General features: G+C 35.3%; 1 protein-coding gene across 2 annotated transcripts; it reads left to right on the forward strand.

Annotated features, from left to right (window-relative positions):
- The first annotated feature begins 13,175 nt into the window (after nucleotides 1–13,175).
- On the forward strand, nucleotides 13,176–42,686 carry LOC149791867 (dual oxidase maturation factor 1-like). Of its 2 annotated transcripts, XM_089969281.1 has the most exons (9): nucleotides 13,176–13,222; nucleotides 19,391–19,553; nucleotides 19,887–19,944; nucleotides 20,261–20,395; nucleotides 23,026–23,079; nucleotides 23,606–23,759; nucleotides 25,261–25,472; nucleotides 26,097–26,290; nucleotides 40,147–42,686. In XM_089969281.1, the coding sequence occupies exons 1-9, from the start codon at nucleotides 13,197–13,199 to the stop codon at nucleotides 40,315–40,317; spliced, it is 1,167 nt and encodes a 388-aa protein (XP_089825407.1). In that variant the 5' UTR covers nucleotides 13,176–13,196; the 3' UTR covers nucleotides 40,318–42,686. The 2 variants fall into 2 exon arrangements, with proteins under 2 accessions (XP_089825407.1, XP_089825408.1); XM_089969282.1 differs by lacking the exon at nucleotides 20,261–20,395.
- Nucleotides 42,687–72,089: the final 29,403 nt, after the last annotated feature.

The following is a 72,089-nucleotide window of genomic DNA, read 5'->3' on the forward strand; positions in this document are numbered from 1 at the left end:
CAACGTGTAACTAGGAATGTGATGCACTTTACAAGTAGAACAAATGAATTGGAAAGCCATCACGAAATCAAAGGGCGAAAACAAATCGCACACCATTAACATATCTTTTCAGATCACTTACTCCGCCCCCACTCAAAAAACTTTTTCCCAATAAACTTGGTTTTATCTGCACTATAAAATAAATTTTTAAAAAATGCAAAATATATACGTCATTTGTAAAAAGGAATTGTGCACAATGAGTATAAAAACAAATATATTATTCATCATTGAAACCACAAGCTGTATCGACAATTGGACTTGGTATTACCCATTACGACACTTGGGCTTGATATTACCAATTACGACACTTGAGCTTCATTGAGCTTGATATTACCAATTACGACAGTTCGGCTTGATATTACCAATTACGACACTTGGGCTTGATATTACCAAAAGCACAGAACTGCGTATTTACAATCAGCAACGTTACCTGAGATCATACATCTATATGGGGACAAAAAAAACTTACGATTTGAACTTTGGACAAAATGCAGCTAACGTTCTGAAAAGGACTTCAAGTTTATCAACAACGGTGTGTTTTGCAAACAAATTTAATATTTTAGCAAAAAGACCAAAATGAAAATATGTATAGAGCAAATGAAATATCAAATATCACCAAATTCAATAACCTTGCTTTTGTGAGTACGACAAACAAAACGACCAAACTCATTAAGCTGTCATATCCAACATTTACTATGATAGAATTAATGAAATGACTAATGTATAACATTTATTATAGGAGACAACTAACACAGATACATCAGCAGATTAAGGCAGAATTGAGGTAATACCAATTAACTGCCTATCAGTTTTGACATGTGCAGATATTATAAAGACATGATGAAGAACATTAAATTTTATGACACTGGTGAAAGGTCAACATCTTTAGCATCCAAAACTAAACAAGTACAGTATTGGAGTACTCAATAGTGAAATTTCAGACGTTCTGAATAGATTACTTTTTAGGTTTGGTATTTAAGTTTGATCCCTTCAACAATTAGGCTATGATGAGAAAAGAAACTTCGCAGACGCATAATAGATTGTGCCATCAACCAACCTTGAAACGTAAGACATATATATATATATATATATATATATATATATATATATATATATATATATATATATATATATATATATATATATATATATAATGACAATGTTTAGATTATACCGTTACGTCAGGTAACAGTTCAAATTTACCAAAATTTTTAGTGCTAAAGGTATTCTTTGACTTTTTTGGAATAATCAGAATAAATATGTATAATAACACCAATGTAAATCATTGTCAGCAATATAAATACCTGATACATAAACATGATTATTTATATTGGCGATTCAGACATAATGTGTAATACATGTCATACAGTTTATCTGTCATTTAACAAGGGTTTAAGATGCCATGACGTATTCAACAATCTTAAGTATGGCTTTGTTTGATTTTTTTAATTATCTACCATTTTAATTAATCTGCTATTCATTTATACATTCCGTACCTTGACGCAAGTCAATTAGCACGCCAATTCCTAGATGCCAGCATACACAATTAGCATTCAATAAGATAATTAATATATTTATAATCTGTAAATTTAGCCGAGTTAGCTAATGAACTTATAATTGCTGGTGATATGTTACGTGATAATATTTTGATCTTGTATAAATACGTACCTATTCATTATATGAAAGAATGTCTAATTCATTTGTATTTTCTGTAATCAAACCAATTCACAAAAATCATCAATCTTTTGACACAACAACTACTGTTATCATTAAAATAATAGTGAAAATGGGTGCGTGGCCGGAAAGGTAGTTGCAAGTTATTTATATGGTGTTTAATTCAGTTATTACAATCGTTTCCAATTATTCCCCTTCACGATAAATCATTAAAGCATGCTTATAAATTACTCAGCCCGTTTTTGTCTTATTATCTTCTGTTTTATAGACATTTGATATTTTAGCACACTTCGCAATGATGGGAACATAGTTTTAGATCAATCGACTCAGCTTAGCATGGTTGGTTAGTTAAATGAGCGCATGCGCATTGAAGTTATACATCATTGTACGTCTTTTTTAAGACTGCTCCAGCATAAATTTGCCACCTAATGAGGTGTACGGATCCAAAAACGGGAAAATGCATGCGAGATTATTTCGGTGCAGCTAGAGGAACTGAATGTGGGCATAACAAGGTAATCATCTCTCCCTCTCTCTCTCCTCTCTCTCTCTCTCTCTCTCTCTCTCTCTCTCTCTCAAGAAATTAAGATTGTTTTATATCGTTATAAATAGTTCGTTAATTCAATGATCAGGTGATATTTTATATATCATTTGGTGATATAGGGATAGGATAATTCTTTTCAGAGCTGTTAATGTGGTGTTTACAACTCTCACGGAATCGCTGCGCAAATTAGGCTATATATATATATATATATATATATATATATATATATATATATATATAGTTACGGGTCTATGCTCTTAAATAAGTAACAAAATAGTGTGAGAGGCAAAAAGCTTTGTAAAATTCAATAAATAATTTATTTCTCTAGAATTCAAAGTGAAAATTCCAAAATATGAAGACGATGATGTGTTAGTGATATCTTGTAGAGTGTTGATATGTCAAAGGTCTTTTGTTGAATCCCAGAAATACAGTTGCAGGTTTGAAGACACACTCAACTCCAGTCAATGACTCTGTCCATATCAGAGTAATTTTGTATTTTCATATAAAATAATCACTTTGAAATCATAATGTGAAGAAATAAAATTTAAAGACCAAAAGGAAAATAATGGACACAGCATATAATAACATTTCAGAATGATAGATCTTAGAGCATGACTGAAAATAACATCTCAATTACAAGACAATATAGTTCTCTGCTTCACCTAAGGTCACAATTGGCATTTTCTAATACGAAAATTCTTTAGCTAATGGCAAATAACCGTCTAGAAAACAAACACCAGAACTTGGATATGTAAAGTACACTAAAAAAATCCATTACCTAGATCTAGACCCAAATAAACAGATTTACTTATATTAATAATATTGATTTTAAACCCATACACATAGAGTATAATTTACCTACGTATTTTATATGGATACATAATAAAATATAAAAGTCAATTCATTTCAAGCAAATGAGCTAATTTTTAGACAAGGTCAGATACAACATACAATGCTGCATTATAATAATGTGCAGTGAAATAAATAAAGATAAAAAACTAACATAAGAAACAAAGCGAGTTGTGTATATATATATATATATATATATATATATATATATATATATATATATATATATATATAATAAAAGTGATTCATACTGAATAACAATGATATATAGCCCTGTATCCCAATAGATTACATTTCTCTCTCTCTCTCTCTCTCAATTAGACTGGCTTATAACCTTATACCTTATGAACAGATCGTTACCTAAATGATCGTATGATATTTTATAATGAAAGGATAACAGCATTTGGTTTCAGAGTTGGCTATGCAGTGTTTACGACTCAGGGAAGCACTACGCTAATTAGCCACATTATATATATATATATATATATATATATATATATATATATATATATATATATATATATATATATATATATATATATGAAAAAGTGATTAACAGAAAATAACACCAATTATATGTAGTCCTGTATCGTAATAGATTATGGTGCTCTCTCTCTCTCTCTCTCTCTCTATATGTATATATATATATATATATATATATATATATATATATATATATATATATATATATATATATATATATATATACATGTTTTCCAGTGGTGCATTGAAGGAAGGTGTAATTCAAAGCTGCAAACAGTTAACAATTAGGTGAGTGTTGAGTTGTAGTCACGGTTGCACAACATTTAGCATGCCAAGCTCGCAATATTAGGGAAGTAGGTTCTAATTTAGACACGGTCAGTCCCGGTAGGCAATCCAATAGAGTTCTTTGGCAAGGCGCGTCACTCTTAATGACTTAGCATGAAAAAATCTTTCATGTCACGCTTAATGACTTCGCATGATATAACCTTTCATGTCACGCTTAATGATTTAGCATGATATAACCTTTCATGTCACGCTTAAAGACTTAGCGTTATATAACCTTTCATGTCACGCTTAATGACTTAGCATGATATAACCTATCATGTCACGCTTAATAACTTCGCATGATATAACCTTTCATGTCATGATGCTCATTTAACGACGCATAAAAGCTTTCCTTTCATTACATTTTGGAATGACTATTAAAATTAGATATTGTTTATTCAAACGTTACAAATGGCGCCTGTTAGATAATAAGAATGATTGTTTGATTGTAACGACGATGACTAGTATTATTCTACAGTAATGCTTCTTCAGAATATATAAAATGAAAATTCGCCTTGTCTATTAGATATCTCGTTATGCCAGAAAATTAAAGCGGTCTTTGTATCTTGCAGGACCCAGCTTTAGCACGCCACCCTCAGCCATTCATGAAATCGGCAAAGTTGGAGTACGTTTGATAACCAATGAAGCAATTGCCATTGTATTTTTGTCTCCAACATATCAATATATCTATGCCTGTATACTAGATAACAATATTTACACAAATTTAAGTAACAATGATTTTATTTTGCAATTAACGCTACATTTTTAATGATACAAGCGGGCCATAAATTTGGGTCCATTATGTTTCGTTGGGTGCCAATTTTCATACATTTCAAGGTCAATTCGAATTAAAGATATAAAGGATCAACAAAACATTGACTACGTGGGATGTATATGTCTCTCATGAGTTACTAATACATTCGATGCGGTCATCTCTATTAAATACCGTTATAATAAATATTGTCATTTACATGTGTTTATTTTATTTTAACCCTCTTAGAAAAACAAGTTGTCTGATCCACTCACTTCCTAATTCAACGTATTTGAGATCAGGAATAGAAAGAATGTGAAGTACCTAATCAATATACTGCAACTAAAATGTATATGTTAAAACTGAAATATAAATCCTACTGTGCAGCTATTGATTATAGGACAAGAGCTAATTATATACATACATACATACATGCATACATACATACATACATACATACATACATACATACATACATACATACATAGACAGATAATATTATTATAAGTTGCGGTTGTAAACAGGAAGATAAATGATAAATATACGGACGTAAGGATGTAGATGTGCAGCATGATATATATATATTGAAATATGTATTTGTTTACGCAGAGTACACACATACATACATGCATTGTAGCACAAGAGCTAATTACATACATACATACATACATACATACATACATACATACATACATACTACTCTTTCCGCTGACATAAACGTTTGATAAAATAAAGCTTAGTACACTAGAAAACACAGTACACGTATCAAGTACTTCTTGATTTAAGTACGATAAACCTCCCTGTACAATCAAACAATATCCTTTTGGGCATATCCATTAAGTTTCGTACTAGCTACCTTGTTCACCCGTTTTGAACCTGGTATGCAAAAGATAATTGTATCTTGTCCGGACAAAAATAAATCCTGTTCCTGCAGAGACAAATTATTTTAAAATCTCGTGAAATTGGAAAACTGAAATATTACATCCACTGACACAATATCAAGTATCGTATGAGGTACTCGTATATAGTAATATTTTATATTTTTGAATAAAGAAAAATATCAATCCAAAACGTTGCCTGACGGTATCGAGACAAATACCCGGAGTATTGTTTGTTTACTGAATCTGCTCACGGCAAAATCTCTTTTAGTTTCTTTGGTCAGGCTAATATGACGATTCGACTGTTTTAAAATACTCACTCGACTTCAACCCCTTTAGGTTTAAGGCTAGAATCAATAGTCCTTAGTCAAACTACATACTCTGCCATATATTGCTATAAACTCTGAAATGTGTTTGCTACACAAGATTGTAAGCTGTTTTACATTTATATCGCTCTCAGCCCACACAAATGCTAAGTAGTGATATACAAGAACCAGTAATAGGATAAAACTAAGTTTATTTATAGAACATAACTGATGTGGTTGAGATTTGATCACTCGGCTATATCGTTTGTGGTCCCGAGTCTTGCAATACTAATATTTTGATGTGGAAGAATTTAAAATTCCGACTAAAGCAAATTAATAGTAAGCTAACAGTTGATAAAATATATCAGACTAGCTTTAGTTTAAACATATTTTATTTCATTAATATGAAATTGGAAATTCCATGATCTACAATATCAACGGCAAAGGATAAGGAAAGTTAATGGCTTATAATCTTATTCCTTTACGATACAAAAAGTGTAAATATATATGAATATATAACGGATAATATTCAATTTTATTAAGTTTTATTGTCAAAAACTATAAATTGTTAATAGTCTAATTGATGTGTTATTTGAATAGACATTAGCATTTAGGAAAGGTTTATAATTCAAGAGGATGAACAACCATGGAGCACGTGACGGCCGAGGAAAAAGAAAATAAATGAACAAAAATGAGGAATTGCAAATAACAATGTGTCAAATATTGTGTAGAAATGTGCGAATATATGGAGGAACGAACGGGTTGGGAGAAAATAAATAAAATGAAAAGGGAACAGCACACTTTACCAGTGCTTCCTTCAAGAGAGAGCCGTTGCGGAGGCGACGACGAATCATTTGGGGGAAACTTCTGTTTGCAGCTTTTCATGACAAGTGGAAGTGCATGCGTGAGAGGAACATGTTCGCTTAAGTAAATAATTCTGACTTTTTAATAAATTTATAAATGGCATCGAAACTACGTATGTTTGCATTATACAAAAGCGTTGTTGTATCGCCACAAAGGAAGGTATGTAAAGTTAGATTATCATATGGTGTGAGATATTATAATTCCGTACGTTGTTTGTTATTGAAAAGAGCAAGAAATTGGGCTGTGTACTTTCTATAGATTCACGACTACAAAGGGGTCATCCGATTATATTTTTTGTAAATAAATGTTGGTTAAGTGAGCTGCAATTTGTTCTAAGTCGGCATGAAGAATGCACTGGTCTATAGCCAAAATGCTTCCGAAATAAATGTAAGCAAACTTTACTAATTCTGGTTCACTCTGAACGAAAATGATTGTTAAAATTGTTGATGGTCTCTAGGTTTAAAGATATGATACTGGGTCAGTATATATGAACCTTGACTTGGAAGTGGCGGAGGATGAGTGAGTTATAAAGGGAATGGATCCAAGTTTAAACCTGAATTGACTAAAATACATCTTTGACTGGAACTATGAATAAATCTGTGACAGGGTTGTGACAGTACTTGCTCTTTAGGCAAGACAGTGAATGATGCAATCGGAAGCTGGTATTGCTTTATTCATAATATGAATTGCATCATGTTATTCCTGGAAGTCATGGATGATGAAATCATAACTAAGATTACATCACTCTGCTGAACACATTGACCTATATTAGCTTAGAAATTATGCAGTATCGTGCTATGTTATATGTCACTGTTTGATTTTACAAAGGGAAACATTTCTGTTAGGCAAAATGATCAGAGATGCATCTTACTTGTGTGAACAATGCAGATAAATTATGCTATATTTGTGGTGAAGTGACTTGTGCATCAAACATCAATAACCACTATGGTTAAGAAAGCCTATTACCTATATTTTTGTTGCAAAATTGGAGATCAGTAAAAGAGGTGAGCCCCACACATATGCTGCTACTCTTGTACAACAAATCTTTATCAGTGGTTGAACAGGAAAAGGAAATCTATGCATTTTGCAGTTCCAGTGATTTGGAGAGAGCCAACAGATTATATCAGTAATTGTTATTTCTGCAAGGTGCGTCCAGTTGGGAAGGTTTGTAAAAGAAGAAAAATTTAGCTGTGCATTTTCTAAACATTCCAACAGTTATACGCCCAGTACTCCACGACGAAAGATGCACCAGCATCATTCTCACTTGAGTCAGACAAGGAAGAGGAAGAGAATGAAGCAAACTAGCCAAAACCATTAATGTCACTCGATGCATATTTTCTCCCATCCTCCTTCTCTGAGCCACACTTCATAACACAAGGTGAACTGAATGACCTTGTCATGGATTTGGAACTATTCAAGAGTAAACCAGATATGTTGACCTCAAAACGACAGAATTGGAATCTATTGACAGTCGATGTTAAGATTTTTATGATACGTGACCGTCAAAATGATATTGTCCCGTTCTTCTTCATCGATGGTGAGATGGCGGCCTTCAACATCGAAGATGAGTCTTAAATCTGTTTTGCGGCATAATTGCAATGTTTTGCTCTCCATTCCAGTTGGTCATGCAGTCCATATGAAGGAAACCTATGAAAACTTGAAACAACGTTTGAGGTGCATAGATCTGTCTCAGGACGAAAACCATGTCAGTTGTGCCCCTATTGACTCTGAAGCTACACTGACTCTCTGGAGTATGTTTTTCTGCAATGGTGGGCACCAGTCTGTTTAGCAACACTCTAGTAAGGATTTTGCCTGCAATGGAGAGCAGAGTTATCCCACGGTAGTTTGAGCAGTCAGGCCTTTTCCCCTTGTTTTTAAACAAGGTGATGATGACTGCATCTCGCAGGTCTTGTGAAAGTTTCCCTCACTCACAGCAGCAAATGAAGAACTCGTGGAGTTTGGTGTACAATGCTAGGCCTCATCTCTTCCATATCTCTGGTGGGATATCATCTTGTCCTGCTGACTTTCCTGTATACAGCTGTTCTATGACTTTTCCAGTCTCTTGCAGTGTGAGTGCCTCATCAAGTTCCATCTTAGTGGCTGTTGTGGGATGCGATCAAAAGCTGCCTCCTGGACTGTACGGCAATACTGAAGAGGGTGTGAAAGTGCTCTGACCAGCGGTTCAGGATAGATTCCCTGTCAGTGAGTAGCTCTTGGCCATCTGCACTCCATAGGGGGCTCTGTATGTCGAAGGAAGGACCATACACTGATTTCAGCGCTTCATAGAACCCTTTGTAGTCACCAGTGTCAGCGTACAACTGGGTTCTTTCTGCAAGCTTTGTCCACCATTCATTTTTTGTATGTCTCGGAGACTGCACTGGAGAGAGCTGCATATAAGGCGGCAGGCTGCTTTCTTCTGTGGACAGGATGGTTGTGCGAGATGGACTTGTTACGCTGATCTTCTTTTGGCAAGCAGTTCTTGGATTTCTAGGTTGTTTTCAACAAACCAATCTTTTGTTTTTCTTAGCGTTGAATCCAAGGATTTCTTCTGAGGTTTGCATAGTGGTAGCCTTGATGTGATTCCACATCTCTGCCGGAGGTAGACCTGGCGGAAAATTAAGTTCTTCAAGTCTAGACTCCAGGCTCTCTTGAAAATCTGTCTTGACATCTTCAGACATTGAGAGACCTTCTGACCTAGCCGGTGACTTCCCTGTAGAAGTTTATACGCCTGGTGATGCAGTGTTAAAATCACTCCCACAACGTCGCTCGCCAGCTGAAGCGGTGTATCGGGGTATGCATGTAATAGTTCCTTCTTGGAGGCAGACGTGAGAGATTTGGGAGATGGATGAGGACCTGTGCGTCCGTCCACTCAGAGAATGCAACTGCCAGACAACACAAGTATTACCTCTATCTATAACCCACTATACCTAAATATATACTCTTAAAAGACTTGAACTATTTGTTCGCATAGATTCATGTCTGAGCGCGATCAACATGTATGTGTGAAATAGCTTGGCAATAGCCTCATGTGGATTGGTAGACCTTCTCGGGTTCTTTCCCCCACCAAATATACGCTCTACACCCCCACACTAAAATTATTTTTCCTCCATAATTTCAATACATGAAATGCATTTATTTTGAAACTTGTTTTATTGTTGTTCATGCGTACTTCTCTTTTGAATCAACTCGTTAGATTTTCTTAGTTTATTTAATATTTCTTTTTTCAGCTGCTTCATGGAAAGAGACCAAAAGGCCCTTCATACTTCTGTGAAGACATTCAGTCTATATTTTTGTTGCTGATAACAAGTCTATAAACACGAATTTTGACATTATCAATAGTAAGGCACGCAAAACGCAAATCAATCGGACCATGAAGATGTCCGAGCGGCCCTCTTTGGGGATCTTGATATGGCATTTCTCGCAAACACCACAAACACGTTTTCGTATGTGCTCGCTTGTTCCTGTGTATGCTTTCTCAAACAATTCGAGTTTATTTTGGAACAAACGGCTGATCAATGCTCAGCAATAATTTATGGACTTTTGCAACATCTCAAAGGACTGGTCTCTTGCAAATATATGCCAGTTGTTTGAAAAAGGTCATCGCCTATAATTACCGCCCAGTCTCATCTCACTCACCAGTGTTCTTCTTAAAGTGCTTGGAATATTGTCTGTTCTAAGATCACGAAGCTTTTGGTTAACTATTCAATCCTATCTGATAAACAACATACCTTCTTGAAGTTAAACAGCTGCTAAACACGTGTGTTGTGTTATTGATAACTGGGCTAAACGTTTAAAAAAGATAACTAAGTAGATATCTTTGGATTATATTTTTTTAGAATAAAAGGTTTTATTGTCCAGCTCCGAGTGCAATATTTTATATGGCAACTAAATAGAAATAGAACAAGCTGTCAAATTATACAAATATGGTTCCAGGCCCGGCCCTAGGGCAAGGCAAATGAGGCAACCGCCTCGGGCCCCGCGCTTTCAGGCAATGCAATTTTTTTTACCGCTACGGTGGTCTAGTGGTTAGAGCGTCCGCCTCAGATGCGGGTGGTCGCGGGTTCAAACCTCAGCCGAGTCATACCAAAGACTTATAGTAAATAGTAATAACAGCTCTCTCGCTTGGTAGTCAGCATTAAGAGGCTAGTGCTAGGACTGGTCTGCCTGTTGTCAGGATAATGTGACTGGGTGGGACATCATGCTACATGTTTGCGGCATGATGCCCCAGTGCTGTACATTACTTTAAACTGCCACGCTGCAGACATCGTAGCGATGTGACTTAACAATGTTTAAAGCTACATTAAAAATCAAAATCACACACGTACACACACACACACACAATTGTTTTGTTTGGGGCCACGCGCTCATCGCTTGATGCCTTGGACCCGCATGCTGACTTGAACCCCGCACATCCTAGTGTCGGGCCTGTATGTTTCACCTTCTAATTAGGTATGAAAATTGTTCACTACTGTTTCACCTGTATGGATCGATACGCATGCGTAATCAATTCTGCCTTCCGTCCTTAATTGATAGAATTAACACAGGAAATATAATAAGAAAAGACTGCTTTAAGTACTGTCTTAATTTTTATTTCAGACTATTTCGATTATTAATTTTATTGGAAATATGTGAACAATCATGCAGTCGTTTATCGGCTAACAACCCTTGTACAATTTCGTAGGAAGAAGTCCGTGAGGAAAATAAATCGAATAATATCGATCACTATTTTTGTTAAGTAAAGATCTTATCAATCATTTGCAAATATGAATGTTACACGATATTGTATATTGTTTGCCAGAAATATGTGGCTTAGTCATGGGGCTGTAGAGCCTTTTCCAGTATGAAAAACGGATCTGTTTACTCGTGTCTCACCGCTAGTTATGTCATAATGTCAATGATTGTTAAATGTCCGAAAATTATTAATGGGAAAACCATCGCAATAATTCTTAATTTTGTAATGACAATACCTATATGTCATGGAAAAACAATAACATTACACTTGAAATCGTCGTTACAATTTCGCAATAGCTTCAACAGCTATTTATAACTCACTGGAAGATTTAAAATTTCAAAACTTCTTCTCTGATTTGACAATAACTTTAATTATTTTACTGATACTTATTTACCTAAATTTTGTTCTTTTGAAGAGAGCCGGCTTTACAGATATTATGAACTTCTGAGAGAGTGCCGGGTATAAGGCGAAGTTGCCTTCATTTGCAGCACGTACATTGGAAAGAATGTGTTATAGCTCTAATGCGGCTGAAATTTCTTTGGATAGTGTACTTGTGCAAATTTTACATGATCTAAGCACACAGCTAACTAAAATGACTGCTCCCTTGTGTTACAAAATCAGCCTGAATTAGTCTAAAGTACACTATATTTAGCAGTTATTAAAATAGGCAAACGATTTTTTTCAAAATAGACAACACCACCTTTTGCAATGGCAATGAATGTATTACCAAATATATAAAATGAAAATCAAGTTTATCGCTCTTCTGCTTTTTTTTAATACATTTTACATGTGAAGTCCAAGTACTGGAAAGCACTAAACGGAGCTAGCAGTTTTTTTAAATATTTTATCGATGCACATCTGAAGTAAGACCAAGCTATATACTCTATAATCCATATCACACACATAAAAAAGTTCTTTGAACGATGTGTACGATACAAAAGGTCTTTTTAAATAGCCTGTATAATCAGCGAGGAAAACCGGGACATTTTTGTTTTCTTTAAATATCAGACCCTGTGTAAGTTATCACACTGCAGAGCGCCACATAGAAAAGTGAAAACGAAGTGCATCAACGATAATTCATGACTTCAATACACATATATTTTCAGTTTTTCTAGATGTGTTAGAAATCCCGAACGGAAATAAATCGTTTTTAAATTATATATGTTTTGACAGATATACTTACTTCTCAGGTGATTGAGAAATGACTAAGGCAGCACATACATTTTTACAGCTATTAAAATTAATGTTGCACAAAATAATTAGCAAATGTATCCGACTATCAAACACATATTTCAAGTAAATAGTAAAACAAGGATGAACGGATTAGAATACCTTTTACACAGTTGATATGAGCATATATTTCTAATTCAAACATAATTAGTTTATTTCAAATTTCTAAATTAATCGATTCAATTTGAATTTAAAAGGTTTCATTTTTTAAATCAATTTGAATAAGTTCAGTTTAAGTATTTGAATATTTTAGTGTTATCCATCAGTAACAACGACCATTTATATTGCACCTGTCTACACACCTAACAGGAACTGCACTGGTACACCTAGTGTCACCTGTTGCTCACCGAATTTAATTCACGTGCATTCCATGCAGGGCGGTTAGTTTAGTAGGGCAGTATACTTGCTTTGCACTTAATGTCTCCTCAAATACAATCTCTTGGCGCATGCGTAATTCATAATTTTAAGCAAGAAGACCAATTACTGAAGATTACATTTGTGTGTACATGCATAACAGAAAGAACTCATGTCACCAAACTGGGACTTTTTTGGGTAAGTTTCTTCCTTTTTGAATTCGCAGTGCGCTACAAAAATTGTGCATTCAGAACTTTAAATGGATTTTAATAATGCTGGGACTTAAAGGTAAGTTATTGTTGAAGGTCTTATTTCATTTTGTAGTCTGAAAATAGTTTGATTCAGGTGAATTCCACATGTCTTAATATATTGTGATCTGAACACAATAGTTTAATTCAGGTGAATTCCACATGTCTTAATATATTGTGATATGAACACAATAGTTTAATTCAGGGGGATTCCATATGTCTTATTATTTTGTGATCGAAACATATATAATAATGGTACTCGTAGCTTTATGACTGAACAATTGTTAAAGCTACGTTAAAAAATAAAACCACACACACACACACAGGTACACAGTTCAGAAAGACAACATAAACTATCACTGACATGCATAGAAAGATCTTATCATGAAATATCAAAATAATATGCCTTATCTGAGACACTATCAAGTTTTGTATGTGTATATCAAATCTTTTATAGTTGACAACAAATCTACTTGCAACGGTAAACAATGCTGTGTCGTATTTAAAATCAACGAGTAATGTTACGTCCAATTAAATACTCAATTACAGTAAACATTGATACATTATTTCCACGTGCAGAGAATTCAGTAGGCAGATTTGTGGTCTTGTAAACTCAGTTCAGTTGACACATGTGCTTATGAATATGTTCAAAAGGCATGGTAATAATTGATCCATATGTTCACATTGACAGCACGCTTTAATTTGTTTTAAGTACGTGCACAGAAGCTGAAAGAATCATTATTTATGTTGTGTAGCTCAATGCTTCATTTCAGCGTTAATTTTATATATTCCTGATTCTCTCTGTCTCTCTGTCTGTCTCGATTGATCGAACGATCGACCGACCGCTCTGGTGGCCTACGTGGTCAGAGCGTCCGCCTCGGATGCGAGAGGTCGCGGATTCGAACCTCGGTAGTCATGCAAAAGACTTCTAAACCGGGTACTAGCAGCTGCATCGCTTGGCGCTCAGCATTAAGAGGTTTGTGTTAGGACTAGCCGGGCTGGTGTCAGGATAATGCGGCTGGATGGGGACATAATGCTACATGTCTTCGGCATGATGCGATAGTCCTAGACATCAGTAAAATCTGCCACATTGTAGACACCGTAGTGATAAAACTAAAATTCTTAAAGCTACGTTAAAATTACACACCACACTTTCTCTCATAAAAGGTAGTACTATTTTATTAGTGATATTTCTAATGCTTTTAATAATATATCACTTTTACAAGCATATCTAACATGCGCACAATTATGTAAACAACATTATCGTCGTCATTCTCGTTATTATCGTATTGTGCTTGCTCGACAACTCCGTCGACCTTGACATTATCATCATAATCCCATAAGTACTGGAAATTGCTCTTAAAAAACGCAGAGAAATCTTTCTACAGGTCATTTGAACACGCCAGGTTTAAAACGGTTAAGGGTTGTACAGTATTTGAAAAAACTGATAATCGCTTAGACACGGGGGATTTTTTTACGTGTTTGTTTCTTTTTTGTTTTTCTCAGTAATTGACCTTCGCACGACTTCGTGATTATTACAGCATAAATTGGCCAAATATTATATAAATGACACATCATACTTTGAATCTAGTATGTGTCGGTTTCCATAACACCAACGCGATAATGTACTTGGTAGAATCTTTTTCAGAGCTATGGCACGATATAGCTAAAAATGTGTTCAATGTGCCGTTAAAACCAACAATATATAAATCAAGAACTGGTACTGTGACTGTAAACAAATTGTTTCTAAAACACTTCTGACTTTTTCAACACCTTGAATCCAAGACATGTAATACCGGAAGAGAGGAGTAAGTAACTAAGTTTTACTTTAGCTGTACCTTCTCACAGCATAACCAGATAGCATTGTGTTAAGACCTTGAAAAACAACGTTATTTAAATATATTACCGCTAAGTGACTAAAGCGTCCGCCTTGAACGCAGGAGGTCGCGGGTTTGAACCTCGGCTGAGTCATACCAAAGACATGTAATAAATGGTAATAACACAGCTGCTTTTCTTCGCGATCGGCATTAAAAGTTTAGTGTTATGAATGGTCGGCCTGGTATCAGGATAATGTGACTGGGTGGGACATGATGCCACAATTTTACCGCATGAGTCCTCAGTGCTATCAGCTGCCACATTGCTGGAATCGTAGAGATAATGACTGAAAAATTGTTAAATTTACGTTAAAAATCCAAATCACTCACACACACATACAAAAATCTTGGCGCTAAATATAACAACATTACCATTACGTCATTTTTGGCACTCAACCAATCAAAAGCGGTTTAGGAATCATTTATTATTTTCAATCGACATTTAACTTGGTTTTATATTGCTTTTTCGCTTTAACATGAATGAAAAATACATCCATGTAGATTGCAAGTTTTATGTTCTTTTTTCTCCTGAATAAATTGTAAAATCTAGAATTTTAATATTTATTGCTATGGTTTTCCCATCATTAATTTTCAGACATTGAACTGTCATTGAAATTAAGTCATGATGAACGGTCAGATAAGAGTAAACTGAATGTTTTTTCATACTAGAAAAAGCTCTCTACTCCATGATCAAACCACAATTTTCTGGCTGACATTTTGCAATATCGTGTAGTATTCGTATTTTAAAAATGAAAAACTTTTTAGACAGTAAAACGTGTGGATAAAGATAGCCTCGATCAAGTCGTTTCCCCTGTAACTCTCGTGGAGGTGAGATTGCTGTCATTACAACGAACTCCATGATCAGACGTCTTTACCACACTACAACATTCAATTTCGACCACACATCATTTTAACTAGTCCAAGCCACACTCACACTGGAGCAAAGGTTAGTCCATTTTTTCTGCCTATACCGCCCTCCTCCTAGTAGAAAAAGAGGCTGATTGAGTCTCTCTTTTTGAAGCAGTTTCCGAATCTCCTGGACTACGGAAATTCGATTGGTGGCAACCTGATTATTCTTGGAGATTTCAACTTTCACTTTGACTGTCCCAGAAACCCAAACACATCAAAACTCAGATTCCATTAATGTTTTCAACCTCAGTCAGTTAACCAACCCACCCATAAACATGTCACACTTTAGACTGGATTCTTCATAGACCTGATGATAACATTATACAGTTCTCCCTGGTATCCCATGAACTTGCATCAGATCACTTCTGCATGATATGCCGTCTTGACGTATCAGTCCCAACCCTCCACCTTTATCTGCTACTTAGAGAAACCTCTGTATGATAAATAGAACCGAACTAATGCATGACATACAAGAAAACCTAACAACTTGCTTACCTCCTACAGCAGAACAGCTCGATAACTGCCTGCGTTCATTGCTCGACAAACATGCCCCAGCTACCAAGTGCAGATTATCAATTAAAAAGTGTTCTCCATGGTATAGCAGTTTTAGGGACCAGCTTCGCACTGCTAAAAGAGACCGCCGTAAAGCTGAAAGGCTTTCGCTTTCCACCAAACTCACTATTCATAAGCAAAGCTATGAAGCCGCTAAGAAGAATGTCACAAATATAGTCCATGCAGCGAAATCAGCCCACTACATTACTAAGATCATGGAAAGTTTCAGCTGCAAAGAACTCTTCGAGATTACTAACAAGCTAATGTCAAGGTACAAATCTACACCACTTCCAACTAATTTCTCTCCAGTCGACCTCCGGATATGTTTGCAAATTTCTTCCGTGACAAAGTACAAACCATTAGAGATAAGCTTTACACCACAATTTCAATTGACTCATCGTCACCATACAGTTGGGATACATCATTTTTGAGCGGCAACCATTAGCAGCATTTGAACCTGTCTCTATGGATTTCATACGTACAATCCTGATGAGAAGTGCACCAAAGTCATGTAAACTTGATCCAATTCAAACACCACTGCTGCTTGAGTGCTTAGGTCCAGTATTAACTTCACTACCTGATGTTATTAATATTTCTCTCACATCAGGGGAATCCCCATAATTTTTCAAAACTGCCATTGTAAAGCCTCTGCTGAAGAAACCAACACTAGACCATAGCGATTTAAAGAACTACCGCCCAGTTTCTAGTCTCCCATTCATATAAAAAATCTTAGAAAAGGTTGTTCTATTCCAGCTTGTATCTCATCTGAATTCAAACAGTCTTTTTAGCAATGTACAATCTGCATATCGCCCTTGCCACAGTACTGAAACTACTCTTGTAAAAGTAGTTAATGACATTCTCTCTGCTTTGGATAGCGGAAAGATTACAGTCCTCACCCTCCTTGATTTGTCTGCAGCATTTGACACAATAGACCATGATATATTACTTCACCGTCTCCAGCATGTATTTGGCATTCATGGTACGGCCTTAATGTGGTTCAAGTCCTACTTGGTCAACAGGACATAAACTGTGTCTGCAAATGGAATACACTCCAGCCCAGTTGATCTATGTTATGGTGTTTCACAGTGGTCTGTTCTTGGACCTGTACTCTTCATTCTATTCGCTCAGCGCTCTTAAGTGTCATATATCATCATCCAGTGTCTCACCAACTGTCGCCGATGACACCCAAATATACAAATCTAGCCACCAAACTGAAGTTGATGATACCATCCGTGGTGTAGAGAGGTGCATTTCTGATGTGAAATCATGGATGACATGTAACAAGCTGCAGTTGAATGATGATAAAACTGAGGCCATTCTGATTGAAACACAAAGACTTTCTCATTCACATCGTCTACTTCAAACAATAAATATCAGCAACGCCAACATTAAATTCACAGAATCAGTACGAAACCTAGGTGTTACTCTGGACAGTACTCTCACATTGCACCAACATGTCATGAACATATGCAAGGCTGCATATCTTGAGTTGAGACACATAAGCTCCATTCGCAAATATCTTTCAGTTGATGCCTCTAAAACACTTGTGTGTTCAATAGTACTTTTAAGACTGGACTATTGTAATTCAATTCTGTCTTGTTCATCTCAATATCTATTCCAAAAACTTCAAAAAGTTCAAAACACAGCTGCTCGAATCATACTTAAGAGTACCACGATCAGAGCACACCTCCCCGCTGCTCTGTACCCTACACTGGCTATCCATTCGATCCAGAATCACAACATTTGTTCTCTGTGCTACGTTTCACTGACGGACTCTAGTCCAACATACCTATCCGACCTCACCTATGTGTACACACCAGCAAGATACTTACGCTCTCTTCTGACAATCGTATACTCATTATTCCAAGTATGAAAACAAAGTCATATGGACAGCGTTCTTGTGCATACCAGGGCCCAGCAACGTTGAATGAATTGCCCACTGAACTTAGACACAAAAGACACAGTGATCCCATTCAAGAGTGCTCTCAAAAACGCACTTATTTCGACTGCAAAAACAAACTTAAAGACCTAATAATGTTTCCTACCTTAAATATTCTCAGCCTGTTTTTTCTATGTTTTCTAATGCATGGTGTTTGTGTTTGTAATCATCATTATATAGGATTTTTATCTTATAGGTGTTGTCTAATGTTGTAAAGCGCTTAAAGCTTCTAAAGATTGGGCGCTATACAAAGTCCGCAGTATTATTATTATTATTATTATTATTAGACAGACAATGAAACATGTGGACTAAAAGATAGCCTTGGTGGATTATTAACCAGAAGGGTGCGGGTTCTATTCCCACACTGGAATCAATCATGTTCAGTTAGCGTTATTTGTAGTAGGGCAAGGTAATCTGTCCTATTTACCACGGCACTACATAACCTTAAAGTGTGGCTTTGACGTAAAACACACAAAATCAAACCACGGCGGACAAAGAGACAAATCAAAACACCAAACCAAACCTATATGGACAGAGATACCTAAACAGCAAACAACACCAAGATGCACAAATAGACTACACCTAACTAACAGTTATTTAGATAGACGGACCAAAAAAGAACCAGAGCAAGAGACATATGGGCGAATAAGAAAACAAAGTCAGAGAGGTAGAAGTCTATGACAGACGGATCATAGACAAACGGACTCAAGACAAGGACTGGCTTATTTGCAATATACATAAAGAGAAACTTGCAAAAATGTAGATGCCATTTGAAAGTATTCTGACAATTCATTATAGATAAAACAAACATAAAAATGCTATGCATTTGTTTTCTTCATTGCAGCATGGCGTGGTTCAAGGCGTTCAGAAATGAATTTGGTTACGCGTACTATGGTGAACAGCGGATGCCAGTTATGTTGGATGTTCCCCTAACTGTTGTCATCTACGTTTGCTTGTGTATATCGATTGCCTTTCTGATAGCCGCTGCTGGGATACAAGGAAAAGAGGTTAGTTAGCTGTATGAACACCACAGGACCAAACAATAAACCAACTAAACAAGACATCTTGCTAGGAAACTTTGCAACCAAGCAACATACCCTGCCGATCAATCAATCTGCAATGTTACCTAATGATGCAATGCTATAAACATGGGGGTTAGCATTAAGATTAGTATTTCTTTTTAAATTTCTTATATATAGGCATATAAACTGTCATTTAAAAATAATTCATCAAAAGATGTCTTTGTAGAGTACATTTGTGATCTCCCTATATCGTAAATTCATTAACATTTGGACAAAACGTCATTACGTATTTGCTTACAAATCAAGTTAACGTTTCAGAGATGGTACACTTTGATTCGCCTGGGATACAGCTTGCTAATTGGATCAGTTATTCTTGGTAAGGTCACCCACCCACCCATGCTCTCTCTCTCTCTCTCTCTCTCAATAGGAGTACCCATATCACAACAACAAATATACATAAACTCAATTTATTTTCAGAAGAACAAGAGTTGCATGGAAACATCAATAAAGAAATAAATTCAATTAGTTTCAAAACTCAGCAAAACTCGATTTAAAGCGAATTCTTTGCAAATGACTCGTTTTGATTATGTTCTCTTTCTCTTCAAGTCATTATCATCTTCATCAGCATCGTCATTTTCTTTCCCCTCATCTTTTCCTCTATTATTATTATTATTATTATTATTATTATTCAGTGAGCATTTTCGGGCATTCCTGGCAGGTTGCATATAAAGATATCAAAGCACCGTACATCTACAGATCGGATAGCTATATTGACGGCAAGATTGGCATTAGGATTGGTCTTTATACAGTCAATATAACTCTGTCAGGTAAAATTAAGTATGTGCATCGAATATATGGGTTTGCTGCATGATATAGATTGCATATATATGGAACACCACTAAAACGCCGCTAGTTGAGACAGTAATTCCGATATAACGCGATTTGACTAAGCTTAATAGAATTATAGCATTGTTTCTAGTTAATGCGTGTTACTATGAATTTAGTTAGTGGTATTGCTAATCATCTATTGTATATTAACGCATATGTTTGGTTTAGAGGTCAATTTTCCAGCTATTGGTTGTTAGTGTGCATGTTTAAGCTAGATATATTGGTACCATCTATTGCAAGTTTACATGTATATCAGAGCTCGAGATTATCTAACTAGCTACTGTATTCTAATGTGTACTTTTAAGTTAGAAATATTGTTACCAGCTATCGTAGCCATTAGTTTCCCACGGGTTGATGTTTCTCACGTGGGTTTCCCTGGTTCTCCTTCCACCAGTTACACTGACCGCCATGTTTATAACCTATCAAATCAAGCTCGAGATTATCTAACTAGCTACTGTATGCTAATGTGTACTTTTAAGTTAGAAATATTGTTACCAGCTATCGTAGCCATTAGTTTCCCACGGGTTGATGTTTCTCACGTGGGTTTCCCTGGTTCTCCTTCCACCAGTTACACTGACCGCCATGTTTATAACCTATCAAATCAAGCTCGAGATTATCTAACTAGCTACTGTATGCTAATGTGTACTTTTAAGTTAGAAATATTGTTACCAGCTATCGTAGCCATTAGTTTCCCACGGGTTGATGTTTCTCACGTGGGTTTCCCTGGTTCTCCTTCCACCAGTTACACTGACCGCCATGTTTATAACCTATCAAATCAAGCTTTCTCACAAACTCACACTGGTGGAGCCCTAGACTATAACCCACGCGGTCAGATGTAAATGGCATCCCATTTCTACCTGCAGATTTCAGGCCTTCCATTATGTTGGCAGTTATGGATAAGTGGCTGATACTTGGTCCATAAATGACTGATGCTTGACCCATAAATGACTGATGCTTGACCCATAAATGGATGATGCTTGACCCATAAATGACTGATGATTGACCCATAAATGAATGATGCTTGACCCATAAATGAATGATGCTTGACCCATAAAAGACTGATGCTTGACCCATAAATGGATAATGCTTGACCCATTTCCTCTCAAGGGCTTCAACCATTCTGGATTCCCAGGGAACTGTCATTTCCAACAAAACCACTTGCTTGATACATCATGGCTACAGTACAATATCAGGTCTGAAGTTGACGTCACAGATACCCCTTAGGAACTCAGCTGTCCTTTTATCTCCATTTATTTCCCTATTAAGAGACGTTGACAATATGACTTGATTCAGTCGTTTGCCTTTGTTCCTTGCCGCTTCTCCCAACCTCATGTATGTGGATCCGCTTTTCATTCGATGTTTTTTCGTCCTAACTAGATCCATACTGGCAGCAATCTTAGCAAGCATTCCATGTCTTTCACGTTATCTCTGAGGTCACTCAGCCACTCTCTGTATTCGTCCACTGCATTGCGATGCTTTCTTCTTCAGCCACCGAAGCTCTGCTTTCATATTTGCAATTTGTCTAAGTCTGTGGTTTTCTTTTGGTATTCTATTGCTTTGCTTCTTCTCTTGACCTAGTGGCCTAGTGGTTTCAGCGTCTACCTCGGATGCGGAAGGTTGCGGGTTCGAACCTCGGCCGAGGCATACCAAAGACTTATAAAAATGGTACTAACAGGTGCCTCGCTAGGCTCTCAGCACTAAAAGGTTAGTGTTAGGACTGGTCGGTGTAAGGATAATGTGATTGGGTGGGACATGATGCTACATTTATTCGGCATAATGCTTCAGTGCTAGACATCACTGTGGACTACCACAATGCAGACATCGTAACGAATATATCTGAAAAATTGTTAAAGCTACGTTAAAAATCAAAACCACGCACAACACACACACATACACACACACGCACTGATTATTCTCTTCTATTTCAATCCGATCGTTTCTCATACTTTAAATGATAATCTATCTTTCTAAAAACAAGTTCTGCAAATGCTACTTATAGTTGGTCTTCATCAACTTCATACTGTCACCGTGCTGTTTCGTTTGAACTCACTATCTTGCTTAACTCGTTTTCGTCATCTATCACATGGAAGTGCTGCAGACTGCTGTGTGTATCATGGTCCATCTTTTCCTCCGTCTCTCCAGGTTGCACTGTTTGTTGTACTAGATTTAGGATCCGAGGAAAGCCCATTTTGGTACGAAGCGTTTTACGCCCCCTGTCGTTTTCACATATTTTTCACAACTTCAGGCTCTGGATGTATTATTACTCTGGCTTTCATTCAATTGATCGAGCATTTTTGTCTCCGTGAACTGGCCTTCCGTCTTTCATCTTCCCAGCTCTCGCATGACATTGAAGGTATGTCATAAACATATAGCGAAGTTGTAGGTTTCTCCTTCACAGAAGCTGTACTCTAGCTTTCTTTGCCAACATATATCGTAACAGGAACATTAATACGCAGAATCCAGCATTTTGTCAAGCAAACATCATTTTCAGTAAGCTAAATTTAACACTACATGTATGAAAAGTATTATTCCACTGACAACTATTCATCATAACTTTTTTAATTTGCAGGTGATTTTGAAGGAAATAAAGTAGATTACAACGAAGAAGTTTTGTTAGAAAACAGTAAGCATACGTAGTTTTTATCATTTTACCGTCGCAATGAATAAGACCTATATAATCAGGAATATTTCTTGCTCCAAAATTTCAGTTATACATTTATACCAATCCATCACTTTTACAACTTGATGTATATGTCATTCTATTAGACACAGACAGTTATTAAGTTCAAAATATTTAGTAGGGTTAGATTATTGTGCATTTTTATTTGTTTATTATCTTTGATCTACGATGAGATGTTTTGCATTTAAATTCAGGTCCTGATAATATAATCTTGTGACTTATTAGAAATGACGTATTTATATATGAGCAATTATCCATAATAAATATATACCGTGTATGGAAACGAATAGAGTACAACAATGCTGTTTCAGTCTATTATACCGCATTTTTAATTAACATATATATATATCATTTGTGTGCTTTTACTTTTGTTCTCATTGCTATGTAATTTTCTTCTGAGGGCGATCCATGAACACTTAATGTGGTTTTCGTTTCTTATTTAAACAATAAGCTTATCATATATTTGCAGTTAATGGACCTGGAACAGAACTGTACCATGCGCTAGACCGTGGTCTCCCTCACCCAATTTTGATGGTCTTGGAGCATTTCGATATCGACGAGGGAGGTCTTAGATTCGGCCGGAGCTGCAAAATGGCTGGATACTTTGCTGGAATTCTTTTATGGTAAATATTTAAAGTACTGTTTCTTAACTCGACCGCTTATTATTAATTATAAATTATCTCAAGAATACCGCTCCGGTAGCCTAGTGGTTAAAGCGTCCGACTGTGATGCGACAGGTTGTGGGTTCGATCCCCGGCCGAGTCATACAAAGACTAATAAAAATGGTACTCACGGCTGCTTCGCTAGGCGCTCAGCATTAAGAGGTTAGTGTTAGGACTGGTCGGCCGTGTGTCAGGATAATGTGACTGGGTCGGACATCATGCTGCATGTCTTCGGCATGATGCACCAGTTCTAGACATCACTATAAACTGACACACTACAGACATCGTAGCGATATGACTGAAAATATGTTAAAGCTACGTTAAAAATCCAAATCACATCATATCACAAATTATCTCAAGAAATGTCTGGAAGCGTCCATAATGGGATAGTCGCTCTACCTCAAAACTTTAAGCATGAGGTGCCGTATGGAAATTATTTTCCAAGCGAATGGCAATGTATTGCAAAATGATAGTATCCAATCCGATATTATTTCACTCAATTTAAGCCTCTTATAGTCTCTTTGAAATATTAACCATAACATATTAGCAGTATTTAAAAGGATTCACTTTAGTTCTGTTTTAAATTTTGAATGTTTAAACTGAAAAAGATAAGGTTTGTATTGTTAGTAAAATCATTTCCACTTTTCTAAATGCGAAGCAATACAAGTTAAATGTGACCCTTTCCATAACGGAAGTCAGTTATGTGTGCAATTTCAAAAAAGTTGAGGTTCAATTTATAGAAACAAAGGTCAGCAGAATCTTATGGAACTTTATACATAAGCATAGTAGGGGCTTAAAGGCCGTACTGTGTAGTCTGCCATAAAACGACTTCACATGCTTATCCTAAAGTCAAACGGAATTTCGATCAAGAATAAGCAGAGAATATTGGAAATGCATACGACTCTAACCAGGTTATTGCTAAGTCTATTTCGATATGTTCCAAATGGTTTAAACCTATTTTGGACCATTAACTAGCTTTAAACTTTCGAAGATCACTTTCCGGTTAAACAAAATTTTGCATAGGAAAACGAAACGTTCTTTATGCATCAAATTCATTAAAATTATTCGGAGATATGGTTTGTAAAGTTGACAATATTTGCCACGACAAGTGCTATCATTTTAATACAGGAAAATGGATAGTCAAGACCAATTAATAGGTAATTTGTACAATTAATAGGTAATTTGTAGTTTAAATAAGAAATATTTTGTGCAAGTTTGTCATTTGAGTTAGACTTTTTAACGAAAGGCCGTAAGCGATATTGATGATATAATAAGTCAAAGAGTTTAGAAATAAAAAATTGAGAATAACGATATGAAACTTGCATTTTTGGAGAGTTGCCGGTGTGCCATTTAAAAAAATATATATTTTCAGTAAAATATGGACCAATATAAATTTGAAAAAAATATTCCCATGACAGCAAACTTTAACAAACTTTAACAGAGTATATCTCTTTCACTTTAGGACCGCTTTCGCCTTTTGGATCGCATCAAACATAATTCTTTGTAGCGTAGTTTGGAATGGGGCGGTCTGCTTCACTGTATCGGGAGTGTGCATGATTCTAGCTATAGTGGTGTACCATCATCTAAACCCATCCTTGGGGTTCAGGCTGCCAGGATCCCACGGGGAGGTGGAGCTACGCTACGGATGGTGTCTCTTGTCTAATCTGATTTTAGGTAAGTAACAGACTTAGATTAGCTGTTTGATTGGTCAGTTTGTTATTTAATAGATTGATGAAATGATTAAATAAGTGAATCAGCCAGATTAATAATTATTCAATTCATCAAATGATCCAGCTTGGTTGGTCAATACAATATATTATTGTTTGCATAATTGAATGAATAAATGAATTAGTCAAGTGATGAAGAGAGGCTATTAATGATTTGTTTGTTCCTTTGTCGGAGTGATTTATTGACTGATAGATAGGTCGGTTTATTTATAGGTTAATTACGTTATGAATGGACGGCTTGACAGATAGATGGAGAAGTTAAAGAGAAAAAGCAATCGACAGATCTGCCGATCAATGTAGTTGAAAATTTCATCAATTCATCATTTATATAAATCAATCAATTATTAATAAATACTTAACTAATTAACAGAGAAATAATGAGGTATACCTGATTGAATAAAGTAAAAATAATTATATGTAATACGATAAATTTATTTGTATACTTTTTCGCTCAGTGAAAGGTGTTATATATCATATAGGACACATGTTGAGAAGGACAATCTTAAACATAATATTAAATTATTGCCATTTCATACTACATTATCACTCATATTTTGTCCACGTTTTGCAGGTATCATAACCACGTTGCTTGGAATCTTAATGATTCTGGCTGATTACAGGTATCCAAAACAAATCGCAGCTTTCTTTTTCCTGGAAACTGCTTTAGAAGATCACAGTGAGAATTATACTTACAGATACCCCGTCCCTCTAGTAGAAGATAACAAGACAGGCAAATACTTTGCAGCTCCAATACAAGATAACAAGGTAGGCAGACACTGTGTGCAATAAAACATGTTGGGCAGATACTCTGCTGCAAGATAACACGGTAGGCAGATACTGCGATGCAAAATAACAAGGTAGGCAGGTATTCTGCTGCAAGATAACACGGTAGGCAGATACTACGATGCAAGATAACAAGGTAGACAGGTATTCTGCTGCAAGATAACAAGGTAGGCAAGTATTCTGCTGCAAGATAACAAGGTAGGCGTAGAATGAATATCTAAATAAATAGCATTCTGATTAAAATCAATATCTGCAATGTCAAGTCATGTTATTTTGGCCCGTTGAATCACTAATTGTTTTATTTGGTTTTAGGGCTGGTCTTGGATGGTATCGAGCGCGCTCCCTTTTTATTACGATTCACCAATCAAAGAACAACATTGATCTCTCAATTACAACTTGTATCTTTATGAAAATGAAAAGCTTAATTCGGACCAATTACCAGCAACCAGCCCGAAACGAAATGCAACGCTTTATTTGGTAGGCATCTAAAACTTAGTGTACCGGGAAGGTCAACAGATTATCAGCTTGTATTGGTGTCTTTTAGGGCTACATATGTAGATCTCAGTTACACTCACATTAAAAGCTAAGATGCTGGGAGTAGGGGTGAGTGTACACCTATTTTTTATATACAACTGTACATGTTTAAGTAATTTCCATAAAGAAAATTATATTATATCAATCTTTTTCATTACCATCGATAAATCTAGCAATAATGAAAAGTAAGAAAATTATATAAATATATGTACATGTAAATGTAATCAAAATTAAAGTAAATTGGACTCTTTTAAGACATACAATGCAGAAATAACCTTATGGCGATGGAGATAATTTAGACTCAGCAAAATATTAAAATGGACAATTATGTTCTGTATTAGTAAGGAACTGGACATTTTAACATTTTTGGTTTATACCGTTAAGTTTATACAGGTCACAGCCTCTATCCCCATGATTTATTTTTTGCAATCTCACCGTCACACGCGAGTGTATGCACACACCCACGGATCATAAAATAGTAAGTGCTAGACAACAACAAAATAAGCCAATGATGGATTAAAGTGGTTTGCCTGAATGATATATATATATATACAAAGTGAAAATCAGCGGATAGCTACTACGCTTAAGTCAGTAATTACTTTCACGATCTTTTAAGAAGGAAAATCAGTTCATAGCTAGACCATAATATTTGGGTTTGTTTTGGTATTTATATATTTTTTCTTTGACTTATATTGTCTGTAAATCCACAAATACACGATTCCTTATTTGTTGTCGGTGAATTTATGTTTCCGTCAACACAGTCTCTAAATTAGGCGTGCTAATTATTTTATCATCTATAGCCAAAGTATAGTTTACTAACTATTGAGACAATATTGCGCCGCTGCAAGCAGTTCTGAAGAAAAAAAACACGTATTCGTGAATGTAATTGTATTGGAATTAATTCGTTTGCACCAAGAGACACCTGTTGCTATTGATATAGCCCAAACAATAATTCTTGTTCATGCAGCTGTGAGGGTTGTGATTCCTGAAACACCAAGACCAACAGTTATTGCAGCGGCAAGCCCACAAATCATAAAATATCTCTGCCTGAAGAAAATGTCAGTTTTCAACGATTCTACCGTCTTGGGGCCTAGCATTATGGTCATTAAAATATGCTGGTTGCACCCTTGTCTAATGTATTAAACAATCTTTCTTGTTTTCGAATCTTAACTGTTACCCGAAAACCTGCGTCCCTGTTGAATAAACAGTCGAGCACTTTGTTTTCTTAACGGAGTTAAGGTTGATTTTGCATATATCATTGGAAAAGGTAGCCGGAGTGAATTTAGAGTTGAATTCCACTTCATCTTTGTAGAATCAACCCATGAGTGGTTTTGTGTATCTTGGTGGATTCAGTGATCGGTTATTTTTGCGTTTACTCGACGGTGTCTTCGAGCTGGTTGTGGTGGTGCTAACTGTCTATTTCTATTCGGGCCGTAACAAAATTTTATTTCAGTGCATTCGAATTCCTGGTAACGCCATTTTGAAGCAAATATTCGTTTACAAGTAAAGCACAGTCACTATCGATTTTGGCATCAGTAGTTACCTGATCCCATACTCCGTCTACTCCGTCGGTAATTTCCACAACCTCATCGCCGCGGCAGATGTTAAACATAAACAACAAAAACAGTTATGTACCTTTATGGAATAATGTTGATTCTTTCGAACTGAATTTCATCTCCGGCAACCAACTAATGATTGCAAAGTATCTACCTAAAAAAAATTTTTTTTCTCTTTTGTGCAAATTGGCACTAATGTTACCAAACTTAAAACAATATTCAGTTCATCATTTATCATCATCGTCATTTGACCCCACTCACCTTTACTTCCGGTTAAGATTAACAAAGATGATTCGGCCTCGCGCCTTTTCAAATATGACTTTTAAGTCTATCCAAACAACTGTAAAGAGAATTTAAAATAAATAGGCCACATGCTCAGGCTAATATGTTAGTTTCATCCTCTCCTTCTTAATATTCCTTTAATTGTGCTTCGTGAAGTTTATCAGCGTGGCGGTTGGGGCACATCAGCGATTTATTCATCCACGTATTTTGTTGTAGCACCATTATTATCAACATACTCCTTGATATAAGCAATCGACTAACGACAAGTGTCTAAATCGCCCATTTTCAGTGATCTCAGCCAGAATTTTGCATTGGCGTCTCTCAACCAGACAACAATTTATTCAGTGTCGACGTTAGACGTTTGCAGTTTACCAGTTTGATCTAGGAAAACTCTCAAGCTCACTTTGGTTAACACAAAAAATAACACGACTAGTAAACTCGGTCACATACATTTTAGTGGCAAACCAGCTACTAACCACAACAGCACCGTGTCTAGTTGCGTAACGTCCGTAAATATCAATACATATTTTATACAATATTAAACGTGATTTAATGTAAATTAAATACGTGTTTGCTACGCAGGTGAACACTCAAGTGCACACAATGCTTCAACAAAAGATGACAACATATGTGGCCATCCAACCGAGTTTATATTGGCATAGTCGAATAAAATAATGATATACGATTAGGTCCTCGCCTGGTTAAATAATAAACAACTTCAAGTCCATACGAAAAGAAGTTCATTAATAAAATTGGTGTCACCACATATGCAACCCGGTGAGTGCAATGTTCTGTTAACTAAATAATGTTAACAACGCCAGTTTCGTGTTTGTGGCAACATCGATGCAAGTGCGTTGCGCATAAATGCACCACGAAATTTCTTGACTGAATTTAGTATCGAGAGTAGATAAGTTGGTTAATAGACGCATGACATTTTGCATAATTGAAGGCCTCTGCCTGATTGTATTCGTCGACTTGTTTCTGGTAATCGAAGACCTTTTCAGTTTTTATATTCGTATGTGACCGCCAATGACCTTGTTAAAGCCATTCATGATGAAGCTCCGGCAGCCAATACCATCACGTTTTTGCAAACGCTGAAGTCCCCAACGCTGGAATCACTGCAAGAAATGGGGATATTTAACCGGTCTCATGCAGTTGCAGCACCTTTGAGTTAGATAACTGTAACATAACCGATGTATTATTTTGTTTGGCCGCATTAAGCGTATTTAGTTGTTTGGGTAACCACTTTGGGACAATTCTAATTTTGTTAGAGAAAGTTTCAATATGACCCCACACATGTTTGTTTTTGCGGTTTTCTTTCCAAACTAGTTTTCACTATGGTACACCTTCATTTATGATATGAGATCACTATTTAAAGAAATAACAAGATCAATTTCATAAACTAAAATAATTTTAACAGGCGCATCAGAGCCTCTCATTCAACCACCAGCGCCGTCCAACAACGAAGTCTTGTCAGAAGGAATCATTGCATAACATCGGTGACCGCCAGCAGGAGATGCACCGACGCGTGCATAGAAATAGATATCAAGAGTAAATTGCTTGAATAATTCCATATGTTCTAATGTAAAATAATAAATTTGCTTTAATTTACGAAAATCTTGTGAGATTTGTAAACCAGTGTCTATGTTTTGATGTCGATCAATATGCGACCACAAATTTGATGTATATTTGCTATTTGGCTCTCTGTATAAATAGATTTAAAAACAATCCGGGGGTTCCTGATAGTTTAACTGCAGAAAAACTTTAATCGCTCCAAAGTGATAAAATATTATCATGCTTGTGGTTTGGTCATTATGTCGATTTACATTTTTGAAACTCTAAGAATACATGTTTTTGGCGCACTGAGATCATGTTGAATACTTATTTGCCATGTAAACTGTCTCTGGATAATCCTTGGTGAGTGCGCATCTGTGGTACATTCGAGAAACGACAGGATTAAAGCTATTTCAGGTTGCATAAACGATAACAAACGTGATTCTGTAGTCAGCAAAAGGGTTAGTACAGGCATCTACATTGTTAATATTGACATCATAATATATCAGGACTACTTGCTGTACACCAAAATGCATCGTTGGCGTTATTCTTTTGAACTAAGGTGCTCCGAGTGGCCGAGTGGTCTAAAGCCACTGCCATCTCACCTCTGTCTGCGTGGGTTAGCGTCTCGGATTCAGCCAATGTAGGTATATGAGAAAGCTTGCCAGTAGCTTCTTGTGGGTCGGTGGTTCTTTCAGTGGTTTTCCCGGGTTCTTCCTCCACCATTAATACTGGCCGCCATGTATATCCTATCGTGTGCTGAAAAATGGTGTTAAACCCTACAACAACAACTTCCGAACTAATGTAACTATGTTTAACTCCAAAGAAAAACTGGCAAAGATCTCTACAAATCCTACATTCGTGACAGGGGAATTGCATAAGAAAACCGCAATGAGTCCCTAATGAGTTGTGATCGACGCTGTGCAAATCCATGGTAGTAAATAGTATTGATGCAAGAGATCAGAGGGGCACCAGAGGCATCAGGTGTGGCATCCATACCAGCAGGTCTTAGGTCCGCAAAAGAATCCTGTATAATTTGACGAAATGTACACCGTTTATGATCTGCATTATTATATGACTCTTTGATAAACATTATTGATGGACCAGCTGCTCTCGTGTAATCATCAATGAATCTGGCAAGTCCACTAATCGTCGTAGCAGTGTCATGGTTGTTGTAATTGATGTTATTTCCTTTCCGTCGACCATATAACGTGCGCTGTTGGACAACGCCATATCATTATTGAAAAATCCAACTTGGACATCAGCACCTTAATTAGCGTTAACGTTTTATAGAAGTTTTCTCTTAATTCCAAGAATGCCTCCCACTGAGGAAAAACCTCTGGGTGTCTTGCAAATTTTCTTTTATTTTATTTGTATTAATATCTCTAGCAGTGTATGAATATTACTGAAAATCTCTTTTACTTTAGTGTTTACTTAGTTGATGAGTCACTAATTGCTGTAATCGATCTCGAGACGATTGAAAGGTCCGATTGCTGACAAATAGACGTGACCTCGTTAATGACCTCTGGTGCTTTGTTACCAGAAAGAACTGACCCAAACAATGTTTCTAATCGTTCCACAAATTCATCTTCAGATACGCATTTTAACTCTTTGTTTATTATAATATTTTTGATTGATATACGGTTACGAGCGCAACCATTAAGACCATTTCCATGTTTGTGCGATTCTTCTTGTTGTCCTCACTTAGCCCTGTAGATTTGTTTGAAGGAAATTTGTTTCTTTGCGCAAAAGCATTCCAATATTGTTGCTGCGATGTTTGCAGCTATTTCTTTTCCCGGTTTCATCAGTGAATAAGTTTTTCATAGCCGCTGTGGGTCTTTTAGTGCCATTTTTCTAAACTGTAACGTATCTTTTAAATTTTTAAAGCGCTTGCAACAAATCATTGAGAACATCATCATACAGTTGAACATCATATGATGGTGCAATCACATACACTCAATCACATATTAACCACCTCAAAATCATATTTGATAACAATACGTTTTTCCTGACTCAGCAGGACTAATGATTAAAGCGCAAACTGAGTTTAGAAATATTAAACTGGATTTATCAGAACTATGTTTGGTGGTTTATGTACTGCCTGTGCGAATAAATCAGTCACGTTGAATTTCCTTTTTCATGATGTCATTGAATAATGCAGTTGTTGCATGTAATTATAGGCTACTGAATTTGTATGGGAAAATATGAACGAGTTTTTGGGATGCAAATACTGCACGACCTTGGGAGTGAAGTATATCCATCCGACAAAACGAGTTCATATTTTCTCATAAAAATGCAGTAACCTTTTTATTATATGCTCATTGTCTTATTCTACCTGATGCTTAATTATATTAACAACATACGCTACAAGAAACAACGTAAATGAATGTATGCCGTATTCTAAACTAAATACGCAAGCGCAGATTCATCATTACACAACAACGAGATTATTACAGCGCAAATAACTCCGCCCAGATAAATTTGAACTTAGTCGACATAACTTTCGAAGTAAAACGGCGTGTCTAGTTAAAATTGAAATTTGGAGTCATATTGTGAATGAATGCGCAATGCAACAAATTTTCCATTTCATCTGGAATGTATATAATTTGTTATTTTTGTCGATTATACGAAATTTCGTGATTATAGACTGGATTTATATGTGACAATTCTACATAAAATACATCGGATTGAAGAAGCGAGAGAGAAGCGTGTTGACATCTGCAAATGTGTTTTTGTTTCTGTCACTGAATGTTCGAAATCATATTGTGGGAAAAATATGAAGTCTTTCAATTGCAATTATCAAAAAGACGCTTTGGAAATTAAAGCTTTTTTCATTTTGAGTGCAGTTAGGAGGATGTAATTGCACTTATCATCGAAATTACAGTACATTTTTGAAATGTGTAATCAAGATTGAGAAACTATGACATGGCTCATGTAATTCGGATTTGCAGAACTAAGAAAGTACATTTGAGGAAATTCACGATGTAAAACTGTAAGTATATCTTTTTGCCATTCGTATTACCAGCTAAAGAAGACAGTTTATGCCTTGTCACTTTTATGTTATTTGTAAGGACCCTTTCTGGCGTCTACTGTTTAGCTAGCCTAAATCCGAAACATTGTATCAAAAAAGTTAACGCGGAATGTGTCAAAGCAACTGGTATGTGGCAGTCCACGAAACATCTGCTTTACTTCATTCAGACACAAATTTAATCAACCAAAACGTAAAGAGCCTACTACGCGAGTGTATATGATTTGTCTACAAATCAAAAGTGCTGGCTTCTGCGTCCATTGTTTGTTTACAATAGAAAGTAGCTCCTTTATTCACGTGAATGCACTATGAAGGTGTGAAATATCATAAAATACTGAACGATTCTGACAATGTAAAGTTAACGGAGAAAAAAAATGGGCATATAATAATCTAATATTGTATGCGATGTCGCATGAGAGCTCGTGCTGAAAATCCAGCTCAGTTCAAACACACACTAGTTAAACTACAATCAATGGAGTTTGTTCAATGAGGAACAAAAATGTTAACGTTTGTGGCTTGCAAGCCTGCTCGCGGACAGTTGAACTCGTTTACTTGTGGCCCTGGTATACGAGTTGATATGCGACTTAATTCTTACAACCAACCACAACCTCGTGAAGCGCCTATTATTCATGCTGTTCCCAAATGTTACCAAAACGACTTGTTTATAAATATATTAAAAATATCCGTGTACGGCAACATGCCGTTATAGATCTTATTCGTGACCTGAGTGCGAATAATCCAACACTAGGAGAACGAATCGCAAGATTAATCATCGAAGGCGGCAAAAGGCCAAGATTACACTTGGTGGCCATTGAAGATAAAATATATTGATATAATGGTTCTGGGTGAATCTTATGAAACGTGTATTACAGTTTTTTGCTATTATTAGACAGTTGAAGACGCTTTAAAAAAATTGTCATCCGTGGCAAACCTCACCCATTGTAATGCTCGAGAATGGTTGGCCAAACAAGCATTGTAGCAAATTTACCTGTTTGCGTCAAGAACAATTTCACTGTTTGGTTCGATATTGAAATAATAAATGTTTTTGTCTTATTTCCTCCAAACGATCGTGTACATGGTCGACAAGGTCGTGGAGGACTCAACATATTATGGACCGATTTTATCGCACACCTGCCGAATGATTATTTGCACATCAAAACGCACAATAAATATTAATGCAATCATGGAAGGCAGAGCGGATAATACGAATGGGTAACGCAACTCCCATCAATTATATATGCACTAAAAAATAAAATTACCAAGAAAGCAACAACCTTTCTATTGGCGCTACTAAACAACGATTGTTCCTTCGGATTATCGCTGTTGTCAAATTATATCGCGAGTGCGTTTGTTGCGATATGAATAAACATCATCGGTAGTTATATGCATCGACAGTGATTCATTGTCGGTATAGAGCATCTTATAACAGTTTGATCTTACAAAACCACCGTACAAGAGCAACTTTGACAAGTCATGTACTGATGAACCAGCATAAGTTTAGTCGAATTGAGCGTTTCTGGTTTTACTATAAACAGCACAAATATCAGTCAACAAAGATGCTGAGTTGGCAATAAGCCTTCAAAGCTTTTCTTGTTCACAATCACAGACAAGGTCAACTGGAATTCGTTTTTGTAAATTTTCCATTGTTTTATCAAATACGAAATGATTCATCAGCTCAAGGAATGTTTTCAAAGTCGTTGGTGCCCTTTGTTATCTGTCCGTATTCATTAGACTGTGTAGAGCCATTAAAACTTGTTGGCAAAATCTAAGCACTCCATGGACATTACTCACACCCATCTTCAATCGTAATTACAACTGGAGATTTCGTACTTGCACCACATAATTATTTTTTTCATCCTTATGTTTGGAACATATTAAATATGCGTCCGGATTCTTTTAAAATTGTCCACTGATGATAAGGTGACTACCAATCACGATATGCTGACAACTCTCCTGGGCCAACGAAACATCTTTATGATCGTGGTGAATTTCTTCGGGGTATTCTAAATCAACTTCAAAGACGTATCCGTGGTCACTATTGCTGTTGTAGTCGTGTACTTGATTTTGTATGTCATTATGTAGGGATCAATCCTCAAAAGCCCACCAAAAGGTAACTATTGTATCATTGCCAAATCGTTAAGGTTTTAGGTGAAAAGATCACGATGTAGCTGTTGCGACAGAGGAATCATACCCATCTATATTTTGAGTTGTTTGCGCGTGCATAACGATGACTTGACATTGATATTCCACAAGGAGTGAACGCTCGATAAACAGATGCATATTGATATCAGTCAGCAATTCCAACTTGAGTTTGCTGTTTAACAGCCGTGCATCCCAAGCCATTCCCGCTGACAGGAAATAGTGCGCAGGATCGAGCTTCTACAGTCGCATAGGTATGTCGCGAAATGCCTTAATCACATCAGCAAGCAGAAGCACATCGGTGCGCAAATACAGATCATGACAGTCATCCATATATTTTGCAGTCAAATGCTGAACAAACTTTATTTGCGTGGCGTAGTCGTTGCCAGAAATACCTTCAGGCGACAATATCGAAAGAAAAAACCATTCGATAGGTGGCATTTGAGTTTCAGTATTGGTAGGGATACACGCCTTGTCTAGTTACCAGGTCATGCTTGTCTTCTTTGCAATATGACGGCGGCGTTTTTGTTCGCGAACATACTCAGCAACAGCATATGCAATACGAAGGCGGTTTTGTATGCTCAAATGTATCTAATATACCAGAATCAAGAAGCTGAAGGGCGACTACGGCCAGCACCACGACCTTCCAGTGAGAGATGAAGATGGAACTCATGTCACAGTGGAGGAGGAGAAGCTGAAGAGATGGAAGCAACACTTTGAGTCCATACTGAATCGCCCAGACCCACCAGTACTTGCTGACATTCCTGAAGCAGAGGAGGACCTTGCCATCAACTGCGACGACATCACTGTTGAGGAGGTCAAGCAGGCCATCCACAAGCTGAAGAATGGGAAGTCACCTGGAGATGATGGAGTATGTCCCGAGATGCTGAAGGCAGAAGACACAAAGACACCGCAGTTTCTTTGCCAGATTCTCCAAAAGATCTGGGATAGTGAAGAAGCACCGAATGACTGGAAAACAGGAATCATCGTCAAACTTCCGAAGAAAGGAGATCTGGCGTACTGCAACAACTGGCTAGCAATCACCTTACTATCCATCTCCAGTAAGATTTTCAGTCGCATCATTCTCCAACGCATCACAACAGCTGTGGACGGCATCCTACACCCGGAACAGGCAGGCTTTAGGAAGGGCAAATCCTGCATTTACCACATCTTCGTTCTGAGACCGATCCTTGAGCAGTCCCATGAGTGGAATGGGTCCCTTTATGTGGTCTTTGTGGACTTTGAGAAGGCCTTCGACAGCCTGCATCGAGCCTCTCTGTGGAAGATCCTATGACACTACGGCATCCCCCAGAAACTTGTCAACATCATCAGGTCCATGTACGAGAACGCTGAGTGCAGAGTCATCCACAACAACCTGCTCACTGAACCATTCGATATGGAAACCGGAGTGAAGTAAGGATGCATTCTCTCGCCGATCCTCTTCTCACTGGCCATTGACTGGATCATGCGCCGCACCACAGAGGGCAGAAGGCAAGGAATACAGTGGACGCTGACGTCAATGCTGGATGACCTCGATTATGCCGACGATATCGGGTTGCTGGAAAGCAGACACCAGGATATCCAACAGAAGACACAACAGTTGGAACAGACAGCAAGCAGCACTATAGGTCTTCGAGTCAACATAGGGAAGACACAAGTCTTGAGGAAGAACACTAGAGTTGGCGACCCAATCACCATCAACGAGCAGAAGTAGACGATTTCACGTACCTGGGCAGCAAGTCCCACGGATGGAGATTGCACAAGGGAAGTCACCACAAGAATCAACAAGACCAACAAGGCCTTCGCAATGCTGAAGCCCATCTGTACGGGTCAGAGTGTTGGAAGACCACTGCTAACATAGAGCGCAAGCTCGAAGTCTTCCAGACCAAGTGCCTGCGACGGATCATGAGGATCTTTCTGGCCAAGCATGGTCTCAAACGAGGAACTCCGGCACAGAGCTGGCGTAAGCATCATCGCTGAGACCATTGCAACTCGTCGATGGAGATGGCCTGGTCACTTCTGCAGAATGCCCCCTGACTCACTACCAAGGGTGGCACTGAGATGCACTCCACAGGGGAAAAGTGACCGTGGCAGACCCAAAGAGACCTGGCGCCGAACCGTGGAGCGAGAATTCAAAAACAGAGGCCTCACCCTGCAGACCGCCCCCACAACAGCAGCCGACAGGCCAAAATGGTGCTCCCTTTCTGTCGCCTCAAGCAGCAAACGGCGCAGAGAAGATTGATTGATTCATTCATTCAGTGCATTTTTTTCATATTTTCTTGCACGTTTTGGTATTCTTATATTGCCCTCACGTGCAAAAAAGTTTCAGTTGTTGTCAGGGCGAAAGTGATGCACAACTGGGGGCGGTTCGTTTGGAAAATCCAATAATTCCAGTATGTCGGGGTTTACTTGGTATGTATATTCCACGCTGTTGCGCGATTGGTTTAACTGATGCACGGTTGGCATTTATAGATACATACATACATACATACATACATATATATATATATATATATATATATATATATATATATATATATATATATATATATATATATATATATATATATATATATATATTAAATTCGCTCTGTAATTGAAATTTCCATTGATAATATGTTCTTTTGTCTACCAAGATTAGAAACTGTTCATTATTTCATCGACATTTTCGATGTTGTTAGATGGGGTTTTCGCGACGGTGTTAACATGGTCAGATATCTTTGCAATAAAAAGCGTCCATCGGTGTTTTCAGCAATTTATTGATGGAGTGCACAATAATTTTCGGGAACAGATCCACATAGTCGGCATAGTTGATTTCGTGATTTGACTCCTGCACCACATTTATTACGTAGCCAAACATCTGTGTCAACATGTAACACCAGCAAATTTGATTTACGGGATTTATAATAAGTCTTACCACATAGGTCATATTTTCCCATGCACACACCTTAGCGCATATTACGTCTTAATGTCATTGAAAGTCTTAAATCATATTTCACTAATAAAAAATCATCAGTGATTTTGCATCATACACTTTTTCGATTAATGGTACATCAGCCTCTGGCGTATGCTTTACTCACAAAATATAAAGGGTCTTAAAACTGCTTTCAGTAGGAAGTATTTTATTGTACGGTCATTTGCCGTAAACGACTTGATGCTTTTAAAAATGAATTGTTAATACGGGAATATTATCCTATCACAACTTCTTTGCCATTCACCATCGATGAAACATCCACGCGAAATATGTTTGATGTTTGTATATAATGTTCTTTACTCAGTATTTGGCTAAACAACTGCATACTGGTTACTTGAGCGTTTATCAAGAGATGGTATACTCACACGTAAATGTTTAATGGATCTTCATTTATGATACACTGACTCTATAGCTTCTGCTTCTTTGCGCGGAATTCTCTTTTCAAAGAAAATAATTCACTCAAAGGTGTCATTCGTTTATTTATTCATTACACTCTTCATACCTATTCACAGATGTCTTTGGTCATTCCAAAAGCATTTTCTCTACTTTATGTACCCTTACTGATCTTCTGTACTCAAGCTACATTCACATAACGTTTCGATGTCATCGACGTCTACGTCATTATCGACACTCGACGATAGCTCCTTAGTAGTTTCTTGCACAATATCAAACAATGTCATTTCGATTTTTGTCTCAAAATGTTTACCAGCTCAATTATTTGCTGTTCTAAGATAATCCCTACGTTAATTAATTGGTCAAAATGTTCTGGATATGTGTTCATAAACGCTGAAACATCATTTGGGACTCTATGATAAATCTGTATGATGTATTTAAACGAAACAGCCACCGCTCCGGTGGCCTAGTGGCTATAGCGTCCGCCTCAGATGCGGCAGGTCGTGAGATCGAACCCTGGCCGAGTTCATATCAAAGACTGCTAAAAGTGGTACTAATAGGTGCCTCGCCAGACGATCAGCATTAAGAGTTAGTGTTAGGACTGGTCGGCCTGGTGTTAGGATAATGTGACTGGGTGAGACATCATGCTACATGTCTGCGGCATGATGCCCCAGCGCTAGACATTACTATAAACTGCCACATTGCAGACATCATACTGATATGACTGAACAATTCTTAAAGCTATGTTTAAATTCCAAATCACATACAAATCAAACGACACGATTTAATCTTTTTGTACCTTTTTTATTATCCAATCATCCGGTTAAATAATTCCACGACTAAATATGTCCGTAAATTCTTTCAAATACTCTTCGCATCTGCCTGTGAAAATTTCGCCTTCATATACTATATTTCTTTAATATCAAAATATTCTCTGTGACAGGTGGTACACAATATTTCTCTGCTTCGTTGTAGTGGTCATCAATAATACTGTCTCGACAGCTTTGTGTGGTATCCTTAAAAATTAGTAATATAATCCTGATTTAAAACTTTACTGAGTTTTACCATACTAGAGGTTTTTGACGGTTACTGACTTAAGCGCACTAGCTATCCTCTGAGTTTTTACCTAGTAAATATCATCAATGACAGACACTAGTTTTCATCGGTATATTCATTGTCGACTAGAAGTTATTTTTATAATAAGTGTGTGCGCGCATACAGTCGCGTGTAACGGTGAAATTCGCAACAATTAAGACATGGGGATATATGATGTAGCCTGTAGCCATTCGTCTTCCAAAATTATTTTTTGAAAATACTCCTTTCCCTGTTGAAAACATTATTTGGCTTTAATTCGACTTTATATTTGTTGTTATTCCAGAATAACGAGAAACAACATACAACAACACTAAACAGGTATCTGAAATATGGGTTCGATTCCAATTCAAACCAAAAGAAAAGTCCTATTTTCGGAGGTTCGGATAGCGATCTTTCGACTACAAACGAAAGTGATGGCGCATCTACTCCCGGTAGGCGTTTCCCAGAATTGTAAAGGACACAGGTTCTGCAAATTCAGCTGATGACGTTGTACAATGAGATGCCCCATTCAATGAAAACCAGACGAGGTCCTCACCGAACAGATTAAATGAGATTCGAGTAGATATCGCATTAAACGTCAACGATATGAATATATGCTAATCTTCTGCCGCCGTTATATTTGTTGATATAACAAATGGAAATATTATACCTGTCAATGCCTAGGCTGAAAATAATATTCAAAGAAAAAATGGTACCGAGGACACATATTTTAAAACATGTATAAATAATTGTGAAGTTAGTGATTGAACTGAAACAGAAGCTGTTGAAATTAAGTTATTACGAATATGATCATACAAGATAATTGTAACAAAGATAACATGAATTGTATTGAAATTCTTCAAATATATACATTATCGTTTTGAAAATTTGTTTTAAGCGTATTTGACTCTAGGAACATATTATTGATTGAGCAGTTACATGAACTATACCATAATATATGCAATTAATCATACATTTCCGTCCAGAATGAAAATAAAATAACGCAATACATGGAATTTGGCTACAGACGTCATTTGCGTCCATGTCTTGTATTGAGAGCTATCATGATCTTTCATACTTTCCTGCGTTTAAGATGACTCTTGTTTTTCAGGCAGAATCCAGATTGTTTAGAATTTCGTCTTTGTGCAAGGCATAATCATTGAAGTATATTGTTAACACATATGATTTTGCCTTTCTTGGGTGTGAACATAGATCATTACAAAAGTCATGAAAAAGTTTAGATAATCATTTGTATCGTTATCTATTATACATATGTTCCATTGCTTCTTCGTCTTTTTTATTTTGTGCTTGTTTGTTTTGTTTACTTAAGAGTTATGGGTAAAAAGTGAAATGTATTTCATTGGTACTATTTTTGGTCGAGAAGATATGGAATGTGTTTTGTTTCTTTTCTTTTTGTGTTGAAATCATGTAAGCAAAATTAGTAATCATTTGATATTGTTATCTATTCTACACATTATGTTCATTACTACTTTGTCTTTATCTTTTGTTTTTTTAAATTTTATATATTAATTTTGTTTGTTTCTTTCATTTGCTTTGAATTGGGGATAAAAAAGAATATATTTGGTTAGTTTTACTTTGGTTGAAAAGATATTGAATATTTGTTTCTTCAATTTTTGATGTGAAATGTTTCTTGCGTTTTTGTTCTCTCAAGAAGGAATATATTCTTCACAAAAGTCTTTTGTGATATGAATGAATGAAGTCATCATTACATGTTTAAAGTCTTGTTTTGCTAAACTCAAACATGCTTTGAGAGAAATAAAGCAAATGAAAGACATTAGCTGCCCTATAATGGTTTGCATAAAAGTGATGCATTTGTGAAAAATGCTGCTTTCACAAACATTTTGGAAAGACTATACTTACACCAATCTGATGGTACATACATTTTTGCACAAATATACAAATGTACGTCAACAAAACATAGACCTCTCGGAAAGAATGATACGGAAAACTTGAATAATTCACGCGGAACCTTGAAACTGATGGCCCCTCTTATTCCACTGAGGCACGTATTCAAATGATGATATACAAGTATGCTAAGATGTATCCCTCACTCATGGAAAAGTTGCATCCAAATATCAATTATATAATCTATAATGGATTAATTTTGGCATATAACAGTCAGTTATTACGACGGTTTACATAAAACATGCCATTTACACTGTTAAATAATTTCCTAGAACACTACAATTACAGGTATTGAGAAGGTTTATATATTTCATATATTCCCACCATATTTAGATATCTTGTAAACGAAAGTTAGCAATGTGTATCCTCGAAAATAAGAAACTTTCTACTTTATATGGAAAATTGGAAAATGAATCTGTGTGTCGATAATAAAAGACTAGAAGCTATAATAAGAGTAAAATAATGCTTACCATGTCTTGGCACGTTCGATGTTTTCAAATTAATGTTTTACATATAATGTCTGCAAAATACATTTCTGATTAAAATTGTTATCTCCGAAATCATATTGCTGTAAAGGAAATCCTGAAAAAAATCACACACACACATATATATATATTTACATTTCCCAGTTTGTAGCAACATTTTGGGGTATATATTTTTTGTGTATCGAGCCCAAAGTTTACGCATATACATAACCTGAATTTGACCTGAAAAAAAATATATGAAAATTTAAGTTCTAGAACAGCCGACGTGCTTATGGACTATACAATTAATTTGTACTGCAATACCTACAACAACATCATTTACAGTCATCATTTTATGCATTGAATTCCTTATATTCACAAAACAGAAAAATGTATTGGTTTTATAAATATGTCTAAATATGGCAAGCATAAGCTTAGTAAATTGTATTATAAATACCACAAAAGATTGTTTTTGAATAAAAATTAATTTTAAGAAATAAACCTCTCTCTCTTCTTTTTCTTTACTCTTACTTGTGAATAAACTAATAATTTCTTCCCCCATTATCTTTTCTCCCCGATTATTTCGGGCGATCACACATCAAATCTTTTGTCCAAATTCTGCATCTTTCATAGAGCGTGAATGCAGGCAGTGAGTATGGCGTATCTTTTTCCCATTCTGAAAACTGTGCTAAAGCACGTAAGTAATCGCCATGATTTAAGATAAGACCATATATTCTTTTGAACTACTCAAAACTGAAAACTATCGGTGACATTCTTAAGCGTTTTGAAGTTTTCAAGATGGCCATCATGGTTGCTTAATATGATGTGAGAATATCATCATCTTTTTTCCGACTAGACATTATAAAAAGTCTTTTGGTGAAAACCCCATGTTAGCATGACAATCCCTTTTGTAGAAGTAGCCATAACACGTTTTCAAGATGGCTAATACAGTGGCCATATTGTAAGTACGATTTGCAACATGTTCATTTAAAAACAGTCAGATAACATAACAGTTCTTAAGGTGAAACCCCAGTAATATATTATCATTCAGAAAAACGTCTTCAAGATGATCACTGTGGCTGGATAGGCATAATTTTCATTTAGAACTAATTTGTCACGATAGTAAATCTTCTGGAGAAGACACGTTGATATGGTCTTATGATCAGATATTGTATTGATAACATGATCTTTAAATAGTTATTGTGTGGCTATAGTGACTGTCATGACTAACTCGCTTTCTAATGACCAAAATACAAACTTGTAGTTTCCAAACTCTTCAACTACGGTATTAATTTCTATAGTATGTTTCGACAATCAGTGTATTCCAATAATCTTTGAATGTCCTGATGTAACACGATGACACAGTCCATAATGTCTTTGAATGAGTTCACAATAGTCTAGGACGGTGTGTTAATCCAAAGTCAATTAGTAATTACGAAATCCAATGAATAGTGTACATAATACTTCTCGAAACACAACAAAACCGTAAGGATTAACACAGGAATAAATTATGTTTTTAAAATCCCTATTTATACATATTTTCACTTGTCATATGACGTAATATAATTTGAAGATTTCCAAAGTAAAAACGTTTCTAACTGTAAACAATATTGGCTTTGAATCCTTGCTACGTCAATAATTATGTAAAAAAAGAAAAGAAAGACTCGTTACCTTAAAGTTTTCTTTAACATCCTTGTTAAACAAACATATATTATATTTACATAGGAAACTGTCTTTTGAACGACACTCGGTTTAATTATACAAAAAACACAGAAGCTAAAGCAACTATAGTAGTTCAAAATTCATAAGAAGGCATCTGCAACCTTTTTATCTTTTCCACTGATGTGTCTAATGTCAATGTTGTATTCCTATAGAATCAAACTCTTCCTCAGACGTGTTTAATTTGGCATTCTCATTACGTTTATTAAAATAAAATGAATGTAGCAGTCGGAAAAGGTGAAGAACTAATATACATTTCATAAATTTGCAAATCTAATATCAAAACCAATCCTTTATTCTCAATTATGGACTAATTCATCTTTTGCTTGTTTAGTTTGTTGGATTTTTTTAGAACGTGGCACACTGGATGATTCTTGTCATTTTCCTACTCCAATAACTTGCATCTACAAACATTTTAAATAAATGCATAAAATCTCAATCTAAAAGAACTTGACGTGCACTTTTAAGTTTGGCTTTTAATTTGTCAAAAGTTTCTTGACATGTGTCCCACTAACGAAACTTGGATTTCTTACTCAGCACATTTGTCAGTGATTCAGTAAGTATGGAATATTTTGTAACCAAATTTCCGAAAAATATTCAGCCACACCGAGAAACCTCCTATGCTTGTTACTAACGGGTGCTGGGAAATCTTAGATAGCCTTGACATTAACTTCTACTGTTCGAGTTTGTCCCGCAAAAAGTCCTAACATGTCACACAAGCACGGCTTTACTCACCTTTACCTAAATTGAATCACCGAGTCGATCAAAAACTTTCTGAATGGTTGCCGGATGATATTTCTAGGTATCGTGGTAAATAATGACGTAAACGATGGTGGCGTCGCAGTTATCTAGACTAGATGTTACATGTTCTAAAAAACACTGGATGCTAACTAAGAATTATTCATTTCTAGATGTTGACTAAGAATTTTTCATACCAAATGGCATCAAATTATAATAATAAATTCCATCTGATGTTGCAATGCTGAAATTTCTTGGAATCTTTCTGAGTTTTGTGTGACTGAATCCTTTTGAAAGGTCAAATTTGATGACATACTTTCATATAAAATTTATATCTCTATCTTGTTTCTGTTACGACTTTGTTCTTAAACTAAGTAAACGAAAAGAAGCCAAACCAACATGTTTATTAAAATTAACAACTCGAGTTACAAAAATTAATTTTTAGATGAACTTAGAGCATTGTGAATTAAGTCCTAAATAATCATAAATGTTCTATCACAATTCCAAAAGTACAGTGTTCCGAATGAATTGCAGTATTGAGTTGTGCTTATGTGCAAATAGTCTTGAATAGGCTGATGCACCAACAGTCTTGATGTATGACAATGATATAATCCAGAATCCCTTTGAATGAACTCAGCATTCCTAAAATATTATTTTTGTCCAAAAGGTGAATGAGCAATTTGTAATTTCAATAAAGACATCAAAGAAATGATTCCTCTCAAATTATGTTATGACACAACTTTAAATATTCCACAGATTGATCTTAAAAGTCAATGAGTAATTTCGTTTGTCACATCCTTATAGACTAATTTCACTTGACCTCAAACACAATAAAATGCCTAGGATATGGGTCGTAGTCTGATTCCATAACACTAGTTTATAAATGATGTTAGATCTAGAACCGAGAGCAAAATAAACATCTTTTAAAATAAAAAAGGCTGGTTGGTCATAACTACTCAACCTTCAATCATGGCTAAATGTCAATCACACGATATAAATTAAAAGTATATATCAAGAATTTGCTAGAAGGAATAGAAAATTGTATTTTCTCTGAAAGATATAAAACCAGCACTCGTATATTTCTTCTACATATCCCTATCAGTATTTTCACAGTTGTTTTAACTTTCTTATCTAATGTTACTCATTTCTCATGCAATTTATAAATGTCGAAATTTATCATGGTATCATTAAACAAATTAACGTTTTCTTTAACAAATCATGTTTTGAATTAAGACATCAAAGTCTGTCATTAAAAACACGTATATTCGAAGCAGCCATGTTAGTAAATGAGAATGTAAAAATATTCAGTCCATATTTTTAGAATATAAAACATTGACTCGGACGGAGGAACATAAATCTAAATAAACATTATAGTCAGTTTTAGAACCAGTTTTATCAACCTTAAACCGTGTACGTAATCCGAGTCCTACTGAATGATACCTAGAAAAGGAGAAATATAATTATTTTGACGTCATAATTAGTCATCAAATATTGAGTAAGTCTATGGTCCTCCTGCCAACCATATCAGGAAATAGCCCATGTGACCGTGTCCAGTGGCGTCACTGTGATAATTGCTATACAGCTAGAGGGGGACACCATATTTATTTCAACAGAGCATTAACATAGTGTAGCAGTAAGAAACTGAGATGGATATTTAAGTGGTAGGTAAATACTTAACTTTGTCAGTTTCTCCCCCATCCCCCGTTTTATCGATTATCTATTCTCCCTTCCTTTTACAAGGGGTGGCGTATCAAATTAAATCGATTTTAACAGTCCATTCTGATGATTATATCTGTTTTGCTTTGGTCCTGTTGTTCCCGGTGATTCTATCAACTGAAACAGCATTGTTGAAAAAATCTTTCAAATTTAGAGATCAGAAAAGCTATTGACAGATTATAATCATATTTCTGCCTGACAGACTTAAATAATTTGATTTCTTGGTTTATTTATTCTAGCAATTGTTCAGTACAAATGCATAATTGAAACACTTGTGTATATTCAGATTTTATTTGTTACAACATTGATCAGACTATGCGCTTCTCCGTATATCGTTATAACGTGAATAAGCTATAGTAGATAGGTCTAGTCAGAACAATAGACATTGTTAGAGATGATTTAGATTTGTGTGAGCTAGAAATGTCAAATTTTCGTCAGCGTGAGGCAAGTTTACTTAATGCTTCGATTCCATATACTATGCTCAGCTCTTAAACTGAACGAAGCTACTGACATATTAATCCTTTTGCATATAATGATGTTGACGTATTCATTAGAAAAATGTCCGAAAAACATTATTGACGATATTCATAACTTTCTAAGACAATTACTATGGTCAAAATTGATACATCCATACAGCTATGGCAAAAGTGATTAACCAGATCTGATGCTGCTGTTCTTTATGTTGATCGGATGGTTGATTTGGTTCGGTTTCGTTTTTGGGGCTATTTCTTGCCATGTTTAGCACACAAAAATGGTTTTAATTGTTTCCAATGCAAATTCTCTAAAGCTGTTTACTCGTGTTATTTGCAGTTACGTCGGCCATATTTGACGGTGTATAAGCTTCAACTGTGCAAGCTTAAACGTACTCGACTCCAACAAGTTCAGTCAAATTTAAGCAAATTCCGTAGAGCGACTGCTTTATTTTATAAGAAGTCGTTTCAATAGTTTTTGTTCCAATTTGTTTTATAAATTGCGGACAAATTTGTTGGAGGCAATATTTGTACAACTTTGAAAGGTCCACTGGACAGGATGATGTTTGATCCGATTCTGATCAGTGGTTTTTGCGAGGAAGTCATGGTAAAGGCTTTCTATTTTTAGTAATGACGGCCGTAGTTGATACTGGATAGGCATCAGTTGCAGAATTTCAAATCTCGTTATGTCTAGATGAGTTCTGTCAGATTTGGTCTAATTAGTTTGTGATTTTTAATATGTTATTTAACGTTTTGTTTCTCTGCTTTTAGTAAAGGAAGCAATATTTTATTAAGGACCAGTATTATTAAAGAAAGCTTGAAAAGTCTTAATGGCGAAAGGTTTCCTGTTTAATTTTGTCTAACTCGTATTCAGCATATTTGGAGAACACCTTTTTATACGCTTTTTCTAGTTTCAGTAATAAGAGCAATATTGGATGGTTGATTGGCATAATCTGCATAGATCTTAAAGGCTTGCATATTTTATAAAAATGTTTGGTAAAATCATATTCTAAGAGTCTGGAGTGTAAGTTGTTTCAGTGCGTTTGTTTGCTGTTGTAGCGGTCGAAGTATTTGACGGTAGATCGGCATCATCTTTACAAATTTAACTGGGTGTAATGCCATCATGTTTGTTTGTTTTTTCACATATGGCGACATAATTGTGTTGCTATGAAAGAAAGTTGCTGAGAAGCTGTTTTCTTTTCTATTAATAATAACGATGGCAATAATTGACGGCTGATGATCTAGTGTACAAATATGAATATCTATGTCAATTAATAATGATGGCAATAATTGACGGCTGATGCCCTAGTGTACAAATATGAACATCTATGTCAATTAATAACGATGGCAATAATTGACGGCTGATGCTCTAGTGTACAAATATGAACATCTATGTCAGGATGCTTTTTATCAAACACAAATTCAGTTTAGCAGGTTTATAGAAGTTATTGAAATTTGGATTTTTAGGCGATTTTAGTAACAACTCATTTTATGGTGAATTGGTGTATTTTGCACAATTCTGAAAGAACTTCATCCCAGCAATCATGACCATGTATGATGGTGGTTCTACATCATTCTTACAAACTTGAAAGGTCGTCGTACCAAGAAGCCTTCTGTCGAATGTAAGCAAATTCTGTGCAGCAGATAATAAGAAGTCATTTATTTCTATAGCTTTGTTTAATAACAGTCGTCATATTTGGTGGTAGATAATCTCATTTGTAGCAAATTAAAAGTGTAACGATTTTGAAGGTCTTCCTACCAGGATGCTTTCTGTTAATTGTGATAAGATCCTGTTCCACGGTGTTTCAGAAATTGTTTGATTCGGTTTTCCGTTGTAGCGGTCGTATACTTAACAGAGGATTGATCTAGTTTGTAAACTTTGGAATGATATTCATGCCAATATGTTTTGTGCCAAATCTAGTTAATACTGGTGTGTGTGCGCTCGCGCGCGCGCGCGCGCGCGCGTGTGTGTGTGTATGTGTGTGTGTGTGTGTTTAGAAGTTTAACAGTTGTTGACAGACTCTTGACTTTAAAGAAAACGAATCAGTAAATGTAACATATGAGGTGAAAAATATTTTACTTATATTTAAATCTCTGATTTTAGATATAATTTTAAATGCAGAATTTGAAAACATATAAAGGAAGTGCAATATGATGTGATCTGTTGTTTCAGATATAAAGACATAAGTAATAAACATTGATGATGCTCATAGATACACTCCACCCCAAATCTCCATCTAATTATTAATTATGTTACCAGAATTGTATCAAAAACTGATGAGAAATAAAGTCTCTTGATAGGTTAAACCATATGCCAATCAAATACAAGGTCGTCTCATTGTGTACATCAGTTATGGTAATAGTAGCATAAACATAAAAAATAAAATAATTGTGGTCTGATGCCATATAAAAACTTCTGCAAGAATTGATCGGTCTGATTTTTAGTCACCAAACAAGAAACATAGCGGTTGGAATAAAGTAAAGCTACTAAAACCATTGCTATGACAATGCTATGGATATTTTTTATTTAAAGTCAAGAACACAGCATTAATATTATAATTATAAAATTTACCCTATTTAAGGAAAACATTCCAAAATTACAATTAATCTCCATCCTACAATACAATCAATACACTTTCATTCCAAAACTGATACTAATCATCCAATCAATCAAAACGTCATGTTGTGCTGTAACGTGTAGTCCTGGTAAACCCCGAATAACCTTCTCCAGTATCGGATACCTGTCAGTACCCATGGATGGGTAAACAATATACATTTATGGTATGATTGTCTGTATTATGGATGAGTGCAGTTTGAATGTTTTCGTCATTTCATCCTGACTTAGTTTTCTTTTGGTCAAGTGCTTATCTGGAACAAACCTTTTTATAAACATGTTGACAACAACGACTAAAGAAAACGTTACACTATCAAAATTGGGAATAATTTAACAAAATACTTTCACACAATCCTTAAACTGAAGTCACCATCACAGTCATCATCGAAACTATGGCTAAGCAGGAAAGACAATAAATTTATTATTAAAACACCTGGCTTGCGTGTTAGCTAATTAATATCCTGAAAAATTTGGAAATGCAACAGAGTTATAGGGATAAAGGTGTCGGAAAGATTGTAACAATAGAAAATGTTTGATGCAATAGGACAGAATGCATTTGGTTAAAAGTAGATGTTAAGTGAATACAATATCAGAGAACATAATTTAAAAGTCTCTTAAGACATCTACAAAGATATAAACAAACAACAAACATATGTCTATACAAATCATATTTATTCACTACACATAATATATTCCAACATAAAACCAAATCCCAGTCAAATACATAAAAAGCGCAGAAATTTATATAATTTCATATTAGATTTTGTATAAATTATCAGACACCAGTTTTACTGTCTCAATTTCCATTTTTAAACTGAGAGCTTTGATTACTTTTTATGATAACATGGCTAGCCTTGTTTGTATAAATTTCGACTTGAATTAAAATCTAGCCATACACCATTTTGATAGAAATAAAATGTACTATGTCTACCAGTTATAAGATTTATAAATATTTTGAATCCTTTCTTCTCTCCTTATGTCTGTGAAAACCCTAAATATTGTATGAAGGAAGTTAACGAAAAAAAAGTAAAATCTTGATTCGATGAGAAATGTTCGGTAATTTAGTGAAACTAGGGAGAGTCATAAATATCCTCAGATGAAGTTTTCTGAGTGAGGATAAGACATTGGATGAAGACATATACTTCCTGCCCGTGGTAGCTGCTCAATATACAATAATGTACTTTTTATCTGATGTTACAATTTATGTTAAACTTACAGAATCATTATAAAATTGACATAAAATTCCATCTAATCTCCACTGTTACTGTGCTTCATGACCTTGTTGGGGGGGGGGGGTATTTTGGTGCATAGTCATAAAACCTAATTTTGCCATGAATTCAAGATAAAACAAATTTAATTTCAGCATTATCACACTGTATATGATTTTCAGTCATTCAGCATTTACTCATTTGACCAAAATATTTAGTGCTTGTTAAGTTCACATAATTACTACTCAGATTTTTACAACTTGGCCGACAAATATACAATTCATAGATTTTCAATTCCTAATGCAGGGCTGGATTACTTATTAAGCACGTGCTGAGGGCAGAGACACTAGAAGAAGAAAAAAATTAACTGTTGATGATAAAACTGAATGAATGATATGACCATTTTTACCTGCACGTACGAGTATTTTGATTATCTTTTTTATCTTTTAATATTTGCTTTTTTAGTTTCACATTTTGTAGGAAGTGGGGGGGGGCACCATAATATGTTTTCTGCTTGTGGGTCTCTGGAAGGCCTTAATTCAGCACTGTCAAAATGAGAGACAAAGCTCACGTAATACCCCTGAATCTACTTAGTAGCATCATCAGTAAATGAGATCCAACAAGTAGACAAAAGGAATCTCATGTCCGTGCTTTAATTATTGTTGCTTTAATGACACTGGCTGAGTGACATTTCCTAAATTTTAAAAAAAGCATGACTCCAATTTCATGCTAAATAAAGTTACAAAGTGTCCAGATTTTTGGACTTTGCAGATACACTTGGGTTCAGTGTTCAAAAGACGTTGAAGCACAAAATACAGAAATACAAAGCTTGTTTATCAAATGCCCACTGGCAAGCATTTCACTCAGCAAAAATATTATAATTATTATTATTACAAGATGACTCAAGCACAGATTGTATAATTAGTATTATTACATGATGAATCAAAACACAAACTGTATAATTGTTATCATTACATGATCGATCAAACACAATTTGTACCTCATACGTTCACTGGCAAACATTTACACATAGGAAAACATGTATAATTGTTATTATTACATAATCAATCAAACACAATTTGTCCCTGACATGTTCACTGGAAAATAAGTATATTGGCAGACATTGTACAATAATTGTTACATACTGAATCATACATAGTGTGTTCCTCCCAAGTTCACTAGTACGTATGGGCATGCAGAAAACATTGTATAATTGTATGACATGATGAATCAAGCACTGTTTTCACAAAATTCAGTTGGAAACATGAACACCTGGCAAAACAATGTATGACTACTGTTATTACATAATGAATCATACATGGTTTGTCCTTCATAAATTTACTGGCTAACATGTATATTTAACAAGCATTGTAATATCATTATTAATATTACATGATGCAACATACATGATTTGTCTGTCTCATGTTCACTGGCTTATCAAGGTTTGGAATCTGTATGCTTTGTTACCATTCTCCATATCTCTGCACTGTAGCGCAATGGCTATGCAAGTCATCAAAATTTAGGGTCAAAGTACACTTAGATATCAGCACATTTATCTCCTTGCTGTAACTAATGTATACTCAAGTCATCATGATTACACTTAGATACTGTACTGTATATCCCACTGTTGCAAAGTCATCCAAATTTGGAGTCTGATTGGATTTAGATATATGTATCATCTATATATCTCACCTTTGTAGCTCTATGGCTGCTAAAGTCATCCAAATTTGGAGTATGATTACATTTAGATACATGTGTCATCCTGTATCTCTCACCTTTGTAGCTCTATGGCTGCTAAAGTCATCCAAATTTGGAGTCTGATTACATGTATATACACGTATCATCCTATATCTCTCACCTTTGTAGCTCTATGGCTGCTAAAGTCATCCAAATTTGGAGTCTGATTACATTTATATACATGTGTCATCCTGTATCTCTCACCTTTGTAGCTCTATGGCTGCTAAAGTCATCCAAATTTGGAGTATGATTACATTTATATACATGTATCATCCTATATATCTCACCTTTGTAGCTCTATGGCTGCTAAAGTCATCCAAATTTGGAGTCTGATTACATTTAGATACATGTATCATCCTATATCTCTCACCTTTGTAGCTCTATGGCTGCTAAAGTCATCCAAATTTGGAGTATGATTACATTTAGATACATGTGTCATCCTATATCTCTCACCTGTATAGCTCTATAGCTGTTAAAGTCATCAAGATTTAGAATCTGAACACACTAAGAAATCATGCTGTACATCTCACTGCTGCAGCTCTTTCAGGGTTCATTAAACGTATTGAATGATAAAATTCTGGGATTTCCCCCAACCTTTCAAAGACCACAGACATAGATTTCCAAGACTTATTTTCACTAACAATTTGTACAAAAGTTATGTTGTATGAGAAAAAATGAATGCAAAATACTACAATACTATTTAATGAAATTCAAACTATAATTAATCAAAAGAAAGAAACTAGGAAAATTCAACTACATCTGAATCTAACAACATTGGACAATTTTATTTCTGATTATGGAAAGAAATTAAAATGTTTTGGGTTTATTTCGATTTTCAAAGATGTTTAAAGACCTCAGGGTAATCTGCTCAATTTTCTTAAACTTTCAAGGCCTTGAAAGTCTGCCTCATTTTTCCCAAACTGTCAAAGACCTTCAAAGACTTTAAGAACCCTGTCTGTGTCTACTAAAGTCACCCAAATTTACAGTACAAGTACAAATAAACACTCGGAAAGTTTTACATTGGTACTATAACTTGATACACATGTGACTTCCACAGAGCAGACAAGACATAAAGGATGATCAAACATTTATCATCTACTGATACTTTGGGACAGAACAGGCTAATATAAGAAGTCCCCAAGATTATAATATTTGTTTCATTAGTAATATTAAATCAACCAATAGGATGTCAATACGCTGTACTTTGTGAATCTGATTTTGAACATTTAAAGAAAAAAATGTTTATACTCTTGAAAGTCTTGGTAAATGCCCAAATCATTAATCCATAATTTAGAAACAACATATACTAATGATTCAAATAGGTCAAACTAAATCACTAAAATTTAATGTTCAACACTTATATTAAAAATACACACAAATCAATAGTACAGTAATTTTACTATAGAAATAACATGGATTTTTATCTTCCAATTTATATTTTTCTTAGATATTTGAATGATAGAATTCAACACAAGATATGACACAAAATGGATACAAAACATGATATATACCAATAATTAGTGTTCAAAAGATTTAATAAATACAAAATAAATATATGTATATACATATTCATCCAATTAAAATACAAATAAAACAGAAATGTATAATGTAAATACAGGCGTCCCACTAACTGTGTGTCGAGTCTAGGTGCTATAGAAATGCTGGATCTGTGCAAACATTTGTGGAATTCAGGTAACCTTGTAGACTATTACATTTTAAAAGAATATCTGTATGTGAACGATTCACAAAAGAATATATTATTACTCTTTTAAAGTAGAAATGAGATTATTAAAGCAATCAGTTTCATACAAAAGACACTTATAGTTAGACTATCAATTTCTTTTCCTGATAGAGCGCAAAAAAATTGGACTATTTTTAATTTGCTATGCTCTGAAACTGGAATACACAGATATTTTCCATTTTGCAAGTACAAATGATTATGACAAAAATTAAAATAACATAAAATTACATTACAAACAAAATCTCAGAAAATGATAATCAACTCAAAATCTGAATTGAATAGATAATTATGTAACTGAACAAGTCAAAACACTGCTACTACTTACTGTGTCAAAACCACCCATTCCAGGACTTGTATGTCACAAGCTCATGTTTTAATTTTAATCAAACTCTACATAAAATTATAGCTACTTGGATGATAACATACTCAACCAATCACATGCAAGAGTACCTCATTAAAATGCTTGGATCTTGCTCATTGTTGAACCAGTTCAAGACCTCTACAATGAAAGTATAAATGCTTAGTCTGATAAAATTCAAGTCATAAATATGGCTTTTCGAGTGATAACAAGTTAAGCTAATCAAATACAAGATTAAGCATTCATACAGCTTCCAGAGTGGTAAAACGTACAGCTAATCAAATACAAGATTACATCAAAGATACTATTGCATCTTACTCACAGTATCATTTGCATTAAAGACCTTGATAATATAAGCCATTATTTCAGGTTTGATCAAAATCAGATCAGAATTATGGTATCCAGAGTAGTAACAACCTTGGCCAATCAGAAGCAAGATTACCTCATTAAATATGCATGATATTGCTCATTATTGAACTTGTGCAAGATCTTCATGATATAAGCCAGGCATGAGCACCATCCTCCAAGAGACTAACAATACAGTGATTTTTTAAAACGTGAATTTGTTAATCCCTAAAGCTAATAAAAATTACCACAATGGAAAAGCAAATAAAATACAGTGTCGTCATCATTTAGATTTATTGCTTGTAGTATTCACAGTCAAAACAATTTAAACTGAATAACAGTTTATAGGCTTTACTGAGTCCATAAAAATAAGGGTATAAAAATATATTTTTTAAAACAAATCTATCTTTGGCATGGGTATATTAAACAGTACACGCGTATTATTTTATAAAATATCATCCAACTAATAATTCAGTCATAGCCTCAACTGATGAAGTCCCTATATTAATAATGCAGAGCTGAATAAAAATGAACTGTTCATATGACCTTTTATTATAACAAATAATAAGACTTGTGTAGCTGTAAGTGTCAGGTGTGCATACTCAATGAATGATTGACCCTTGATATGTAGCAAATAGTACCAGTGTACTTGATTGCATCTAGTGAACATATCATCCATGTAATCTTTCATGAGAACGAACAACAGGACCATTGTAGCTATATGTATCTAGTGTCCATGCTGAATGATCTGTCAATTTGACTGCTCATTATAACAAATAATGTGGTATGAATAGCAGTGTCCATGCTCAATCTGTCAATTTGACTGCTCATTATAACAAATAATGTGGCATGAATAGCAGTGTCCATGTTGAATGATCTGTCAATTTGACTGCTCATTATAACAAATAATGTGGTATGAATAGCAGTGTCCATGCTCAATCTGTCCAGTTCACCTTTCATTATAACCTGTGAAAGGGCCTTTGCATCTACATGTTCAAGTGTGCATACTCAATGTATGTACACCAATATTTAATTTGAATATGGACTTGGCACTTATGATTATTCAGCTGAAATATCAAATGGAAAAGTCATTCTTGGTAACTTGCAACCAGGTAGCACATTTTATATATATATATATATATATATATATATATATATATATATATATATATATATATATATATATATATATATAGATAGATAGATAGATAGATAGATAGATAGATATACATATATATATATATATATATATATATATATATATATATATATATATATATATATAAGATAAGAATTCTTTATTTCAGACTACAAAATCCATACCTCTAAATTAAAATATAAAGTAAAAACATTGTAAACATAAAATAACATATATATCATACATACAAGTAAACAGATACATCTACAACAATTAATTGTGCCATGCATTGTTAAGAATGAAATTAAATGGCACATTTAAAGAGCAATTTGTTCCATCTACTAATAATATGAGAATTTAAATGAATGTCATAGTTCCAAAGAGATTTCAATATACAGTTCTAACTGTTAGAGATTCTTGTCATCATTGAGAAAACATACTTTCTCATTACTTCATCAAAACTGAATACATTATAATTTACAAACATGTTGGAGGCACTGTTCCACCTAGAAAGACCTAATACAAAATGAAGACTATTATTATAACCAATAACTAGTTTTCTTTTCATACATTCACTAACGTTTGTCCAAAATCAAACTACATACAATAAGGTAGAATACAATTGTAAAGAAAATAAAATGCTGCTCAGGTTGACCTAAATTTAGGTAATATAACCATATAATCAGTCTGTGGAATTTTATGGAAATTGAATGAGAAATAAAGCATGCAGATCTAGCTAGATAACAAACTGAGCCAAGCAGATGCAAGGTATCCTAATAATATAAACTGACCTTATTTATTACAGAACCAGTCTATGATAACAATACTTTTGAAATTATGTATTTAAAGTTTTAAAAAATTCAATCAGATACAAGATTATCTAGTTAATCTGTGTGGTTCTTGTATCTTAATAAATCTCATTAAATTAATATAATTAAATGTCTTGATAATATAAAACCAACTACAGGTCCATAGATCATTTATTTGTAGCCTGTGCTCATGCAAAAAGTCAGTTCCATACTTATATATATATGGCCCATTAACTTTACATTTTTAATGCATGTGGCCAATGGTGTTGGATATGTTGGACCAACCTGATATAGTAGCTAGATTGTTGACAATATCAGTCAATCATCTGCAAAGACGTATCAAACAATATGCATGAATTTCAGTGATATTCATATTCAACTGAAATCTTGATGAGATAGGCCTGCTTTACCAAGTTTGATCAAAATCCTAATAAAAATATAGTCACATGAGCAGGAAAAAATCTTCCCCATGGGTATAAAAACTCTCCCCCGTATGTAGAAAAACTCTTCACCATGAGTAGTAATAGATCTTTTTCAGATGTATAGGTCTTTGTAATAATCAAAATAAGAGACCCAAGTGGGTCTGATATCTCTCATCTGAATTACATAATGTAGCAAATGGATCAGGATTGTGTAGAACTGTAAAAACACCCAACATATTGAATTTTCCTACATTACCACACATGTATTATTGTACGATTTAATTTTGATTGTATAGCTGAAACATTAAAGTCACATGCATTATGACAATCATTCTGAATAAGTTTCATGTTTATTTTCCACAGAACATTATTCCTTCATAGCAAAGTCCACAAAAGTCACTCCTCCCTTAAAAATGCTGTTTTATAAATGCACATTTGTTCAACATAGAAAACAATGAAACTTGCCACAATTATTCCTTAAGTGTCATTAAAAAAATTACAATTTGAACTGTGTTGGAACAGATCAGGTTCATAGAGGTCAAAGGGTAAAAGGTTTGCTTATTCTTTTAACACTAGAAGATGGAAGAAAGTGAATCTGCTTTGCATCGTTTTCCTTTAATTTCATTACATATGAATGAAATGAAAGTTTCACTATATTTGTCTCTGATTTAATGCAACTGTTACAGTTTAAATTGAACTTGACAGCACTCCTGTGTTCTAAGAACTCTAATCTCCCCATAATTAAGGCATCTGTACACACTGTACTGCCAATTGGTTTACTTTTATTTTCATGCATAACATTAATATTAATCAGTGTTTCCCTTTCCCTCATTTGTGCATCAGAGATTGCCAATTTTTTTAATTTGACCCCCAGTTTTGACACCAAAGTTTGTTTTTCACTCAGACTATCCCATCTATGACACCAAATGGATATTTGTCTTTAAATCTTCCACGCCTAGGGGACACACTATTAATGTACCATTTTGATGACATGAATATAAGAATATATGTACTTAGCATAGGATTAGATTTTTAAAACAAATGAATTTCTAAAGTTTTCCTCAATGGTTATCTATGATATTTAAAAAAAAATTAAAAACATTGTATATCTTAGGTATTGTTAAAAGAACTTTTAATTACCCTTATCGCTGGTGCATGATTGACATGTGTAACTTGGGTTATAGAGGATACAGCTTGGCATTACTTCAGATGTGCACCTATAACAAACAAATGATAGCTCTGCTTGGTTATTTTCACTTCTCGAACTTCAGAGGTAAATTGCTAAAACACATGCTGATAACTTTTTAAACTTTCTACTTTCAGGAGCTAATCCAGTCTAGACTGGCACAGTTTGTTTTCCCTATTTAAATAACTGCTAAAGAAAGTAAACATTACACTAATTCAGCTGATTTTTTCAAGCACATGTGAGCAAACATTTTGGTTAGCCATGTGCTTCTATCATGTAATATACAACTACCACAAATACAATAACCAAAGAAATATCAGCAATAGTGTATGAAAGTAACAGAGAGGTATGCCAGCATTCTCTCCACTGTGCATGTTGCAAATGCAAACAACGTCTGTTTACACTAGTCACTCTCTCAGATGTACGTAATATCTGTAGAATGCCCCAAAGGCATCATCAATATGTATAGTCTCTCACAGATGTACGTAATATCTGTAGAATGCCCAAAGGCATGATCAATATGTATAGTCTCTCACAGATGTATGTAATATCTGTAGATTCCCCAAATGCATCATCAATATGTATAGTCTCTCACAGATGTACGTAATATCTGTAGAATCCCCAAAGGCATGATCAATATGTATAGTCTCTCACAGATGTACGTAATATCTGTAGAATGCCCAAAGGCATGATCAATATGTATAGTCTCTCACAGATGTACGTAATATCTGTAGATTCCCCAAATGCATCATCAATATGTATAGTCTCTCACAGATGTACGTAATATCTGTAGATTCCCCAAATGCATCATCAATATGTATAGTCTCTCACAGATGTACGTAATATCTGTAGAATCCCCAAAGGCATGATCAATATGTATAGTCTCTCACAGATGTACGTAATATCTGTAGAATGCCCAAAGGCATCATCAATATGTATAGTCTCTCACAGATGTATGTAATATCTGTAGATTCCCCAAATGCATCATCAATATGTATAGTCTCTCACAGATGTACGTAATATCTGTAGAATGCCCAAAGGCATGATCAATATGTATAGTCTCTCACAGATGTATGTAATATCTGTAGAATCCCCAAAGGCATGATCAATATACATAGTCTCTCACAGATGTATGTAATATATGTAGAATGCCCCAAATGCATCATCAATATGTATAGTCTCTCACAGATGTACGTAATATCTGTAGAATCCCCAAAGGCATGATCAATATACATAGTCTCTCACAGATGTATGTAATATCTGTAGAATGCCCAAAGGCATGATCAATATGTATAGTCTCTCTCAGATGTATGTAATATCTGTAGAATGCCCAAAGGCATGATCAATATGTATAGTCTCTCTTAGATGTATGTAATATCTGTAGAATGCCCAAAGGCATGATCAATATGTATAGTCTCTCACAGATGTACGTAATATCTGTAGAATGCCCAAAGGCATGATCAATATGTATAGTCTCTTGCTTTTAACCAAAGTCATCCATGATCTTGATCACAATAAATTTAACAGATCAAAGGTCAAAGAAATGGCATCAAAACTAGTAATAATCTCATTTATTAGATCCACATTAATATGCACTCATCCCACTTACTTTTAAAACTACCCAGGACTGTGATGAAGACAAGAATCCAATTTTGATCAAAATCAGATCACAATTATGACTTCCTGTGTGGTAACAAGTTCAGCCAATCACATTCAAAAGTACCTCAAAAGTATGCATGGGTCACACTCACTACTGAGACAAAGAGCTTTATGATAAAAATAGATTCCTTGTTTGATACAATACAACACATAGCATGTAAGCCAGCTGTGGCATTACACTGTTTACAATGACCATCAAACTACAACCTACATATATTTTGGCTAAAAGATGAGCACACAATACAGATAAACATAACAACTGAGTTCAATCATAGATTTCCCCTACAAATGAGGATCATCTGCCAGTCACCTCAGGGCTACATATTCTGAAACAATGCATTTCCTCCCACGTGGGGAAGTGTGCAACTCTCTAGAGCCACTGAGATACGGACTCCCTCCTGAACCAACAGATCTCAGACAAATTACACACACAAAGGTTTTAGGATGGCCATTGTTGCAGTCATATTAAAAGTCAGATGGCAAACTGTTCACTTACGACCAAGGAGACATAATAAAAGGTCCTTTAGTGAAACTCCCATGCAGATATGACCATTCATTCAGGATAAATACACAACTCCCTCGATACCTCGTGCCCTGATAACTTGCAGACTTGCTTATAACGCAGGGTCAGATTTGGATCCCAATTTTTAAACCAGAAAATATCCCAAAAATTGACCCCTATGTGTTGAACTTGAAGAAAATCGGATTGAAAATTAGTAACGACAACTTCTATATATCGCTCGTTTTATCGTAGAAAACGATAGAGAGGACCTGGAAATTTTAATCAACATTGTGAAACATCAAATTTAAAATAGTTCATACGATTTTTTTCACATTTTCTTTATAAACGACATTCCTAGTACACCACAATTAATGATATGTAAGGAAATTTTGATCAATGAAAATGTCACTTACGCCGAGTGGAGGCAGTACTTTAATAAATAAATACAAATTAAATAATTTTGTTATCAACTGAAATTTGGGTTCTATTTCTATCATTTAGGTCCTTTAAGTGTAATCATCATAAATGCAATGTCTCCTCTTGTAATCAAACGTAAAATGCATCAGATTCAATATCTTGTAACAGTTATGTCCACGAGCGTTTTTCTGAGAAATTAATCAAGTTCGGACCATGTTTTGATAACTGACTTGCGGAAATATTTGTTGCATTGTTACACTGAATTAAAAGCTGACCTCCTTTGTATTATCACGTTAATTATGCATTTTGATTCAAATAAAGAAGGTGGAATAAAAGAAAAGTTAAAAGGCACAAAAATCCTAAAAACATAAAATCTAGCGGACTCAGTTGGATATCAGGAGAACTCACTTCATTTGATCAATTGAACACTGTTATAAATGTTATTGTGTATGTAACATAAACTATCTTAAATTAACCGACTCTTTCATAACTGATCAAATATAGAAAGGCAGCCAAGCGAAATGAATACTTCGTAAAATAAAGAGCTTGATACTCACCATTTTCGTACGTACAATTGTGATGAAGAGTGCACCAAAGTCATGTGAACTTGATTCAATTCCAACATCACTGCTGCTTGAGTGCTTAGATCCAGTATTGCCTTCACTATCTGATGTTATTAATACATCTCTTTCATCTGCGGAATTCCCATCACAACTGCCTTTGTAAAGCCTCTGCTGAAGAAACCAACACTAGACCATAACGATTTAAAGAACTACCGCCCAGTTTCTAATCTCCCATTCATTTCAAAAATCTTAGAAAAGGTTGTTCTATCCCTGTATGTATCTCATCTAATTTCAAACAGTCTTTTTAGCAATGTACAATCTGCATATCGCCCTTGCCACAGTACTGAAACTACTCTTCTAGAAGTAGTTAATGACATTCTCTCTGCGTTGGATAGCGAAAGATTACTGTCCTCACCCTCCTTGATTTGTCTACAGCATTTGACACAATAGACCATGATATATTACTTCACCGTCTCCAGCATGTATTTGGCATTCATTATACAGCCTTACTGTGGTTCAAGTCCTACTTGGTCAACAGGATACTAATTGTATCTGCAAATGGAATACACTCCAGCCCAGTTGATCTATGTTATGGTGTTCCACAGGGGTCTGTTCTTGGACATGTTCTCTTCATTCTGTACACTCAGTCGCTCTCAAGTGTCATAGATCATCATCCAGTGTCTCACCAAGTGTACGCTGATGACACCCAAATATACAAATCGAGCCACCCAACTGAAGTTGATGCTACCATTTAAGGTGTAGAGAGGTGCATTTCTGATGTGAAATCATGGATGACATGTAACAAGCTGCAGATGAATGATGATAAAACTGAGGCCATTCTGATCACAGCACAAAGACTTTCTCATTCACATCCTTTACCTCAAACAATAAATATCAGCAACGCCAACATTAAATTCACACAATCAGTACGAAACCTAGGTGTTACTCTGGACAGTACTCTCACATTGCAACAGCATGTCATAAAAATATGCAAGGCTGCATATCTTGAGCTGAGACGCATCAGCTCCATTCGCAAATATATTTCAGTTGAAGCCACTAAAACACTTGCGTGTTCATTAGTACTTTCAAGACTGGACTATTGTAACTCAGTTATGTCTGTTTCATCTCAATATCTACTCCAGAATCTTCAAAAATTTCAAAACACAGCTACTCGGACCATACTTAGAGTACCACGATCAGAGCACACCTTCCCACTGCTCTGTACCCTGCACTGGCTATCCATTCGATCCAGAATCAAACACAAAATTTGTTCTCTGTGCTACATTTCACTGTCGGACTCTAGTCCAACATACCTATCTGACCTCACCATGTGTACACACCAGCAAGATACTTACGCTCCTCTTCTGACAATCATATACTTATTATTCCCACTATGAAAACAAACTCATATGGACAGCGTTCTTTTGCATACCAGGGCCCAGCAACGTGGAATGAATTGCCCACTGAACTTAGACACAAAGACACAGTGATCCCATTAAAGAGGGCTCTCAAAAGACACTTATTTCGACAGCAAGGACAAACTTAAAGACCTAATAAAGTTTCCTACCTGAAATATTCTCAGTATGTTTTTTTTTATAATGTTTTACTAATTTCATGTTGTTTGTTTTTGTAATAATACATTATGTTTCTTATCTTATATGTGTTGTCTAATGTTGTAAAGCGCTTGGAGCTTCTAAAGATTAGGCGCTATACAAAAGTCCTCATTATTATTGTTATTATTATTATTATTATTATTATTGTGGGCAAGCGAGTTTCAGAGAATTCTTTAACTGGCACTTAGAGATATCCTGAAGGAGGATATGAAGTTTCATTATTACTTCCATGAAATCACAACATCAATATTGTACTAACTGAACAATAAATTTTTTTAGTTTCGACTTCGCCGATTGTCTCACGAAATAAATGTCGCGTATTTAAAAACAAAATGAATCTTGTTTGGTGGTATATCAACATTTAGTCTAGTTCCCTGTTATGTAGAATCCCGATTTGGCAGGATACTATTAAACACCACGACGGGAACCAGACTTATCAAGAAAACTAAAAGCAGTGACGTAATACACAAATGTTTTGCGTACACGTGAGGGTTGTTGAAACCAGTTGGAACGATCTTTCACACGTTGGACATTTTGAAAATAAAGGTTATTTAAACAGAGCAATGAACAACTTCATTAGAAAAAGCGTGTTATTACAAATTGTTATCGGCGTGATTGTAAAATGAGGATTCAATCATGAAACAGCCCAGTTCCCTAACAACGCATCCCACCCACACACGGTTTTCTCGATGTCAAAGCGAAATTTTTGTTTCAATTTTGAAGGTCTCTCGGTAACTCGCGCCCTCGCTTATAGTGCGGTCTATGTTTGTTGACACCTTTGTGTGCGACTTATCAAGGAAGAGGTGTATTGAGAAGATTGTCTTGAATACTGAATGTCTGAATGGCACCTTATGACCAAGTAAACACCATAAGAAATTCATAAGTAAAACCTCCACATTGACAGTCATCCAGTCAGAAGGATGTGGCATATGTAACCACTCGGACATCGTAAGAACTATTTGCTGTAATGACCTGATGGCTGGATTACTTTTCAATAAGGAAAATTAGCATTAACAAGATTTTTAAGATGGCCACCAAGACAGCCATGTTGAACATCAGATTGGCGCTATTTTCGTTTAAGACCAACAAGGAATCATTAGAAATCTTTAAGTGAAAACCATCATATGACCAGCCATTCAGGAGAAGCAGTGATAATATGATTTTCATGATGGACACATAAGCTGTCAGTTCAGCATCATTTTCATTTATGACCAACCAGACACCATACGAAGTCTTCTGGTAAAAAAACAACATGTCAATCTAGCTTTTCATTCAGAAGAGGTGAAAAGATCAGATCAGCCTCATTTTTATTTAGGACCAACTAGACATCAAATTAAGTCCTTTAGAGAAAACCCTGATTGGAACATCAACACAGGATAGTAGTAAGTTACAAGATTTTCAAGACAGTCACTGCCATAGCCATTTGGATGTCTGAATGGCACTATTTTTATTCAGGACCATCTAGACCATGGGATGAATGCATGTTCAGGACCATCTAGACCATGGGATGAATGCATGTACAGGGCCATCTAGACCATGGGATGAATGCAGGTACAGCTTCAAAGCAACCCTTTAAATAGTTTAGGCTGAGTAGGGTAAACAAACTTGTGCTAATGGATGGATGGATGCCTGAAGACAGACAATGGTCATACAATGGACTGATTCATACAAGTTCTTCTGGTCTATGTCTATTTGCGCTAAAAACAACCCAAAATCCTTGGGCTACTTCTATTGCCCACCATGGCAAATCTCTACAATTTTTGCGACATATTATCTCCCACAATCCTAGTTGATAATCCCAAATTGTGACATGACAGTTGTAATCCAAAGTTTGTTTGCACTGAATGAATCTTACTTTAACAGTCACCTCTTTGAAACAGCCACTTTTATATGGAAACCACATTCTCCAATACCAAATACATTTCGTACAAAATTAAGATCCATAAACTGGTCCTCTCTATATTACAGCTAGCTCTAGCCTTCACTTATAAAGATTTCACCGTATAAAGTATCTTTCTCCAAGAAATGCATATACAATTCCAGCAAGTACCATTCAGAACATTTCATCATTTTTCACATTGTGATCATTGACTATCTCCCAGGGACCATCAGAAGTGGACCTAAATGTATATCCCTTATCACCACATAAATAAGCTCTGTACCATAATTAATTTCCACCAAGTAACTTAGGAGAGTGCTGTTGGTGGACAGATTGATGAATGGACAGACAGAGGGTATTAATATATTCTTTGAATAAAGCACGGAAATAAAGAAAACTCTTGTAAATTTGTCCAGAAGTGGATAAATACAAGACAAGCTAATATAATAAATGTATGTACAATAAAAAAGTGTATACCCAACTTAGATCCAACTGAAATAATCACTGTTAATATGAATTGTGGAGTACTGTCTGGCAATTGTTAAAAATCAAGTACCTGTCATTACTGCAAGTATCAAATGATATAAGCGAGACAGATGGATGATTTAAAAGAACCACAAGCATGAAATTTAATAATCAGAAAACAAATACACTTCGGTATGATATAATAAAACAAATACACTTTTGTATGAAATAATAAAACAAATACATTTTGGTATGAAATAATAACAAAGCTTATTTATTTTTTAAAAAGATTTTGAAAATTTGTTGAATGTACATGGAATTATAGCCATTCAGGAAATATACGAAATTTTGTCGTCATTCTTAAATCTTGTAAATAAAACCTGTCTTGAAATAACATTGTTTTGAAAGATCACCTGTTATGAAAGACATTATTTTCTAGCCAAAGATTCGTTGTATCATTTATTTTATGACCTCTAACGAAAGACCACCCATCTGGAGAGACCACATTTGATTGAGAGAAGGTTTTTTCCCTCAAGACAAGTTTCAACTTGAGGTTAAACACTGTCTGTGCATTTGTAATATCAATGCACATCTGATAAATACAAAGAAGCAGATTTGATGTTGACCATATTATTAGGACTGTTACATTAACTGAAATAATTTGTACAGACAGAAAAAACTAAATGGTTCAAGATTTAATCACATTCTCAAAAGATAAGCTAGATGATAAGAAAATGAGTTCCTTTTGTTTGTAATAATAAGTGAATTTATTGCCTTTCTAATATTTGAACAACATGCTGAAAATTGCCTAAATTTACATTCAGCCTTAATTATTCAATATAATGTACAGGTATGCAATGTTCATTCTAGACTACATCGTTATACCAATGACAGTTTGAACCTTATTCTTTATTTTGGTGAATGGATGTTCTCCCTGCATGACATGGCAGGTTGCATAAAATGTGCCTGAGAAAATTTGATAAACTGATTTTATACTGAACTAAATCCCATGCTTAATGAATAGAGAGTGTGATCATAAAGAAAGATACATATGGCTACCAAATTTATTGGCTTACAGAAATGTCTTACTGAATTTGATTAACTTAATCCCTTGCACTATGATTACCGATTGAAAATAAAACAAGTAAAAAAAAGATGAAATCCTGTAAAAACACTGCTGAATTTATTTCCATTTTATTTACAAGGATTACAAATATAGACTCAAAAGTTAAAAATATAATCAGGATTAGTGGGAATGGTTACTCGAGCATGAGAGATGTCAAGTCCCAGTTTCAAAAGCTCTTCACTTGAAAGGTTGAGAATGATCACATGCATTACAGAGATTGCTGATTCACAGCAGATTATGGTTTGCTACAATTTTCTTACAACCAAAACAGTGACCATTGAATGTATGTTGGAGAGAGAGAGGAAGTGGCACCTAGGATGTCCTTTTGTTAAATTCATGCCATCAAATAGCTTAAAAAGTATAAATTATTTTGCCCTGATTTGTATTTATAAAAAAAAACTAAGATGTGGAGGATAAAGAAGAAAAAAATATCCCTAGTGGAAATAACATCCCAGCACCCCCTTCCATCTCCGCTGAAAAATGAATGGTCAATCCCTACAATATCTGCGATCTTCAAAGTGGTCATGGTTAGTTTTTAATTGAAAAGAAATTGTAAAAAGAATTAATGCATATAATGCTGCATTTATTGCAGAAATTAATAAATCCACAATCTGAATACATATGATAATGATATAGTTAAGAGTAATTGCAACACCACTTTTCCTGAATGACACAACTTTTTGACTTCGTAGGGTCCATTAAGCTCCTCTTTTGTACTTTTAGAATGAACACTTTATGCACATTATCAATGTGTGTCCAATTATTGAATATATTATGCACACACCCACACCCACCCACACACACACACAAAACAATCCTGCTTGCATGTTGTACTGCATCAGCAGAAAAAGAATGTTTGATAAGGATTAAGCCAAGACATAATCATCAAATATATTGAACCAGTTATATTCCCAACTCAGAATAAGACATGAATGCAGTCTTGTATTTATTATGCATCTCCTAATTTATGCTTTTAGAATATTTTCAGCTTCAACGCATGAATGAAATTAGAATAAAACTGGGATTTATAAAAGTTTGATTTACCGTGTTGTAAAATGTCAATATGTGGAAGTCAAAAAGAGACAAACACTAAAATAGTTCCAATCTGGGTATTGCCATGTAATCCAGAAGCATGTATTAACATAGTTTTGAATACCACATCAGTGGTGTAAGATTAAATGGGTATGGCATTGGGCTGATGACATCAATCCACAAGTGATCACTGTAAACAACACAACTAATGTTGGAGTACTACCTGCAATGAATAGTTTGTCCTCTATACCATTAACAATGGAAATTCTGTCCAAGCTAAGCCCAAACACATTTTACCCCATCTTCACTACCCAATGTTCCTATATGTAAACTCTATCTACACCTTGGTGGATCGAACAGATATTTCAGTGCTTTAAGTCTGTGAATTTCACTGGATGTGGCGGCAAACCAACGCATCCGTTCAAAATAAAGTTGTTCGAACAGATATTTCAGTGCTTTAAGTCTGTGAATTTCACTGGATGTGGCGGCAAACCAACGCATCCGTTCAAAATAAAGTTGTTCAAATTTGAACACCGTTCCTACATGATCGAGACAAGGGGAGCTCACAACTGATATGGACCCATAAATAAGCAATTTTGCACTGCCAGTAATAGAAATATGTCCTTTCCCTCCATTACACCTGTAATGGCTTCTCTCTGGTACTTAGTCATACTTTCGATGTTAAACTTACAATGTATCAGATTAAGGTCAATTGCCTCCACAATTTCTGGCCTACATACAATACACCACTGTTACATGCTATTGGTTACTTGGCGCTACATACTAAGGGAGACAATTCATGAACCCCCGTACATGTTGCAAGGACAGAGCATTGACATATCTGTCTAATCTGCCAAGTTGTAGATATGGTTAACACATCAGAACCTCGGATAACGAAGACGGTTTTACCCATTAGGTTAATAATCAAGGGGATCCCAAACAATTGGGGTATAATAGACCTGATTCAAATACAGTTGGTTTGACATAAAGGGTATAATAGATCTGATCCTAAACTATAGTTGCTTAGCCCATAGGGGTATAAAACGCCTGATCAAGAATGAAGATACAAATATGACTACTGTGCATGAACACCAATAATGCACATTACAAAACATAATATTGAAGCATAATGGCCACTGATGGCATAATCTAATATGTTTCAGTTCATACAAATGAATTAAATAATGGACTAGTTCCTGGTCGTTTGTTGACTTTGCCTGACAATACTGTTGCCAAATATATGCACATTTTAATGCCAAGCTTAATCCAGGGTTGTGGAGACATGGACGTTAGTGACATTGCTATACTGAGCTCCCTACAAGGTGGTCAGACAACCAGAAAAGGAAACAACTAATATATAATATAAACCATTTTTTGTTCCAGATTAACCTTAATGTCCCCTGAAAGGGCTGGCACATAATACACCTTTGATTCATGTATGGCAATCATTTCCCACCAAATGTGAAAATATACAGCAAAACAAGTATCACTGTGTACACAATGGTGTAAAAATACAATTCTGGGCACAATTTATCCAAATCATGTATGTATTTTTTCATTTTATATACCGAATTCTATATTTAGTTCTTGTAAAATCATTACACCAGTCAATTACATAATTGCTGGATGTTAAGTTCTGATAGACTCTGATCTATTCCTGCCTCATGCTCCAGACCTGTGATCTAACAGAATACAGAAATGGTATAAAATTCATAAAATTGTGATATCTTTTGCGAGAGATATGTATTAATGAAGAACTGAAAGTGTTGAGGATGAACAACTGTAAAGTCGAGAAAGTGAAGATGTATTTCAATGCCAGCCCAAATTAGTTTGCTGAGCCCATTTTTTTATTTGCTTTAACATTATTAAATATTATGTATTTAGATAACATGTTCATTTTTCTATGTTGTACATGGCTAAGGTTAAGTGAAATTAAATTATTAAATTTAATCAACAGTTTTAGTCACTTTGCAGTTTTCTTAAATGGCAGGCATTTAAGTGATTGGAAAGACAGTTCTGATGACTGAAAACAGTGTAGAAAGTGATGAATTCCATGTTCATAAACCAGTGACTTTTGATCTATATACTAAGATCTATGCCTGCAGTAATGTTTCAATGGGACTGAAACGTTACTCATGAAGAATGAAACTATTTATTTACAGGGATATGTAATGTAGACTTTCAACACGTGTACTAATATTTGTATTTGAAATATAGTGTGACCCCACTATAGCACTGAGGTTGGTTTCAAATGAACCTGACCGTAATATAGACCAAGCCTTGTCATAATATTGGCAGCAAGGGGGCGGGGGGTAATAAAAGCAGACACAAAAATACATGCTTTTGATTAAGTGCAGGCAAACTAGTCTGAAAAAAGCTTGCATATTGAGAACTTCCATTTGTGTAGTACAATTCATAATCCGTTAAGTACTGTATATGTACAGTACAGCTCATGTGCATTTTCGGAATCCAGATAACACCATAGCAGTAGAGAGAGTGGAGAGGATTAAGAAAACCCTACACCATCTCTCCATGCATCCTGATGGAGCTGCTGTGGTGGCTTACGGATACTTGCTCTGCACACCGCGCTTTCTCATGGAGACGGCGAGGATTACCAATTTGGAGTGGACATGGTCTCTTTCAAATGGGTATCACTTATTCTGTATGACCCCTGCACGCAAGCTCATTAGAGGCAGAGAGAGAGAGAGAGAGAGAGAGAGATGCTAATGTATCTACATCGCCATATGATGATTATATACATTTCCTAGTTCTAATGAAGACTGAGTAATAGACATGATGCCAAATCAACTTTTAGATAATATTAATATAGTCACAACGCCTTGAGAACTGTGCTAATCCTACTGCAATTTTCATTTACAAAAGGCTGATTAACACCTTTTGCAACAAATGTATACTTTTATTTGTATTCAAAGAAATCTTAACAAACTCATGCACAGACCTAATGAGTAAAAGAAAATCTTAAACATATGCACAGACTTGATGAGACATTGTTGATCATCTCCTTAACAGTGCAAAGTTATGCTACTGTTCAAAATTTAAAAGTAATCCTCTGACGTACATACATAAAAGTCCCAATGACAGCCGCTTCTGTTAAAATTAATATTTAAGAACAAAGCCCAGAAAAGACTGAATTTACAACTAAATGTGAACCATGTGTTTAGTCCTTGAAATGTGATGACGCAGTCACAAGGCTGAATATACATATACGCAGCTACAAACTTTATTGTCTGTGTGTGTGTGATTTTGATTTTTAACGTAGCTTTAACATTTTTTCAGTCATATCACTACGATGTCTGCAGTGTAACGATTTATAGTGGTTTATAGCACTGGGGCATCATGTCGCAGAGATGTGGCATGATGTCCGACACCAGGCCGACCAGTCCTAACACTAACCTCTTAATGCTGAGCGCCAAGCAAGGCAGCTGTTAGTACCATTTTTGAAAGTCTTTGGTATGACTCGGCTGGGGATCGAACCCACAACCTCGCATATCCTAGGCAGATGCTCTAACCACTAGGCCACCGGAGCAGTATAATAAACTTGAGTATAATTCTGACTGCATTTATACTGTATGTGACTGTTGTTTAATTTATGGTTCTTTCCGACTGGGGCATTCTTTCAATTCTTTCGTTCATCACAAAATAAAACTGTTTCAAATAGTATAACCCTCTGGAATCTTAAATGGTCTCTCCCTAATAAAGAACTGGCTTGAGATGATTTTCAACAGAAATAAAGTGATCATTGTAAACACTGTTATAAAACTAGAATCAGAAGATAATATGTTTCAGCGTGGGAAGGGCACATTTTCAACATGAAGCCATATGACTGGATGTGTTATAGTTTACAGCTTAAATTATGGTTCCATCATTAACAGATTAACAGATTAAGTTTGGTAATTGTTTCCAATTAATCTGTCCTCAGCGTATTGTTGAAATGAAAAATGCTTTTGAAATCTTACATATTCAACAAATGTAAGGCATTCTGCGTGGTTAAATCCACATGTGTCCTATTATTTCATTGTTCTTGTAAGAAAAATATAAAAACAATATTTTTATCAAGATAGAAAAAAATGACCAGTCATATGGAAATGATGCACTAATAAGCTAATTATAATATAGATCTAAGACTTTGTCCCCATCGCGTTGAGGAAATTTAAGCAAATTAATTTAGTGTGATTTTTTTATACAAGAAGTTGTTTCAATAGTTGTTTGTTGTTTTCACTTTTTTATATTAATGGAGTCATAATTTCTTGACGGCAACATTTGTTCAACATTGAAAAGTATACGGGACACGATGTTTCGATCAAATTATGTCCCATTCTGATAAGTGCTTTTCCAAAAGAAATCATGGAAAAGTCTTTTTTTAAGTGTCAGCAACCATC

The sequence above is a fragment of the Sinohyriopsis cumingii genome, chromosome 9 (assembly GCF_028554795.1).
Source record: "Sinohyriopsis cumingii isolate HCF-2022 chromosome 9, ASM2855479v2, whole genome shotgun sequence".
NCBI lineage: Eukaryota > Metazoa > Mollusca > Bivalvia > Unionida > Unionidae > Sinohyriopsis > Sinohyriopsis cumingii.

Bases quoted from the DNA above. Each gene is read 5' to 3' on its own strand.
- LOC149791867 (XM_089969281.1), top strand. From the start codon at position 13,197: ATGTCACCAAACTGGGACTTTTTTGG. The intron at 19,554-19,886 runs GTTAGTTAGCTG...TTAACGTTTCAG, and splicing joins CTGGGATACAAGGAAAAGAG to AGATGGTACACTTTGATTCG. The intron at 25,473-26,096 runs GTAAGTAACAGA...CACGTTTTGCAG, and splicing joins CTTGTCTAATCTGATTTTAG to GTATCATAACCACGTTGCTT.